Source organism: Stenella coeruleoalba, assembly GCF_951394435.1.
Source record: "Stenella coeruleoalba genome assembly, contig: scaffold_60, whole genome shotgun sequence".
In the NCBI taxonomy this organism is placed as follows: Eukaryota; Metazoa; Chordata; class Mammalia; order Artiodactyla; family Delphinidae; genus Stenella; species Stenella coeruleoalba.
Window position 1 is genome coordinate 1,396,540 of NW_027646020.1, and position 72,089 is coordinate 1,468,628.

Consider the following 72,089-nt stretch of genomic DNA (forward strand, 5'->3'; position numbering starts at 1 on the left):
AGCCCGAACCCTAACCCTAACCCTTCCCCGAAGTCTGACCCTCACCCGTCCCCTTATCCTAACCCGTACGCTAACACTAACCCGCGCCCTCACACGCACGCTCCCCCTAAAGCGTTGCCGTACCCTCACCTGGACCCTAAACCGTCCCCGTCCCCTAACCCTAACCTTAGCCCGAACCCTAACCCTAACACTTCCCCAAAGCCTGACCCTCACCCTTCCCCTAATTCTAACTCGTACGCTAACACTAACCCACGCCCTCACACGCACGCTCCCCCTAAAGCGTTGCCGTACCCTCACCTGGACCCTAAACCGTCCCCGTCCCCTAACCCTAACCCTAGCCCGAACCCTAACCCTAACACTTCCCCGAAGCCTGACCCTCACCCGTCCCATAATCCTAACCCGTACGCTAACACTAACCTGCGTCCTCACACGCACGCTCCCCCTAAAGCGTTGCCGTACCCTCACCTGGACCCTAAACCGGCCCCGTCCCCTAACCCTAACCCTAGCCCGAACCCTAACCCTAACCCTTCCCCGAAGCCTGACCCTCACCCGTCCCCTAATCCTAAGCCGTACGCTAACACTAACCCACGCCCTCACACGCACGCTCCCCCTAAAGCGTTGCCGTACCCTCACCTGGACCAGAAACCGTCCCCGTCCCATAACCCTAACCCTAGCCCGAACCCTAACCCTAACCCTTCCCCGAAGCTTGACCCTCACCCGTCCCCTAATCCTAACCCGTACGCTAACACTAACCCGCGCCCTCACACGCACGCTCCCCCTAAAGCGTTGCCGTACCCTCACCTGGACCCTAAACCGTCCCCGTCCCCTAACCCTAACCCTAGCCCGAACCCTAAGCCTAAACCTTCCCCGAAGCCTGACCCTCACCCGTCCCCTAATCCTAACCCGTACGCTAACACTAACCCGCGCCCTCACAGGCACGCTCCCCCTAAAGCGGTGCCGTACCCTCACCTGGACCCTAAACCGTCCCCGTCCCCTAACCCTAACCCTAGCCCGAACCCTAACCCAAACCCTTCCCCGAAGCCTGACCCTCACCCGTCCCCTAATCCTAACCCGTACGCTAAAATTAACCCGCGCCCTCACACGCACGCTCCCCCTAAAGCGTTGCCGTACCCTCACCTGGACCCTAAACCGTCCCCGTCCCCTAACCCTAACCCTAGCCCGAACCCTAACCCTAACCCTTCCCCGAAGCCTGACCCTCACCCGTCACCTAATCCTAACCCGTACGCTAACACTAACCTGCCCCCTCACACCCACGCTCCCTCTAAAGCGTTGCCGTACCCTCACCTGGACCCTAAACCGTCCCCGTCCCCTAACCCTAACCCTAGCCCGAACCCTAACCCTAACCCTTCCCCGAAGCCTGACCCTCACCCGTCCCCTAATCCTAACCCGTACGCTAACACTAACCCGCGCCCTCACACGCACGCTCCCCCTAAAGCGTTGCCGTTCCCTCACCTGGACCCTAAACCGTCCCCGTCCCCTAACCCTAAACCTAGCCCGAACCCTAACCCTAACCCTTCCCCGAAGCCTGACCCTCACCCGTCCCCTAATCCTAACCCGTACGCTAACACTAACCCGCGCCCTCACACCCACGCTCCCCCTAAAGCGTTGCCGTACCCTCACCTGGACCCTAAACCGTCCCCGTCCCCTAATCCTAATCCTAGCCCGAACCCTAACCCTAACCCTTCCCCGAAGCCTGACCCTCACCCGTCCCCTAAACCTAACCCGTACGCTAACACTAACCCGCGCCCTCACACGCACGCTCCCCCTAAAGCGTTGCCGTACCCTCACCTGGACCCTAAACCGTCCCCGTCCCCTAACCCTAACCCTAGCCCGAACCCTAACCCTAACCCTTCCCCGAAGCCTGACCCTCACCCGTCCCCTAATCCTAACCCGTACGCTAACACTAACCCGCGCCCTCACACGCACGCTCCCCGTAAAGCGTTGCCGTACCCTCACCTGGACCCTAAACCGTCCCCGTCCCCTAACCCTAACCCTAGCCCGAACCCTAACCCTAACCCTTCCCCGAAGCCTGACCCTCACCCGTCCCCTAATCCTAACCCGTACGCTAACACTAACCCGCGCCCTCACACCCACGCACCCCCTAAACCGTTGCCGTACCCTCACCTGGACCCTAAACCGTCCCCGTCCCCTAACCCTAACCCTAGACCGAACCCTAACCCTAACACTTCCCCGAAGCGTGACCCTCACCCGTCCCCTAATCCTACCCCGTACGCTAACACTAACCCGTGCCCTCACACGCACGCTCCCCCTAAAGCGTTGCAGTACCCTCACCTGGACCCTAAACCGTCCCCGTCCCCTAACCCTAACCCTAGCCCGAACCCTAACCCTAACCCTTCCCCGAAGCCTGACCCTCACCTGTCCCGTAATCCTAACCCGTAGGCTAACACTAACCCACGCCCTCACACGCACGCTCCCCCTAAAGCGTTGCCGTACCCTCACCTGGACCCTAAACCGTCCCCGTCCCCTAACCCTACCCTAGCCCGAACCCTAACCTTAACCCTTCCCCGAAGCCTGACCCTCACCCGTCCCCTAATCCTAACCCGTACGCTAACTCTAACCCGCGCCCTCACACGCACGCTCCCCCTAAAGCGTTGCAGTACCCTCACCTGGACCCTAAACCGTCCCCGTCCCCAACCCTAGCCCGAACCCTAACCCTAATCCTTCCCCGAAGCCTGACCCTCACCCGTCCCCTAATCCTAACCCGTACGCTAACACTAACCCGCGCCCTCACACGCACGCTCCCCCTAAAGCGTTGCCGTACCCTCACCTGGACCCTAAACCGTCCCCGTCCCCTAACCCTAACCCTAGCCCGAACCCTAACCCTAACCCTTCCTCGAAGCCTGACCCTAACCCGTCCCCTAATCCTAACCCGTACGCTAACACTAACCCGCGCCCTCACACGCACGCTCCCCCTAAAGCGGTGCCGTACCCTCACCTGGACCCTAAACCGTCCCCGTCCCCTAACCCTAACCCTAGCCCGAACCCTAACTCTAACCCTTCCCCGAAGCCTGACCCTCACCCGTCCCCTAATCCTAAACCGTACGCTAAAACTAACCCGCGCCCTCACACGCACGCTCCCCCTAAAGCGTTGCCGTACCCTCACCTGGACCCGAAACCGTCCCCGTCCCCTAACCCTAACCCTAGCCCGAACCCTAACCCTAACCCTTCCCCGAAGCTTGACACTCACCCGTCCCCTAATCCTAACCCGTACGCTAACACTAACCCGCGCCCTCACACGCACGCTCCCCCTAAAGCGTTGCCGTACCCTCACCTGGACCCTAAACCGTCCCCGTCCCCTAACCCTAACCCTAGCCCGAACCCTAAGCCGAAACCTTCCCCGAAGCCTGACCCTCACCCGTCCCCTAATCCTAACCCGTACGCTAACACTAACCCGCGCCCTCACACGCACGCTCCCCCTAAAGCGGTGCCGTACCCTCACCTGGACCCTAAACCGTCCCCGTCCCCTAACCCTAACCCTAGCCCGAACCCTAACCCTAACCCTTCCCCGAAGTCTGACCCACACCCGTACCCTAATCCTAACCCGTACGCTAAAACTAACCCGCGCCCTCACACGCACGCTCCCCCTAAAGCGTTGCCGTACCCTCACCTGGACCCTAAACCGTCCCCGTCCCCAAACCCTAACCCTAACCCGAACCCTAACCCTAACCCTTCCCCGAGGCCTGACCCTCACCCGTCCCCTAATCCTAACCCTTACGCTAACACTAACCCGCGCCCTCACACGCACGCTCCCCCTAAAGCGTTGCCGTACCCTCACCTGGACCCGAAACCGTCCCCGTCCCATAACCCTAACCTTAGCCCGAACCCTAACCCTAACCCTTCCCCGAAGCCTGACCCTCACCCGTCCCCTAATTCTAACCCGTACGCTAACACTAACCCGCGCCCTCACACGCACGCTCCCCCTAAAGCGTTGCCGTACCCTCACCTGGACCCGAAACCGTCCCCGTCCCCTAACCCTAACCCTAGCCCGAACCCTAACCCTAACCCTTCCCCGAAGCCTGACCCTCACCCGTCACCTAATCCTAACCCGTACGCTAACACTAACCCGCCCCTCACACGCACGCTCCCCCTAAAGAGTTGTCGTACGCTCACCTGGACCCTAAACCGTCCCCGTCCCCTAACCCTAACCCTAGCCCGAACCCTAACCCTAACCCTTCCCCGAAGCCTGACCCTCACCCGTCCCGTAATCCTAACCCGTACGCTAACACTAACCCACGCCCTCACACGCACGCTCCCCTTAAAGCGTTGCCGTACCCTCACCTGGACCCTAAACCGTCCCCGTCCCCAACCCTAGCCCGAACCCTAACCCTAATCCTTCCCCGAAGCCTGACCCTCACCCGTCCCCTAATCCTAACCCGTACGCTAACACTAACCCGCGCCCTCACACGCACGCTCCCCCTAAAGCGTTGCCGTACCCTCACCTGGACCCTAAACCGTCCCCGTCCCCTAACCCTAACCCTAGCCCGAACCCTAACCCTAACCCTTCCCCGAAGCCTGACCCTCACCCGTCACCTAATCCTAACCCGTACGCTAACACTAACCTGCCCCCTCACACCCACGCTCCCCCTACAGCGTTGCCGTACCCTCACCTGGACCCTAAACCGTCCCCGTCCCTTAACCCTAACCCTAGCCCGAACCCTAACCCTAACCCTTCCCCGAAGCCTGACCCTCACCCGTCCCCTAATCCTAACCCGTACGCTAACACTAACCCGCGCCCTCACACGCACGCTCCCCCTAAAGCGTTGCCGTTCCCTCACCTGGACCCTAAACCGTCCCCGTCCCCTAACCCTAACCCTAGCCCGAACACTAACCCTAACCCTTCCCCGAAGCCTGACCCTCACCCGTCCCCAATCCTAACCCGTACGCTAACACTAACCCGCGCCCTCACACCCACGCTCCCCCTAAAGCGTTGCCGTACCCTCACCTGGACCCTAAACCGTCCCCGTCCCCTAATCCTAACCCTAGCCCGAACCCTAACCCTAACCCTTCCCCGAAGCCTGACCCTCACCCGTCCCCTAATCCTAACCCGTACGCTAACACTAACCCGCGCCCTCACACGTACGCTCCCCCTAAAGCGTTGCCGTACCCTCACCTGGACCCTAAACCGTCCCCGTCCCCTAACCCTAACCCTAGCCCGAACCCTAACCCTAACCCTTCCCCGAAGCCTGACCCTCACCCGTCCCCTAATCCTAACCCGTATGCTAACACTAACCCGCGCCCTCACACGCACGCTCCCCCTAAATCGTTGCCGTATCCTCACCTGGACCCTAAACCGTCCCCGTCCCCTAACCCTAACCCTAGCCCGAACCCTAACCCTAACCCTTCCCCGAAGCCTGACCCTCACCCGTCCCCTAATCCTAACCCGTACGCTAACACTAACCCGCGCCCTCACACCCACGCACCCCCTAAACCGTTGCCGTACCCTCACCTGGACCCTAAACCGTCCCCGTCCCCTAACCCTAACCCTAGACCGAACCCTAACCCTAACACTTCCCCGAAGCCTGACCCTCACCCGTCCCCTAATCCTACCCCGTACGCTAACACTAACCCGTGCCCTCACACGCACGCTCCCCCTAAAGCGTTGCAGTACCCTCACCTGGACCCTAAACCGTCCCCGTCCCCTAACCCTAACCCTAGCCCGAACCCTAACCCTAACCCTTCCCCGAAGCCTGACCCTCACCCGTCCCCTAATCCTAACCCGTAGGCTAACACTAACCCACGCCCTCACACGCACGCTCCCCCTAAAGCGTTGCCGTACCCTCACCTGGACCCTAAACCGTCCCCGTCCCCTAACCCTACCCTAGCCCGAACCCTAACCCTAACCCTTCCCCGAAGCCTGACCCTCACCCGTCCCCTAATCCTAACCCGTACGCTAACACTAACCCGCGCCCTCACACGCACGCTCCCCCTAAAGCGTTGCCGTACCCTCTCCTGGACCCTAATCCGTCCCCGTCCCCTAACCCTAACCCTAGCCCGAACCCTAACCCTAACCCTTCCCCTAAGCCTGACCCTCACCCGTCCCCTAATCCTAACCCGTACGCTAACACTAACCCGCGCCCTCACACACACGCTCCCCCTAAAGCGTTGCCGTACCCTCACCTGGACCCTAAACCGTCCCCGTCCCCTAACCCTAACCCTAGCCCGAACCCTAACCCTAACCCTTCCCCGAAGCCTGACCCTAACCCGTCCCCTAATCCTAACCCGTACGCTAACACTAACCCGCGCCCTCACACGCACGCTCCCCCTAAAGCGTTGCTGTACCCTCACCTGGACCCTAAATCGTCCCCGTCCCCTAACCCTAACCCTAGCCCGAACCCTTACCCTAACCCTTCCCCGAAGCCTGACCCTCACCCGTCCCCTAATCCTAACCCGCACGCTAACACTAACCCGCGCCCTCACACGCACGCTCCCCCTAAAGCGTTGCCGTACCCTAACCTGGACCCGAAACCGTCCCCGTCACCTAACCCTAACCCTAGCCCGAACCCTAACCCTAACCCTTCCCCGAAGCCTGACCCTCACCCGTCCCCTAATCCTAACCCGTACGCTAACACTAAACCGCGCCCTCACACGCTCGCTCCCCCTAAAGCGTTGCCGTACCCTCACCTGGACCCTAAACCGTCCCCGTCCCCTAACCCTAACCCTAGCCCGAACCCTAACCCTAACCCTTCCCCGAAGCCTGACCCTCACCCGTCACCTAATCCTAACCCGTACGCTAACACTAACCTGCGCCCTCACACCCAGGCTCCCCCTAAAGCGTTGCCGTACCCTCACCTGGACCCTAAACCGTGCCCGTCCCATAACCCTAACCCTAGCCTGAACCCTAACCCTAACCCTTCCCCGAAGCCTGACCCTCACCCGTCCCCTAATCCTAACCCGTACGCTAACACTAACCCGCGCCCTCACACGCACGCTCCCCCTAAAGCGTTGCCGTTCCCTCACCTGGACCCTAAACCGTCCCCGCCCCCTAACCCTAACCCTAGCCCGAACCCTAACCCTAACCCTTCCCCGAAGCCTGACCCTCACCCGTCCCCTAATCCTAACCCGTACGCTAACACTAACCCGCGCCCTCACACCCACGCTCCCCCTAAAGCGTTGCCGTACCCTCACCTGGACCCTAAACCGTCCCCGTCCCCTAATCCTAACCCTAGCCCGAACCCTAACCCTAACCCTTCCCCGAAGCCTGACCCTCACCCGTCCCCTAATCCTAACCCGTACGCTAACACTAACCCGCACCCTCACACCCACGCACCCCCTAAACCGTTGCCGTACCCTCACCTGGACCCTAAACCGTCCCCGTCCCCTAACCCTAACCCTAGCCCGAACCCTAACCCTAACCCTTCCCCGAAGCCTGACCCTCACCCGTCCCCTAATCCTACCCCGTACGCTAACACTAACCCGTGCCCTCACACGCACGCTCCCCCTAAAGCGTTGCAGTACCCTCACCTGGACCCTAAACCGTCCCCGTCCCCTAACCCTAACCCTAGCCCGAACCCTAACCCTAACCCTTCCCCGAAGCCTGACCCTCACCCGTCCCCTAATCCTAACCCGTACGCTAACACTAAACCGCGCCCTCACACGCTCGCTCCCCCTAAAGCGTTGCCGTACCCTCACCTGGACCCTAAACCGTCCCCGTCCCCTAACCCTAACCCTAGCCCGAACCCTAACCCTAACCCTTCCCCGAAGCCTGACCCTCACCCGTCACCTAATCCTAACCCGTACGCTAACACTAACCTGCGCCCTCACACCCAGGCTCCCCCTAAAGCGTTGCCGTACCCTCACCTGGACCCTAAACCGTGCCCGTCCCATAACCCTAACCCTAGCCTGAACCCTAACCCTAACCCTTCCCCGAAGCCTGACCCTCACCCGTCCCCTAATCCTAACCCGTACGCTAACACTAACCCGCGCCCTCACACGCACGCTCCCCCTAAAGCGTTGCCGTTCCCTCACCTGGACCCTAAACCGTCCCCGTCCCCTAACCCTAACCCTAGCCCGAACCCTAACCCTAACCCTTCCCCGAAGCCTGACCCTCACCCGTCCCCTAATCCTAACCCGTACGCTAACACTAACCCGCGCCCTCACACCCACGCTCCCCCTAAAGCGTTGCCGTACCCTCACCTGGACCCTAAACCGTCCCCGTCCCCTAATCCTAACCCTAGCCCGAACCCTAACCCTAACCCTTCCCCGAAGCCTGACCCTCACCCGTCCCCTAATCCTAACCCGTACGCTAACACTAACCCGCGCCCTCACACGCACGCTCCCCCTAAAGCGTTGCCGTACCCTCACCTGGACCCTAAACCGTCCCCGTCCCCTTACCCTAACCCTAGCCCGAACCCTAACCCTAACCCTTCCCCGAAGCCTGACCCTCACCCGTCCCCTAATCCTAACCCGTACGCTAACACTAACCCGCACCCTCACACCCACGCACCCCCTAAACCGTTGCCGTACCCTCACCTGGACCCTAAACCGTCCCCGTCCCCTAACCCTAACCCTAGCCCGAACCCTAACCCTAACCCTTCCCCGAAGCCTGACCCTCACCCGTCCCCTAATCCTACCCCGTACGCTAACACTAACCCGTGCCCTCACACGCACGCTCCCCCTAAAGCGTTGCAGTACCCTCACCTGGACCCTAAACCGTCCCCGTCCCCTAACCCTAACCCTAGCCCGAACCCTAACCCTAACCCTTCCCCGAAGCCTGACCCTCTCCCGTCCCCTAATCCTAACCCGTAGGCTAACACTAACCCACGCCCTCACACGCACGCTCCCCCTAAAGCATTGCCGTACCCTCACCTGGACCCTAAACCGTCCCCGTCCCCTAATCCTAACCCTAGCCCGAACCCTAACCCTAACACTTCCCCGAAGCCTGACCCTCTCCCGTCCCCTAATCCTAACCCGTACGCTAACACTAACCCGCGCCCTCACACGCACGCTCCCCCTAAAGCGTTGCCGTACCCTCACCTGGACCCTAATCCATCCCCGTCCCCTAACCCTAACCCTAGCCCGAACCCTAACCCTAACCCTTCCACGAAGCCTGACCCTCACCCGTCCCCTAATCCTAACCCGTACGCTAACACTAACCCGCGCCCTCACACACACGCTCCCCCTAAAGCGTTGCCGTACCCTCACCTGGACCCTAAACCGTCCCCGTCCCCTAACCCTAACCCTAGCCCGAACCCTAACCCTAACCCTTCCCCGAAGCCTGACCCTAACCCGTCCCCTAATCCTAACCCGTATGCTAACACTAACCCGCGCCCTCACACGCACGCTCCCCCTAAAGCGTTGCTGTACCCTCACCTGGACCCTAAATCGTCCCCGTCCCCTAACACTAACCCTAGCCCGAACCCTTACCCTAAACCTTCCCCGAAGCCTGACCCTCACCCGTCCCCTAATCCTAACCCGCACGCTAACACTAACCCGCGCCCTCACACGCACGCTCCCCCTAAAGCGTTGCCGTACCCTCACCTGGACCCGAAACCGTCCCCGTCACCTAACCCTAACCCTAGCCCGAACCCTAACCATAACCCTTCCCCGAAGCCTGACCCTCACCCGTCCCCTAATCCTAACCCGTACGCTAACACTAACCCGTGCCCTCACACGCACGCTCCCCCTAAAGCGTTGCCGTACCCTCACCTGGACCCTAAACCGTCCCCGTCCCCTAACCCTAACCCTAGCCCGAACCCTAACCCTAACCCTTCCCCGAAGCCTGACCCTCACCCGTCCCCTAATCCTAACCCGTACGCTAACACTAACCCGCGCCCTCACACGCACGCTCCCCCTAAAGCGTTGCCGTACCCTCACCTGGACCCTAAACCATCCCCGTCCCCTAACCCTAACCCTAGCCCGAACCCTAACCCTAACCCTTCCCCGAAGCCTTACCCTCACCCGTCACCTAATCCTAACCCGTACGCTAACACTAACCCACGCCCTCACACGCACGCTCCCCCTAAAGCGTTGCCGTACCCTCACCTGGACCCTAAACCGTCCCCGTCCCCTAACCCTAACCCTAGCCCGAACCCTAACCCTAACCCTTCCCCGAAGCCTGACCCTCACCCGTCCCCTAATCCTAACCCGTACGCTAACACTAACCCGCGCCCTCACACGCACGCTCTCCCTAAAGCATTGCCGTACCCTCACCTGGACCCTAAACCTTCCCAGTCCCCTAACCCTAACCCTAGCCCGAACCCTAACCCTAACCCTTCCCCGAAGCCTGACCCTCACCCGTCCCCTAATCCTAACCCGTACGCTAACACTAACCCGCGCCCTCACACGCACGCTCCCCCTAAAGCGTTGCCGTACCCTCACCTTGACCCTAAACCGTCCCTGTCACCTAACCCTAACCCTACCCCAAACCCTAACCCTAACCCTTTCCCGAAGCCTGACCCTCAGCCGTCCCCTAATCCTAACCCGTACGCTAACACTAACCCGCGCCCTCACACGCATGCTCCCCCTAAAGCGTTGCCGTACTCTCACCTGGACCCTAAACCGTCCCCGTCCCCTAACCCTAACCCTAGCCCGAACCCTAACCCTAACCCTTTCCCGAAGCCTGACCCTCACCCGTCCCCTAATCCTAACCCGTACGCTAACACTAACCCGCGCCCTCACACACACGCTCCCCCTAAAGCGTTGCCGTACCCTCACCTGGACCCTAAACCGTCCCCGTCCCCTAACCCTAACCCTAGCCCGAACCCTAACCCTAACCCTTCCCCGAAGCCTGACCCTCACCCGTCCCCTAATCCTAACCCGTACGCTAACACTAACCCACGCCCTCACACGCACGCTCCCCCTAAAGTGTTGCCGTACCCTCACCTGGACCCTAAACCTTCCCCGTCCCTTAATCCTAACCCTAGCCCGAACCCTAACCCTAACCCTTCCCCGAAGCCTGACCCTCACCCGTCCCTTAATCCTAACCCGTACGCTAACACTAACCCACGCCCTCACACGCACGCTCCCCCTAAAGCGTTGCCGTACCCTCACCTGGACCCTAAACCGTCCCCATCCCCTAACCCTAACCCTAGCCCGAACCCTAACCCTAACCCTTCCCCGAAGCCTGACCCTCACCCGTCCCCTAATCCTAACCCGTACGCTAACACTAACCCGTGCCCTCACACGCACGCTCCCCCTAAAGCGTTGCCGTACCCTGACCTGGACCCTAAACCATCCCCGTCCCCTAACCCTAACCCTAGCCCGAACCCTAACCCTAACCCTTCCCCGAAGCCTGACCCTCACCCGTCCCCTAATCCTAACCCGTACGCTAACACTAACCTGCGCCCTCACACCCACGCTCCCCCTAAACCGTTGCCGTACCCTCACCTGGACCCTAAACCGTCCCCGTCCCGTAACCCTAACCCTAGCCCGAACCCTAACCCTAATCCTTCCCCGAAGCCTGACCCTCACCCGTCCCCTAATCCTAACCCATACGCTAACACTAACCCGCGCCCTCACACGCACGCTCCCCCTAAAGCGTTGCCGTACCCTCACCTGGACACTAAACCGTCCCCATCCACTAACCCTAACCCTAGCCCGAACCCTAAACCTAACCATTCCCCGAAGCCTGACCCTCACCCGTCCCCTAATCCTAACCCGTACGCTAACACTAACCCGCGCCCTCACACGCACGCTCCCCCAAAGCGTTGCCGCACCCTCACCTGGACCCTAAACCGTCCCCGTCCCCTAACCCTAACCCTAGCCCGAACCCTAACCCTAACCCTTCCCCGAAGCCTGACCCTCACCCGTCCCCTAATCCTAACCCGCACGCTAACACTAACCCGCGCCCTCACACGCACGCTCCCCCTAAAGCGTTGCCGTACCCTCACCTGGACCCTAAACCGTCCCCGTCCCCTAACCCTAACCCTAGCCCGAACCGTAACCCTAACCCTTCCCCGAAGCCTGACACTCACCCGTCCCCTAATCCTAACCCGTACGCTAACACTAACCCGCTCCCTCACACGCACGCTCCCCCTAAAGCATTGCCGTACCCTCACCTGGACCCTAAACCGTCCCCGTCCCCTAACCCTAACCCTAGCCCGAACCCTAACCCTAACCATTTCCCGAAACCTGACCCTCACCCGTCCCCTAATCCTAACCCGTACGCTAACACTAACCCACGCCCTCACACGCACGCTCCCCCTAAAGCGTTGCCGTACCCTCACCTGGACCCTAAACCGTCCCCGTCCCCTAATCCTAACCCTAGCCCGAACCCTAACCCTAACCCTTCCCCGAAGCCTGACCCTCACCCTTCCCCTAATCCTAACCCGTACGCTAACACTAACCCGCGCCCTCACACGCACGCTCCCCCTAAAGCGTTGCCGTACCCTCACCTGGACCCTAAACCGTCCCCGTCCCCTAACCCTAACCCTAGCCCGAACCCTAACCCTAACCCTTCCCCGAAGCCTGACCCTCACCCGTCCCCTAATCCTAACCCGTACGCTAACACTAACCCGCGCCCTCACACCCACGCTCCCCCTAAACCGTTGCCGTACCCTCACCTGGACCCTAAACCGTCCCCGTGCCCTAACCCTAACCCTAGCCCGAACCCTAACCCTAACCCTTCCCCGAAGCCTGACCCTCACCCGTCCCCTAATCCTAACCCGTACGCTAACACTAATCCGCGCCCTCACAGGCACGCTCCCCCTAAAGAGTTGCCGTACCCTAACCTGGACCCTAAACCGACCCCGTCCCCTAACCCTAACCGTAGCCCGAACCCTAACACTAACACTTCCCCGAAGCCTGACCCTCACCCGTCCCCTAATCCTAACCCGTACGCTAACACTAACCCGCGCCCTCACACGCACGCTCCCCCTAAAGCGTTGCCGTACCCTCACCTGGACCCTAAACCGTCCCCGTCCCCTAACCCTAACCCTAGCCCGAACCCTAACCCTAACCCTTCCCCGAAGCCTAACCCTCACCCGTCCCCTAATCCTAACCCGTACGCTAACACTAACCCGCGCCCTCACACGCACGCTCCCCCTAAAGCGTTGCCATACCCTCACCTGGACCCTAAACCGTCCCCGTCCCCTAACCCTAACCCTAGCCCGAACCCTAACCCTAACCCTTCCCCGAAGCCTGACCCTCACCCGTCCCCTAATCCTAACCCGTACGCTAACACTAACCTGCGCCCTCACACCCACGCTCCCCCTAAACCGTTGCCGTACCCTCACCTGGACCCTAAACCGTCCCCGTCCCCTAACCCTAACCCTAGCCCGAACCCTAACCCTAATCCTTCCCCGAAGCCTGACCCTCACCCTTCCCCTAATCCTAACCCGTACGCTAACACTAACCCGCGCCCTCACACGCACGCTCCCCCTAAAGCGTTGCCGTACCCTCACCTGGACACTAAACCGTCCCCATCCACTAACCCTAACCCTAGCCCGAACCCTAAACCTAACCATTCCCCGAAGCCTGACCCTCACCCGTCCCCTAATCCTAACCCGTACGCTAACACTAACCCGCGCCCTCACACGCACGCTCCCCCAAAGCGTTGCCGCACCCTCACCTGGACCCTAAACCGTCCCCGTCCCCTAACCCTAACCCTAGCCCGAACCCTAACCCTAACCCTTCCCCGAAGCCTGACCCTCACCCGTCCCCTAATCCTAACCCGCACGCTAACACTAACCCGCGCCCTCACACGCACGCTCCCCCTAAAGCGTTGCCGTACCCTCACCTGGACCCTAAACCGTCCCCGTCCCCTAACCCTAACCCTAGCCCGAACCCTAACCCTAACCCTTCCCCGAAGCCTGACACTCACCCGTCCCCTAATCCTAACCCGTACGCTAACACTAACCCGCTCCCTCACACGCACGCTCCCCCTAAAGCGTTGCCGTACCCTCACCTGGACCCTAAACCGTCCCCGTCCCCTAACCCTAACCCTAGCCCGAACCCTAACCCTAACCATTTCCCGAAACCTGACCCTCACCCGTCCCCTAATCCTAACCCGTACGCTAACACTAACCCACGCCCTCACACGCACGCTCCCCCTAAAGCGTTGCCGTACCCTCACCTGGACCTTAAACCGTCCCCGTCCCCTAATCCTAACCCTAGCCCGAACCCTAACCCTAACCCTTCCCCGAAGCCTGACCCTCACCCTTCCCCTAATCCTAACCCGTACGCTAACACTAACCCGCGCCCTCACACGCACGCTCCCCCTAAAGCGTTGCCGTACCCTCACCTGGACCCTAAACCGTCCCCGTCCCCTAACCCTAACCCTAGCCCGAACCCTAACCCTAACCCTTCCCCGAAGCCTGACCCTCACCCGTCCCCTAATCCTAACCCGTACGCTAACACTAACCCGCGCCCTCACACCCACGCTCCCCCTAAACCGTTGCCGTACCCTCACCTGGACCCTAAACCGTCCCCGTGCCCTAACCCTAACCCTAGCCCGAACCCTAACCCTAACCCTTCCCCGAAGCCTGACCCTCACCCGTCCCCTAATCCTAACCCGTACGCTAACACTAATCCGCGCCCTCACAGGCACGCTCCCCCTAAAGAGTTGCCGTACCCTAACCTGGACGCTAAACCGTCCCCGTCCCCTAACCCTAACCGTAGCCCGAACCCTAACACTAACACTTCCCCGAAGCCTGACCCTCACCCGTCCCCTAATCCTAACCCGTACGCTAACACTAACCCGCGCCCTCACACGCACGCTCCCCCTAAAGCGTTGCCGTACCCTCACCTGGACCCTAAACCGTCCCCGTCCCCTAACCCTAACCCTAGCCCGAACCCTAACCCTAACCCTTCCCCGAAGCCTAACCCTCACCCGTCCCCTAATCCTAACCCGTACGCTAACACTAACCCGCGCCCTCACACGCACGCTCCCCCTAAAGCGTTGCCATACCCTCACCTGGACCCTAAACCGTCCCCGTCCCCTAACCCTAACCCTAGCCCGAACCCTAACCCTAACCCTTCCCCGAAGCCTGACCCTCACCCGTCCCCTAATCCTAACCCGTACGCTAACACTAACCTGCGCCCTCACACCCACGCTCCCCCTAAACCGTTGCCGTACCCTCACCTGGACCCTAAACCGTCCCCGTCCCCTAACCCTAACCCTAGCCCGAACCCTAACCCTAATCCTTCCCCGAAGCCTGACCCTCACCCGTCCCCTAATCCTAACCCGTACGCTAACACTAACCCGCGCCCTCACACGCACGCTCCCCCTAAAGCGTTGCCGTACCCTCACCTGGACACTAAACCGTCCCCATCCACTAACCCTAACCCTAGCCCGAACCCTAAACCTAACCATTCCCCGAAGCCTGACCCTCACCCGTCCCCTAATCCTAACCCGTACGCTAACACTAACCCGCGCCCTCACACGCACGCTCCCCCAAAGCGTTGCCGCACCCTCACCTGGACCCTAAACCGTCCCCGTCCCCTAACCCTAACCCTAGCCCGAACCCTAACCCTAACCCTTCCCCGAAGCCTGACCCTCACCCGTCCCCTAATCCTAACCCGCACGCTAACACTAACCCGCGCCCTCACACGCACGCTCCCCCTAAAGCGTTGCCGTACCCTCACCTGGACCCTAAACCGTCCCCGTCCCCTAACCCTAACCCTAGCCCGAACCCTAACCCTAACCCTTCCCCGAAGCCTGACACTCACCCGTCCCCTAATCCTAACCCGTACGCTAACACTAACCCGCTCCCTCACACGCACACTCCCCCTAAAGCGTTGCCGTACCCTCACCTGGACCCTAAACCGTCCCCGTCCCCTAACCCTAACCCTAGCCCGAACCCTAACCCTAACCCTTCCCCGAAGCCTGACCCTCACCCTTCCCCTAATCCTAACCCGTACGCTAACACTAACCCGCGCCCTCACACCACGCTCCCCCTAAACCGTTGCCGTACCCTCACCTGGACCCTAAACCGTCCCCGTGCCCTAACCCTAACCCTAGCCCGAACCCTAACCCTAACCCTTCCCCGAAGCCTGACCCTCACCCGTCCCCTAATCCTAACCCGTACGCTAACACTAATCCGCGCCCTTACAGGCACGCTCCCCCTAAAGAGTTGCCGTACCCTAACCTGGACCCTAAACCGTCCCCGTCCCCTAACCCTAACCGTAGCCCGAACCCTAACACTAACACTTCCCCGAAGCCTGACCCTCACCCGTCCCCTAATCCTAACCCGTACGCTAACACTAACCCGCGCCCTCACACGCACGCTCCCCCTAAAGCGTTGCCGTACCCTCACCTGGACCCTAAACCGTCCCCGTCCCCTAACCCTAACCCTAGCCCGAACCCTAACCCTAACCCTTCCCCGAAGCCTGACCCTCACCCGTCCCCTAATCCTAACCCGTACGCTAACACTAACCCGCGCCCTCACACACACGCTCCCCCTAAAGCGTTGCCGTACCCTCACCTGGACCCTAAACCGTCCCCGTCCCCTAACCCTAACCCTAGCCCGAACCCTAACCCTAACCCTTCCCCGAAGCCTGACCCTCACCCGTCCCCTAATCCTAACCCGTACGCTAACACTAACCCACGCCCTCACACGCACGCTCCCCCTAAAGTGTTGCCGTACCCTCACCTGGACCCTAAACCTTCCCCGTCCCTTAATCCTAACCCTAGCCCGAACCCTAACCCTAACCCTTCCCCGAAGCCTGACCCTCACCCGTCCCTTAATCCTAACCCGTACGCTAACACTAACCCACGCCCTCACACGCACGCTCCCCCTAAAGCGTTGCCGTACCCTCACCTGGACCCTAAACCGTCCCCATCCCCTAACCCTAACCCTAGCCCGAACCCTAACCCTAACCCTTCCCCGAAGCCTGACCCTCACCCGTCCCCTAATCCTAACCCGTACGCTAACACTAACCCGTGCCCTCACACGCACGCTCCCCCTAAAGCGTTGCCGTACCCTCACCTGGACCCTAAACCATCCCCGTCCCCTAACCCTAACCCTAGCCCGAACCCTAACCCTAACCCTTCCCCGAAGCCTGACCCTCACCCGTCCCCTAATCCTAACCCGTACGCTAACACTAACCTGCGCCCTCACACCCACGCTCCCCCTAAACCGTTGCCGTACCCTCACCTGGACCCTAAACCGTCCCCGTCCCCTAACCCTAACCCTAGCCCGAACCCTAACCCTAATCCTTCCCCGAAGCCTGACCCTCACCCGTCCCCTAATCCTAACCCGTACGCTAACACTAACCCGCGCCCTCACACGCACGCTCCCCCTAAAGCGTTGCCGTACCCTCACCTGGACACTAAACCGTCCCCATCCACTAACCCTAACCCTAGCCCGAACCCTAAACCTAACCATTCCCCGAAGCCTGACCCTCACCCGTCCCCTAATCCTAACCCGTACGCTAACACTAACCCGCGCCCTCACACGCACGCTCCCCCAAAGCGTTGCCGCACCCTCACCTGGACCCTAAACCGTCCCCGTCCCCTAACCCTAACCCTAGCCCGAACCCTAACCCTAACCCTTCCCCGAAGCCTGACCCTCACCCGTCCCCTAATCCTAACCCGCACGCTAACACTAACCCGCGCCCTCACACGCACGCTCCCCCTAAAGCGTTGCCGTACCCTCACCTGGACCCTAAACCGTCCCCGTCCCCTAACCCTAACCCTAGCCCGAACCCTAACCCTAACCCTTCCCCGAAGCCTGACACTCACCCGTCCCCTAATCCTAACCCGTACGCTAACACTAACCCGCTCCCTCACACCCACGCTCCCCCTAAACCGTTGCCGTACCCTCACCTGGACCCTAAACCGTCCCCGTCCCCTAACCCTAACCCTAGCCCGAACCCTAACCCTAACCATTTCCCGAAACCTGACCCTCACCCGTCCCCTAATCCTAACCCGTACGCTAACACTAACCCACGCCCTCACACGCACGCTCCCCCTAAAGCGTTGCCGTACCCTCACCTGGACCTTAAACCATCCCCGTCCCCTAATCCTAACCCTAGCCCGAACCCTAACCCTAACCCTTCCCCGAAGCCTGACCCTCACCCTTCCCCTAATCCTAACCCGTACGCTAACACTAACCCGCGCCCTCACACGCACGCTCCCCCTAAAGCGTTGCCGTACCCTCACCTGGACCCTAAACCGTCCCCGTCCCCTAACCCTAACCCTAGCCCGAACCCTAACCCTAACCCTTCCCCGAAGCCTGACCCTCACCCGTCCCCTAATCCTAACCCGTACGCTAACACTAACCCGCGCCCTCACACCCACGCTCCCCCTAAACCGTTGCCGTACCCTCACCTGGACCCTAAACCGTCCCCGTGCCCTAACCCTAACCCTAGCCCGAACCCTAACCCTAACCCTTCCCCGAAGCCTGACCCTCACCCGTCCCCTAATCCTAACCCGTACGCTAACACTAATCCGCGCCCTCACAGGCACGCTCCCCCTAAAGAGTTGCCGTACCCTAACCTGGACCCTAAACCGTCCCCGTCCCCTAACCCTAACCGTAGCCCGAACCCTAACACTAACACTTCCCCGAAGCCTGACCCTCACCCGTCCCCTAATCCTAACCCGTACGCTAACACTAACCCGCGCCCTCACACGCACGCTCCCCCTAAAGCGTTGTCGTACCCTCACCTGGACCCTAAACCGTCCCCGTCCCCTAACCCTAACCCTAGCCCGAACCCTAACCCTAACCCTTCCCCGAAGCCTAACCCTCACCCGTCCCCTAATCCTAACCCGTACGCTAACACTAACCCGCGCCCTCACATGCACGCTCCCCCTAAAGCGTTGCCATACCCTCACCTGGACCCTAAACCATCCCCGTCCCCTAACCCTAACCCTAGCCCGAACCCTAACCCTAACCCTTCCCCGAAGCCTGACCCTCACCCGTCCCCTAATCCTAATCCGTACGCTAACACTAACCTGCGCCCTCACACCCACGCTCCCCCTAAACCGTTGCCGTACCCTCACCTGGACCCTAAACCGTCCCCGTCCCCTAACCCTAACCCTAGCCCGAACCCTAACCCTAATCCTTCCCCGAAGCCTGACCCTCACCCGTCCCCTAATCCTAACCCGTACGCTAACACTAACCCGCGCCCTCACACGCACGCTCCCCCTAAAGCGTTGCCGTACCCTCACCTGGACACTAAACCGTCCCCATCCACTAACCCTAACCCTAGCCCGAACCCTAAACCTAACCATTCCCCGAAGCCTGACCCTCACCCGTCCCCTAATCCTAACCCGTACGCTAACACTAACCCGCGCCCTCACACGCACGCTCCCCCAAAGCGTTGCCGCACCCTCACCTGGACCCTAAACCGTCCCCGTCCCCTAACCCTAACCCTAGCCCGAACCCTAACCCTAACCCTTCCCCGAAGCCTGACCCTCACCCGTCCCCTAATCCTAACCCGCACGCTAACACTAACCCGCGCCCTCACACGCACGCTCCCCCTAAAGCGTTGCCGTACCCTCACCTGGACCCTAAACCGTCCCCGTCCCCTAACCCTAACCCTAGCCCGAACCCTAACCCTAACCCTTCCCCGAAGCCTGACACTCACCCGTCCCCTAATCCTAACCCGTACGCTAACACTAACCCGCTCCCTCACACGCACGCTCCCCCTAAAGCGTTGCCGTACCCTCACCTGGACCCTAAACCGTCCCCGTCCCCTAACCCTAACCCTAGCCCGAACCCTAACCCTAACCATTTCCCGAAACCTGACCCTCACCCGTCCCCTAATCCTAACCCGTACGCTAACACTAACCCACGCCCTCACACGCACGCTCCCCCTAAAGCGTTGCCGTACCCTCACCTGGACCTTAAACCGTCCCCGTCCCCTAATCCTAACCCTAGCCCGAACCCTAACCCTAACCCTTCCCCGAAGCCTGACCCTCACCCTTCCCCTAATCCTAACCCGTACGCTAACACTAACCCGCGCCCTCACACGCACGCTCCCCCTAAAGCGTTGCCGTACCCTCACCTGGACCCTAAACCGTCCCCGTCCCCTAACCCTAACCCTAGCCCGAACCCTAACCCTAACCCTTCCCCGAAGCCTGACCCTCACCCGTCCCCTAATCCTAACCCGTACGCTAACACTAACCCGCGCCCTCACACCCACGCTCCCCCTAAACCGTTGCCGTACCCTCACCTGGACCCTAAACCGTCCCCGTGCCCTAACCCTAACCCTAGCCCGAACCCTAACCCTAACCCTTCCCCGAAGCCTGACCCTCACCCGTCCCCTAATCCTAACCCGTACGCTAACACTAATCCGCGCCCTCACAGGCACGCTCCCCCTAAAGAGTTGCCGTACCCTAACCTGGACGCTAAACCGTCCCCGTCCCCTAACCCTAACCGTAGCCCGAACCCTAACACTAACACTTCCCCGAAGCCTGACCCTCACCCGTCCCCTAATCCTAACCCGTACGCTAACACTAACCCGCGCCCTCACACGCACGCTCCCCCTAAAGCGTTGCCGTACCCTCACCTGGACCCTAAACCGTCCCCGTCCCCTAACCCTAACCCTAGCCCGAACCCTAACCCTAACCCTTCCCCGAAGCCTAACCCTCACCCGTCCCCTAATCCTAACCCGTACGCTAACACTAACCCGCGCCCTCACACGCACGCTCCCCCTAAAGCGTTGCCATACCCTCACCTGGACCCTAAACCGTCCCCGTCCCCTAACCCTAACCCTAGCCCGAACCCTAACCCTAACCCTTCCCCGAAGCCTGACCCTCACCCGTCCCCTAATCCTAACCCGTACGCTAACACTAACCTGCGCCCTCACACCCACGCTCCCCCTAAACCGTTGCCGTACCCTCACCTGGACCCTAAACCGTCCCCGTCCCCTAACCCTAACCCTAGCCCGAACCCTAACCCTAATCCTTCCCCGAAGCCTGACCCTCACCCGTCCCCTAATCCTAACCCGTACGCTAACACTAACCCGCGCCCTCACACGCACGCTCCCCCTAAAGCGTTGCCGTACCCTCACCTGGACACTAAACCGTCCCCATCCACTAACCCTAACCCTAGCCCGAACCCTAAACCTAACCATTCCCCGAAGCCTGACCCTCACCCGTCCCCTAATCCTAACCCGTACGCTAACACTAACCCGCGCCCTCACACGCACGCTCCCCCAAAGCGTTGCCGCACCCTCACCTGGACCCTAAACCGTCCCCGTCCCCTAACCCTAACCCTAGCCCGAACCCTAACCCTAACCCTTCCCCGAAGCCTGACCCTCACCCGTCCCCTAATCCTAACCCGCACGCTAACACTAACCCGCGCCCTCACACGCACGCTCCCCCTAAAGCGTTGCCGTACCCTCACCTGGACCCTAAACCGTCCCCGTCCCCGTCCCCTAACCCTAGCCCGAACCCTAACCCTAACCCTTCCCCGAAGCCTGACACTCACCCGTCCCCTAATCCTAACCCGTACGCTAACACTAACCCGCTCCCTCACACGCACGCTCCCCCTAAAGCGTTGCCGTACCCTCACCTGGACCCTAAACCGTCCCCGTCCCCTAACCCTAACCCTAGCCCGAACCCTAACCCTAACCCTTCCCCGAAGCCTGACCCTCACCCTTCCCCTAATCCTAACCCGTACGCTAACACTAACCCGCGCCCTCACACCACGCTCCCCCTAAACCGTTGCCGTACCCTCACCTGGACCCTAAACCGTCCCCGTGCCCTAACCCTAACCCTAGCCCGAACCCTAACCCTAACCCTTCCCCGAAGCCTGACCCTCACCCGTCCCCTAATCCTAACCCGTACGCTAACACTAATCCGCGCCCTCACAGGCACGCTCCCCCTAAAGAGTTGCCGTACCCTAACCTGGACCCTAAACCGTCCCCGTCCCCTAACCCTAACCGTAGCCCGAACCCTAACACTAACACTTCCCCGAAGCCTGACCCTCACCCGTCCCCTAATCCTAACCCGTACGCTAACACTAACCCGCGCCCTCACACGCACGCTCCCCCTAAAGCGTTGCCGTACCCTCACCTGGACCCTAAACCGTCCCCGTCCCCTAACCCTAACCCTAGCCCGAACCCTAACCCTAACCCTTCCCCGAAGCCTAACCCTCACCCGTCCCCTAATCCTAACCCGTACGCTAACACTAACCCACGCCCTCACATGCACGCTCCCCCTAAAGCGTTGCCATACCCTCACCTGGACCCTAAACCGTCCCCGTCCCCTAACCCTAACCCTAGCCCGAACCCTAACACTAACCCTTCCCCGAAGCCTGACCCTCACCCGTCCCCTAATCCTAACCCGTACGCTAACACTAACCCACGCCCTCACACGCACGCTCCCCCTAAAGCGTTGCCGTACCCTCACCTTGACCCTAAACCGTCCCCGTCCCCTAACCCTAACCCTAGCCCGAACCCTAACCCTAACCCTTCCCCGAAGCCTGACCCTCACCCGTCCCCTAATCCTAAACCGCACGCTAACACTAACCCACGCCCTCACACGCACGCTCCCCCTAAAGCGTTGCCATACCCTCACCTGGACCCTAAACCGTCCCCGTCCCCTAACCCTAACCCTAGCCCGAACCCTAACCCTAACCCTTCCCCGAAGCTTGACCCACACCCGTCCCCTAATCCTAACCCGTACGCTAACACTACCCCACACCCTCACATGCACGCTCCCCCTAAAGCGTTGCCGTACCCTCACCTGGACCCTAAACCGTCCCCGTCCCCTATCCCTAACCCTAGCCCGAACCCTAACCCTAACCATTCCCCGAAGCATGACCCTCACCCGTCACCTAATCCTAAGCCATACGCTAACACTAACCCGCGCCCTCACACACACGCTCCCCCTAAAGCGTTGCCGTACCCTCACCTGGACCCTAAACCTTCCCCGTCCCCTAACCCTAACCCAAGCCCGAATCCTAACCCTAACCCTTCACCGAAGCCTGACCGTCACCCGTCCCCTAATCCTAACCCGTACGCTAACACTAACCCGCCCCCTCACATGCACGCTCCCCCTAAAGCGTTGCCGTACCCTCACCTGGACCCTAAACCGTCCCCGTCCCCTAACCCTAACCCTAGCCCGAACCCTAACACTAACACTTCCCCGAAGCATGACCCTCCCCCGTCCCCTAATCCTAACCCGTAGGCTAACACTAACCCGCGCCCTCACACGCACGCTCCCCCTAAAGCGTTGCCGTACCCTCACCTGGACCCTAAACCGTCCCCGTCCCCTAACCCTAACCCTAGCCCGAACCCTAAACCTAAACCTTCCCCGAAGCCTGACCCTCACCCGTCCCCTAATCCTAACCCGTACGCTAACACTAACCCGCGCCCTCACACGCACGCTCCCCCTAAAGCGTTGCCGTACCCTCACCTGGACCCTAAACCGTCCCCTAACCCTAACCCTAACCGTAGCACGAACCCTAACCCTAACCCTTCCCCGAAGCCTGACCCTCACCCGTCCCCTACTCCTAACCCGTACGCTAACACTAACCCGCGACCTCACACGCACGCTCCCCCTAAAGCGCTGCCGTACCCTCACCTGGACCCTAAACCGTCCCCGTCCCCTAACCCTAACCCTAGCCCGAACCCTAACCCTAACCGTTCCCCGAAGCCTGACCCTCACCCGTCCCCTAATCCTAACCCGTACGCTAACACTAACCCGCGCCCTCACATGCACGCTCCCCCTAAAGCGTTGCCGTAACCTCACCTGGACCCTAAATCGTCCCCGTCCCCTAACCCTAACCCTAGCCCGAACCCTAACCCTAACCGTTCCCCGAAGCCTGACCCTCACATGTCCCCTAATCCTAACCCGTACGCTAACACTAACCCGCGCCCTCACACGCACGCTCCCCCCAAAGCGTTGCCGTACCCTCACCTGGACCCTAAACCGTCCCCGTCCCCTAACCCTAACCCTAGCCCGAACCCTAACCCTAACCCTTCCCCGAAGCCTGACCCTCACCCGTCCCCTAATCCTAACCCGTACGCTAACACTAACCCGCGCCCTCACACGCACGCTCCCCCTAAAGCGTTGCCGTACCCTCACCTGGACCCTAAACCGTCCCCGTCCCCTAACCCTAGCCCGAATCCTAACCCTAATCCTTCCCCGAACCCTGACCCTCACCCGTCCCCTAATCCTAACCCGTACGCTAACACTAACCCGCGCCCTCACACGCACGCTCCCCCTAAAGCGTTGCCGTACCCTCACCTGGACCCTAAACCGTCCCCGTCTCCTAACCGTAACCCTAGCCCGAACCCTAACCCTAACCCTTCCCCGAAGCCTGACCCTCACCCATCCCCTAATCCTAACCCGTACGCTAACACTAACCCGCGCCCTCACACGCACGCTCCCCCTAAAGCGTTGCCGTACCCTCACCTGGACCCTAAACCGTCCCCGTCCCCTAACCCTAACCCTAGCCCGAACCCTAACCCTAACCCTTCCCCGAAGCCTGACCCTCACCTGTCCCCTAATCCTAACCCGTACGCTAACACTAACCCGCTCCCTCACACGCATGCTCCCCCTAAAGCGTTGCCGTACCCTCACCTGGACCCTAAACCGTCCCCGGCCCCTAACCCTAACCCTAGCCCGAACCCTAACCCTAACCCTTCCCCGAAGCCTGACCCTCACCCGTCCCCTAATCCTAACCCGTACGCTAACACTAACCCGCGCCCTCACACGCACGCTCCCCCTAAAGCGTTGCCGTACCCTCACCTGGACCCTAAACCGTCCCCGTCCCCTAACCCTAGCCCGAACCCTAACCCTAACCCTTCCCCGAAGCCTGACCCTCACCCGTCCCCTAATCCTTACCCGTACGCTAACACTAAATCTTACCCTTACATGTACGCTATCCCTAAACTGTTGTCGTACCCTAACCTGTACCCTAAACCGTCCCCGTTCCCTAACTGTAACCCTAACCCGAAGCATTACCCTAACACTTACCCTAATCCTAAACGGTACACTAACACTGACCTGTACCCTAACACTTTCGCTCACCCTAAACCATTGTCGCATCCTAAACCATACCCGTTCCCTAATGCTAACCTTAACCCTACCCTAAACCCACTTATTGCACTATAGCTCAGGAAAATTAAAATAACAAGAAACAACCACCGCAAAGTTTAGGGCTGCTCTGTTTACAAGAGCCTCGACTACGGTACAAATTAAATATCCTTGAAAGAGAGAAATGGATAAAGAAGTTTTCGTACTTACGTACAATGGAATATCACTCAATAATGAAATCAATGTCGTCAGGCCCGTACAAGCATAATGAATGGATTTAGGTACGATGATTCAAAGGAAATAAGTCACACAGAAAAAGAAACTTATCATAAGATATCACTTATAGAGGGAATGTAAACTTGGCTACACATGAACTGAATTACAAAACAGAACAGAGTCTCACATTTAGAAAACAAACTTATGCTTTCTTAAGGGGAATGGTGAGTTGGGGTGCTGCGTAAAACCAGAGATTGAAATGAGCACAGATACTATTCCATAAGCCAAATATATAATAGACAAGATATACTCCTTGCTCAACGAATTAGACTCAACACCACCTATTCACCGCAGAGGAATATATCTGACAATAAGAATATTAAAACATATGTATCTATATGTCTCTGTAAGAGAATCAAGTGTGTGTAGAGCAGTATACACAGCCGTGAAAAATCAACTAAACCCCATTATTAAAATAAATTTCAAAAACAAAGACAGTGAAGGAGAGAAAGTTCTTAAATAATTCGTTCAGGGCTTGTGATGAAACTTGGATTTACCACATCTACACCCACAGCTGGGTGAGACATAAGGCAGGACATTTGGGGCTGAGAGGATTGGTGAGGTTCGCTGAGCAAATGCAGACCCTTTGAAGTAATACTGTATGCTACCCATTCCCTGGGTCCCAACTCTCCTGGTTTAAGGGATTCTTCCTACAGCTAAAACATGCATGGGAAACCCAGAGGATTGTACACCATGTGATCGGGCAACGTTTCTAAAACCCATCTCATTTTTTGTCCCCTGGTACACGGGTTCGCCATTCCAGACGCTTTACTAAACATCTCCCCACGTGGAGAGTCAGTGCCTTAAAACTCCTGTTTGGCACAGTTAGCAATTTCTGCGGAGGTTGAACGGGAATCGGGAGAACCAATGAGAGACTAGCTGTAGGTGTTTGGACGGTCACATTTCACTCTAATTTCCCACCAGGAAGAGGAATTAACAAAAGGCTCAGCGTGCCGTGATGAAACAAGATTAGGGCCTGAAGCAATCCTGCAGTTCTGCGGCCAGCGCACAAGAAAGCGAGTTGAAGAAAGGACCTCAGGGGCACTGTAATTCATAAACCTGCAGAGTTATAAATGACAGCTATCGTCCAAAAATATATTGAGGTAAGGCTGCGAAGAGGACTTGAAAGCATGGCACAATTGCAGGAAATATATTTCAGGAGGTAGATGGAAACTGCATTTAAAGCATATGAAAAGCGGCAGAACTTTGACAATGATGCACTTGGCCAAAAAGGGCGTATGCGTTTTTTTCCTGAATACATGCAGGAAAAAACGCATATGCTCTTTTTGTCCAAATAAGCAAGCCTGCAACGGAGATCTGCACTACAATGAAGTCTCACTTCCCACCGGTCAAAAGGGCCATCTGAAAAAAGTGTAAAAACCAGAAAGGCAGGACAGGCCATGGAGAACTGGGAGCCTTGTTATGCTGATGGGCGGGATGTAAATTGCCAACAGCCACTCTGGAGAAGTGTATGGTGTTTCCTGAAACCTCTAAAAAACAAAGCTACAGAGCCTAGGTTGCTTCCACTTATGGTCCTATAGCTTAGGAAAATTAAAATCAACAAGACACAGCCACCCCAAAGTTTAGGGCTGCTGTGTTTACAAGAACCTCAACTATGGTACAATTTAAATATCCCAGAAAGAGGAAAAGGGATAAAGAAGTTGTGGTACTTATGTACAATGAAATATCACTCAGCAATGAAATCAATATCATCAGGCCCGTAGGAGCATAATGAGTGAATTTAGGTACGATGATTCTAAGGAAATAAGTCACACAGATAAAGAAACTTATCATAAGATATCACTTATAGAGGGAATGTAAACTTGGCTACACATGAACTGAATTACAAAACAGAACAGAGTCTCACATTTAGAAAACAAACATGTTTGCTTAAGGGGAAAGGTGAGTTGGGGTGCTGCATAAATCCAGAGATTGAAATGAGCACAGATACCGTTCCATAAGCCAAATATGTAATAGACAAGACCTACTCCTTGCTCAGCGAAGTGGACTCAACACCCCCTATTCACCGCAGAGGAATATATCTGACTAGTAAGAATCTTAAAATCTATGTATTTATATGTCTCCGTAAGAGAATCAAGTGTGTGTACAGACGCATAAACACAGCAGTGAAAATTAGCTCAACCCCATTATAAAAATAAACTTCAAAAACAAAACAGAAAGACAGTGAAAGAGAGAGAAATTCTTAAATAACTCGTTCAGGCTTGTGATGAAACCTGGATTTACCACATCTACACCCACAGCTGGGTGAGACATAAGGCTGGACACTTGGGGCTGAGAGAATTGGTGAGATTCGGTGAGCAAATGCAGGCTCTTTGAAGTAGTACTGCGTGCTACCCATTCCATGGGTCCCAACTCTCCAGGTTTAAGGGATTCTTCCTACACCTAAAACATGCGTGGGAAACCCAGAGGATGGTCCACAGTGTGATCGGGCAAGGTTTCTAAAACGCATCTCATTATTCGTCCTCTGGTACTCGGGTTCGCCATTCCAGACGCTTTAGTAACAATCTCCCCACTTGGAGAGTCAGTGCTTGTAACCTCCTGTTTGGCACACTCTGCAATTTCTGCGGAGGATGAACGGGAATAGGGAGAACCAATGAGAGACTAGCTGTAGTTGTTTGGACGGGCACATTTCACTCTAATTTCCCACCAAGAAGAAGAATTAACCAAAGGCTCAGCGTGCCACGCTGGAACCAGATTAGGGCCTGAAGCAATCCTGCCGTTTTGCGTCCAGCTCACAAAAAAGCGAGTTGGAAAAAGGAGCTCAGGGTCACTGCAATTCACAAACTTGCAGAGTTATAAAGGACAACTATCGTCCAAAAATATATTGAGGTAAGGCTGTGAAGAGGACTTGAAAGCAAGGCACAATTGCAGGAAACAGATTTCAGGAGGTAGATTGGAATTGCATTTAAAGCATATGAAAAGCGGCAGAACTTCGACAATGATGCACTTGGCCAAAAAATGCATATGCGTTTTTTCCTGAATATATCCAGGAAAAAACGCATACGGCCATTTTTGCCAACCAAGGAAGCGTGCAATGGAAATCCGCACTACAATGAAGTCTCACTTCCCACCGGTTAAATGGACCATCTGAAAAAAGTGTAAAATCCAGAAAGGCAGGACAGGCCATGGAGAACTGGGAGCCTTGTTATGCTGATGGGCGGGATGTAAATGGCCAACAGCCACTCTGGAGAAGTGTATGGTGTTTCCTGAAACATCTAAAAAACAAAGCTACAGAGACTCGGGCACTTCCACTTATGGTCCTATAGCTTAGGGAAATTAAAATAAAAAAGACACAGCCACCCCAAAGTTTAGGGCTGCTGTGTTTACAAGAACCTCGACAACGGAACAACTTAAATATCCCAGAAAGAGAAAAATGGATAAAGAAGTTGTGGTACTTACATACAATGGAATATCACTCCGCAATGAAATCAATGTCATCAGGCCCGTAGCAGCATAATGAGTGGATTTAGGTTCGATGATTCTGAGTGAAATAAGTCACACAGAAAAAGAAACTAGTCATAAGATAACACTTATAGAGGGAATGTAAACTTGGCTACACATGAACTGAATTACAAAACAGAACAGAGTCTCACATTTAGAAAACCAACTTATGCTTGCTTAAGGGGAAAGGTGAGTTGGGGTGCTGCATAAATCCAGAGATTGAAATGAGCACAGATACCGTTCCATAAGCCAGTAATAGACAAGATATACTCCTTGTTCAACGAAGTGGACTCAACACCCCCTATTCACCGCAGAGGAATATATCTGAGTAGTAAGAATCTTAAAACCTATGTATTTATATGTCTCCGTAAGAGAATCAAGTGTGCATCGAGCGGCATAAACACAGCAGTGCAAATCAGCTAAACCCCATTATAAAAATAAATTTCAAAATCAAAACACAAAGACAGTGAAAGAGAGAGAAATTCTTAAATAACTCGTTCAGGCTTGTGATGAAACCTGGATTTACCACATCTACACCCACAGCTGAGTGAGGCATAAGGCTGGACACTTGGGGCTGTGAGGATTGGTGAGGTTCGGTGAGCAAATGCAGACCCTTTGAAGTAGTACTGCGTGCTACCCATTCCATGGGTCCCAACCCTCCAGGTTTAAGGGATTCTTCCTACAGCTAAAACATGCGTGGGAAACCCAGAGGATGGTCCACAGTGTGATCGGGCAAGGTTTCTAAAACGCATCTCATTATTCGTCCTCTGGTACTCGGGTTCGCCATTCCAGACGCTTTACTAACAATCTCCCCACTTGGAGAGTCAGTGCTTGTAACCTCCTGTTTGGCACATCGTTTGGCAGCGATGCACTTGGCCAAAAAGGGCGTATACGTTTTTTCCTGAGTATATTCAGGATAAAATGCATACACACTTTTTGGCCCACCAAGCAAGCGGGAAATTCAAATCTGCACTACAAAGAAGTCTCATCCTAACACGTACACTATCCCTATCCCGCTACCATACCCTAACCTGTACCTGAGACCGTACCCGCTCCCTAACCCTAACCCTTACCCTAAGCTGTACACGAACACTAACCCGTACGCTAACATGTACCCTAACAGTAACACATAGCCATACACTAAACTTTATCCTAACCCTACCCCGTATCCTAACCCTTTCCCTAAACCGTACCATAACCCGTATCCTAATCCTAACCCATCCCCTAACACTAACCCATAACCTAACCCGTACCCTAATCCTAACCCATACACTAACACGTACCCTAACCTTAACCCGTTGTCATACCCTAACCTGCAACCTAATCTGTACCCATTCCCTAACCCTAACCCTTACACTATCCCGTACCATAATCCTAACCTGTACACTAACACTAAACCGTACCCTAACACTTACCCTACTCCTAACCCGTGGTCATACCCTAAACTGTACCCCAAACCATACCCGTCCCCTAACCCTAACTCTAAACCTTACCCTAAACCGTACCCTAATCCTAACCCGTACACTAACACTAAACTGTACCCTAACACGTACCCTAACCCTAACCCTTTGTTGTTCCCTATCCTGTACCCTAAACTCTACCCCTTCCTTAACACTAAACCTAACCCTAACCCGTACCTAACACTAACCCATACACTAAACCTAACCATAACCCTGAACATAAACCGTACCTGAATCCTAACCCATACCCTAACACTAACCCATACCTTAACCCGTACCCTAACACTAAACCATAGCCATACCCTAAACTGTACCCTAACACTAACCCGTACCATAACCATAACCCTAAACCATACTCTAAGCCATACAATAATCCTAACCCGTACCCTAACCCTAAATCTTACCCTAAACCCTAATCCTTACCCTTAGCTTAATTTTGTTTTTTTGTATTTAAAAAAATATTTTCTTGGGTTAAAACAAACTAGCAGAACAACAAAATAGAGGGCTTCGCTGGTGGTGCGGTGGTTAGAATCTGCCTGCTAATGCAGGGGACACAGGTTCGAGCCCTGGTCTGGGAGGATCCCACATGCCATGGAGCAACTAGGCCCATAAGCCACAACCAGTGAGCCCTCGCATCTGGAGCCTGTGCTCTGCAACAAGAGAGGCCGCAATAGTGAGAGGCCTGCGCACCGAGATCAAGAGTGGCCCCCCACTTGCCACAACTAGAGAAAGCCCTCACACGGAAACTCAGACCCAACACAACAAAAATAAATAAATAAATAATAAACTCCTACCCCCCCCCAAAAAAAGAACAACAAAATAAAACAGAAAGTAACCTGAGTGTCCCTCAAAAAGCTAAGTCTGAAATAGTTGGTACTTCTGTTCTATGGAATGTTATGTAGCCTATAAAAAGTGTGAGAGCTAAATCTGTTTTTCTACAGTGAGAAGCATGATATTCCAGATGTATAGAACACCTGGATAAAATGAGAAATCTACACATTATGCTGGTCGTTTCAGTAAATGGGAAAGGATGGCAAGTGGTAAAATATTATCTTTTCCTTTAATTTTTTAAATTTCACTTGTTACAAAGAACTTCAATTATAATTGTACTTTAAAAAAGTAACAATGGAAATTTAAAAGAAAAAATATATATTGTGTGTTCAGTTACGTTTCATAGAATTATGAAATGCTCCACTCTCTGGCCATTACCTGAAAAAACAGCTTTAAAACCTATGCTAATTGTCACTTCATATGAACAAGTCCTGCAGGGCTGTAAAGGAAACCTGCCTTCATCATGTCTTGCGGGAGGTAAAGGCCAAAGTATTTCAAAATGTGGCACATATTTCAAGAAAACCATTTGAAGAACTAAGCTGTAATAACCGTTTGAAAAATAAAAGGACATGCCTGAAAGCTCAGTTTCAAAGGATTATGAGACACATGCAAATCCAACCACACAGAGGTATCAGCTCACACCATTCAGAATAACCATCAGGAAAGAAACTACAAACGATCAATGCTGAAGAGGTTGTGGAGAAATGCATACCCTTAATTTGAAGTGGGACGTAACCTGGTAAGAGTCACTAATGGGAACAGGGTGGAGGTGCCTTTAAAAGGTAAATATTGAGCTATTATATGATCCAGCAGGCCCACTCCTGGGCCTATAACATAAGAAGACAGAATTGGAAAGACACAGGCAGGCAAATCTGCACTGCAGCAGTATTACAATAGCCAAGACATGGAAGCAACCAAAAGTCCATCAACAGATGAGTGGACAAAGAGGAACTGTTACATGTAGAGATGGAATATTAGCTCGGGAAAAAAGTGAAACAATGCCATTTGCAGCACCATAGATGAGTCTAGAGGTAACCATGCAACTTGTAGTAAGTGAGAAAGCGAAAGACACCTAACGTATATCACTTATAGGTGTTACCTGAAAATTGATAACAATGAAGATATTTCCACAGAGAAAGGCAATCACAGATTCATTGAACAAACTTATGGTTCCCCAAATCGAAAGGTGTGAGGATTGGATACATTACGATATTGGGGTTAACATAGATATAGAAACACATGTGAAATATATAATCACCAAAGACCTACGGAATACCAAGAGAAGACTACTCAACATTGTGTCATAACCTACCTGGGAAAAGGTTCTGAAGAAGAATAGATATATGTATGTGTGTGAAAGAACCACATCTTGCACACCTAGAACAAAAAAAAAAAAAACATTGTAATCAAATTTGCTGCGATAAAAAATAAAAATTAAATTAAAAATATGAACAAGAAATAATGAGACATAAACTGAAAGGAATTTTTCCTGGCACATCCCATTCTAATTTTCAACCTAGAACAGGACTTCCATTAAGGCTCTGTTGCCCTGGTAACCAGATTTGGTAAAGGAGAAATGCTGCCGCCTTGTGACTGTTTCACACAACAGCAGCTTTAAACCAAGAGGTAATGGTCACTTAATATTCAAAATATGTGCAGCACTGTAAAGGACACCGGGCCTCAAAAATGTCCTGGGGTCGTAATCGACCAGAAAATTCAAAAGACGTCAACATTTCAAGAAGACAATGTCAAGAGGCATATTTTACGCACATTTTGTCTTTTTTTTTTTTCTCTTTAAAATAAAAGGGAATTGAAAAATGCGCAACATCAGCAATGAATAAAGCCATGCAAATCCAATTACAGAAATGTTCACCTCACAGCCGTCAGAATGTTCTTCAGCAAAAAGTCTACAAAAAATAAATGCTGAAGGGGTTTCAGAGAACTGTGTACCCTCCAGCTGCTGGGGGGGATGTAAACTGGTAACAGCCAGTAGTGAGAACATAATGGAGGTGCGTTTAAGGGTAAAAATTGAGCTACCATGTGATCTGGTAGGTCCTTTGATGTGCCTATCACCTGAGCAGAGCAGAATGGAAAAGACACAGACTGGCAATCCTGCACTGCAGGAATATTTAACATAGCCAAGACTTGGAAGAAACCAAAATGTCCATCAACAGAAAAATGCACAAAGAGGAAGTGGTCCATGTAAACAATGGAATATAAGCCATGGAAAACAATGAAACAGTGCCGTTTGCACCACCATATAAGGACCTAGAGATAATCACTCAAATTAAAGAAAGAAAGTGAAAGACAGATATCCTATGACATCACTTCTAGGTGTTACCTAAAAGTTGATACTCATGAACTTATTTCCAAGAGAAGGAAAAGCATGGATTAAGAAAAAAAAATTATGTTTAACCAATGGAAAAGTGTAAGGAATGTGTGAATTAGGATATGAGGGTTAACAGACATGTACTAATACATATGAAATATATAATCACAAAATACCTATGGAATACCAAGAGAGGTCTAGGCAACACTCTGTAATAACCTACATGGTAAAGAATGCAAAGATAAATGACAGATACATTGATATAATGAACGAGATTCTGTACACCTAGGAGAAACAAAATATTTTTATCAAGTTTGCTCTGATAATTAATAAAAATTAAATTTATAAAACAAACAAGAAGTAAGGAGATATAAGCTCTTGGGGATGTGCTCTGGCACATTCCACTCTAATTTGCAGCCTACTAACACGATTTCCAGGAAGGCTCTGCTGCCCAAAAACCCAGAGTTGGAAATGTAGAAATTCTGCTGCCTTGTGGCCGTTTTCCGCAAGAGCGGCGTTAAGCCCACAGCTAATGTTCTCTTAACATTCACAAGGACTCAGGGCTGCAAAGGACACCTGCCCTAAACAACTGTGCTGAGGTAGGGAATGGACAATAAAATTCAAAACTGGCAAATTTTTCAAGACGATAGTATGAAGAGGTAAGTTTGACTCACTCTCTTGTTTAAAAAAAGGAAAATGGGTGAAAGCTCAACCTCAGGAATTATTAGACTCATGCAAATCTAATGTACAAAAAGGTTTCAACTCACACCAGTCGACTGACCATCAGCAAAAGGTCTACAAACAATAAATTCTGAAGGGGTTTTAGAGAACTGTGTACCCTCTAGCTGCTGGTGAGATGTAACGTGGTAAGAGCCAATAATGAGAACAGAAAGGAGCTACGATTAAAAGTAAAAGTTGAGGTACCATTCGATGCAGCAGTCACACCACTGGGCCTCTCACCTGAGAAGACCAGAATCGAGAAGACGCGGGCTGCAAAAGCTGCACTGCAGCCTTATTCACAATAGCCAAGACAGTGAAGCCACCAAAATGTCCATCAACAGATGTATGGATGAAGAAGAAGTGGTCCACGTTCACAATAGAATATTAGCCATGGAAAACAATGAAACACTGCTATTTGAGGTGCCATAGATGAGCTTGGAGATAATCACAGAATATGAGGTAAGTCAGAAAGCAAAAGACCTATATCCTATGATATCACTTATAGGCGTTATCTAATAACTAACACAAATGAACATATTTCCACAGAGAAAGACACTCACAGACTTAGAAATTAAGTATGCTTATCTAAAAGGAAAGGTGGGCAGAATGGATAAATTAAGATTAACGTTACCATACGTATACAAATACATATAATAAACATATATCAAAAAGACGGACCATATAGCAAGGGAGGTCTATGGAACACTGTAATATTTTACATGGGAAGAGGATCTGAACATGAATAGACATATATATTGTACAAATGAACCAGATTGTGTACATCTGGACAAACAATATCTAATCATTACCCCGATTAAATAAATTTTAAAAACCAAGATGTAATGAGACATAAACTTATGGGCGTTCCTCCTGGCACATTCCATTCTAACTTAAAACCTAGGACCACGACTTCCAGAAAGGCTCTGCTGCCCTAGTACCCAGATTTGGGAAAGGACAAATGCTGCCTCCTTGTGGCCGTTTCCCACAACAGCAGCTTTAAACCCAGTGCTAATGGTCACTAAATATTCACCAAACTTGCAGTTCTGTAATGACATCTGCCCTCCAAAAAAATCCTGGGGTCGAATATCCACCAAAAATTCAAAAGAGGGCAACCTTCCAAGAAGACAGCTTCAAGAGATAGATTGTACTCACACTTGATTTTTAACAGAAAGGAAAAAGGCGTGGAAAATGATGAATTTTAGGAATTTTTAAAGTCATGCAAACCCAAATTACAAAAACCTATCAGGTCACAACAGTCAGATTGGCCATTAGCAAAAATGCTGCAAACTATAAATGCTGAAGGGATTGTGGAGAAGTTCGTACCCTCGGCTCTAAGGGAGACATGGTAAGAGCCACTAATGAAAACACAATGGAGGTGCTTTGAAAAGGTAAACATTGAGCTACTAGTCAATCAGTCATACCCACTGCTGGGACTATCACCTGAGAAAATGAGAATCAAAAAGTCACAAGCTGGCAATCTTGCACTCCAGCAATATTTAATATAGCCAACACTTGGAAGCAACGAAAATGTCCCTCAACAGAGCAATGCACCAAGAAGTGGTCCATATACAAAATGGAATATTATTCCGATAAAAATATAAATTAAATTAAAAAAACAAACAAAAGTAAGGAGACATCAGCCTTTGGGGGTTTATCTGGGCACATTCCACTCTAATTTATAACCGAGGAAGACCACCGGCCGGAAGCTCTGTTTCCCTAGTACCAGCATGGGGAACAAAGAAAGGCTGCCGCAATCTGGCCGTTACCTGCAAAAGCAGCTTTAAAGCCTGTGCTAATGGTCACTTCATGTGAACAAGTACTGCAGGGCTGTAAATGAAACCTGCCCTCAAAATGTTTTGAGGGAGGTAATGGCCAATAAATTTCAAAATGTAACACATACTTTAGAAAACACTTTGAAGAGCTAAGCTGTAATCACAGTTTGAAAAATAAAAAGGACATGACTTAAAGCTCAATTTCAAAGGATTATGAGTCATATGCAAATTCAACCACAAAGAGGTATCAGCTCACACCAGTCAGAATATCCATCAGCAAGAAAACTACAAACAATAAATGCTGAAGCCATAAAAAGAAACGAAATTGAGCTATTTGTAATGAGGTGGATAGACCTAGAGTCTGTCATACACAGTGAAGTAAGTCAGAAAGAGAGAGACAAATACCGTATGCTAACACATATACCTGGAATTTAAGGGAAAAAAATGTCATGAAGAACCTAGGGGTAAAACAGGAATAAAGACAGAGATCTACTAGAGAATGGACTTGAGGATATGGGGAGGGGGAAGGGTAAGCTGTGACAAAGGGAGAGAGAGGCATGGACATATATACACTACCAAACGTAAGGTAGATAGCTAGTGGGAAGCAGCAGCATGGCACAGGGAGATCAGCTCGGTGCTTTGTGACCGCCTGGAGGGGAGGGAGGGTGGGAGGGAGGGAGACGCAAGAGGGAAGTGATATGGGAACATATGTATATGTATAACTGATTCATTTTGTTGTAAAGCACAAGCTAGCACACCATTGTAAAGCAATTATACTTCAATAAAGATATTAAAAATAAATAAATAAATAAATGCTGAAGGTGTTGTGGAGAAATGCATACCCTCAACTTTAAGTGGGATGTAACCTGGAAAGAGCCAATAATGAGCACAGAATCGTGGTGCATTTAAACGGTAAACCCCGAGATACCATATGATACAGGATGCCCACTCCTGGGCCTATAACATAAGAAGACAGAATTGTAAAGACACAGGCAGGCAAATGTGCAGTGCAGCAGTATTACAATAGCCAAGACATGGAGGCAACCAAAAAGTCCATCAACAGGTGAGTGGACAAAGAAGAACTGGTACATGTACAGATGGAATATTATCTAGGGAAAAAAATGAAACAATGCCATTTGCAGCACCGTAGATGATTCTAGAGGTAATCAGGCAAATTGTACTAAGTCAGACAGCAAAAGACACATATCCTATAATATCACTTATAGGTGTTAGCTAAAAATTGATACCAATGAAGATATTTCCACAGAGAAAGGCAATCACAGATTCATTAAACAAAGTTATGGTTCACCAAATGGAAAGGTGTGAGGACTGGATACATTAGGATATTGGGGTTAACATAGATATAGAAACACATGTGAAATATATAATCACCAAAGACCTATGGAATACCAAGAGAAGACTACTCAACATTGTGTCACAAGCTACATGAGAAAACGATCTGAAGAAGTATAGATACATGTATATGTGTAAAAGAACAACATCTTACACACCTAGAACAAACAAAACATTTTAATCAAATTTGCTCTGATAAAAAATAAACATTAAAAAAAGAACAAGAAAAAAAAGAGAGAAAAAAAGGGGAAAAAAAGAACGAGAAGTAATGAGACATACACTTAAGGGGCTTTTTGCTGGCACATTGCATTCTAATTTACAACCAGAACACGACTTCCATTAAAGCTCTGTCATCACTAATAAAGCAGCTTTATAAGCAATGTTGAAGGTAGCTTAAAAGAATTCTCACTAATTATTGACAGTAACAAGAAAACAAACAAAAGTAAAAATCTCACGGCAAAAAGTATACATAGAGTAAGGGTAGTAGATCAAACGCTTATTAAACTTCTGTAAAGAATAAAAGACAACAGTAGTATTTTTTTTAAAGAGAGGGGCCAAATAAATCAGAACTGAAAGAGATGATGTTACAAGAGCCACCACAGAAATACAAAGTATCCTAAGATACACACAGGGTAACTCAGGGCTCAGACTGGACAGAGCCCACTCTCCATTCCCCTGTACATGACTTACAGGAGCCTCAGGAACTGAGGAGGGGGTCCTTGAGGAGAGGCACAAGATAGAAGATGTTAGGCATTAACATGACTGCATTCATTTTAAACGTGCCTGAACTACATTCACATGAGATGATTTTGTCCTGTTTGTACATCAGCACCTCTAGTCGGAACTGCAGATCTTTGGTTTCACCACCTCTATGACAGCATTAGCTTCACCTGCTGTGGACTGTCTCCTATAGGATTTCTAGAACCACAAAACATCGAAGCTTCACAGGACCCAGAGTCTGTGCGACTCCACTCAGAGTCTCAACTGCATTCAGAGACTCAGAGTCTCAACAGAGACTCCACTCTTGGAGGACACACACAAAGTAGTGTGCACATCAGGACCCAAGGGAAGGAGCAGTCACCCCGTAGGTGAATGATCATACCTAGCTGCTAGTTTTAGAGGGTCTCCTGCAGAGGTGGGGTGTGGCTGCAGCTCACCATGGGGACAACGACACTGACAGCAGAAGTTCTGGGAAATACTCCTTGGCGTGAACTCTCCCAGAGTCCACCATTAGCCCCACCAAGAGCAAGGTAGGCTCCAGTGCTGGGTCGCCTCAGTCCAAACAACCAACAGGGAGGGAACCCAGCCCCATGCATTAGCAGACAAGTGGATTAAACTTTTTATTAAACTTTTATTTAATCCACAGACAAGCAGATTAAAGCTCTGCCCACCAGAACAACACCCAGCTCTACCCACCACCAGTCCCTCGCATAAGGAAGCTTGCACAAGCCTCTCAGATAGACTCAATCACTGGAGAGCAGACAGCAGAAGCAAGAAGAACTACAATTCTGCAGCCTGTGGAAGGAAAACCACATTCACAGAAAGATAGAGAAAATGAAAAGGCAGAGGACTTTATACCAGATCAAGGAACAAGATAAATCCTCAGAAAAACAACGAAATGAAGTGGGGATAGGTAACCTTCCAGTAAAAGAATTCAGAATAATGATAGTGAAGATGATCCAAAACCTTAGAAAAATAATGGAGGCAAAGATCGAGAAGATGCAAGAAATGCTTAACAAAGACCTAGAAGAATTAAGGAACAAACACCTAGAAGAATTAAAGAACAAACAAACAGAGATGAACAATACAATAACTGAAATGAAAAATACACTAGAAGGAATCAGTAGCAGAATAACTGTGACAGAAGAACGGATAAGTGACCTGGAAGACAGAAAGGTGGAAATCACTGCCATGGAACAAAATAAAGAAAAAGAATGAAAATAAATGAAGACAACCTAAGAGACTTCTGGGACAACATTAAATGCAACAACATTCGCATTATAGGGGTCCCAGATGGAGAACAGAGAGAGAAAGGACTCGAGAAAATATCTGAAGAGATTATAGTTGAAAACTTCCCTAGCATGGGAAAAGAAATAGCCACCGAAGTCCACGAAGCGCAGAGAGTCCCAGGCAGGATAAACCAAAGGAGAAAAATGCCGAGACACACAGTAATCAAATTGAAAAAATTAAAGACAAAGAAAAATTATTGAAAGCAACAAGGGAAAAATGACAACATACAACGGAATTCCCATAAGGTTAACAGCTGATTTCTCAGCAGAAAATCTACAAGCCAGAAGGGAGTGGCATGATAAATTTAACGTGATGAAAGGGAAGAACCTACCACCAAGAGTACTCCACCCAGCAAGTATCTCATTCAGATTTGATGGAGAAATCAAAAGCTTTACAGACAAGCAAAAGCTAAGAGAATTCAGCACCACGAAACCAGCTCTACAACAAATGCTAAAGGAACTTCTCTAAGTGGGAAACACAAGAGAAGAAAAGGACCCACTAAGACAAACCCATAACAATTAAGAAAATAATAATAGGAACATACATATTGATAATTACCTTAAACGTGAATGGATTAAATGCTCCAACCAAATGACACAGGCTCACTGAATGGATACAAAAACAAGATCCATATATATGCTGTCTACAAGAGACCCATTTCAGACCTAGGGACACATACAGACTGAAAGTGAGAGGATGGAAAAATATATTCCATGCAAATGAAAATCAAAAGAAAGCTGGAGTAGCAATACTCATATCAGATAAAATAGATTTTAAAATAAAGAATGTTACAAGAGACAAGGAAGGACACTACATAATGATCAAGGGATCAATCCAAGATATAACAATTATAAATATATATGTACCCAACACAGGAACACCTCAATACATAAGGCAACTGCTAACAGCTATAAAAGAGGAAATCAACAGTAACACAATAATAGCAAGGGACTTTAACACCTCACTTACACCAATGGAGATCATCCAGACAGAAAATTAATAAGGAAACACAAGCTTTAAATGACACAATAGACCAGATAGATTTAGTGGATATTTATAGGACATTCCATCCAAAAACAGCAGACTACAAGTTCTTCTCAATGGCACACGGAACATTCTCCGGGATAGATCACATCTTGGGTCACAAATAAAGCCTCAGTAAATTTAAGAAAACTGAAATCATATCAAGCAGCTGTTCCGACCACAATGCTATGAGATTAGAAATCAATTACAGGGAAAGTAACGTAAAAAACAAACACATGGAGGCTAAACAATACATTTCTAAATAACCAAGAGATCACTGAGGAAATCAAAGAGGAAATCAAAAAATACCTAGAGACAAATGACAACAAAAACACGATGATCCAAAACCTATGGGATGCAGCAAAAACAGTTCTAAGAGGGAAGTTTATAGCAATAAAAGCCTACCTCAAGAAACCAGAAAAATCTCAAATAAACAATCTAACCCTACACCTAAAGGAACTAGAGAATGAAGAACAAAACCCAAAGTTAATAGAAGGAAAGAAATCATAAAGATCAGAGCAGAAATAAATGAAATAAAAACAATAGCAAAGATCAATAAAACTAAAAGCTGGTTCTTTGAGAAGATAAACAAAAATGATAAACCTTTAGCCAGACTCAAGTAAAAGAGGGAGAGGACTCAAATCAATAAAATTAGAAATGAAACAGGAGAAGTTGTAACAGACACCACAGAAATACAAAGCATCCTAAGAGACCTCTACAAGCAACTCTATGCCAATAAAATGGACAACCTGGAAGAAATGGACAAATTCTTAGAAAGGTATAACCTTCCAAGACTGAACCGGGAAGAAATAGAACATATGAACAGACCAATCACAAGTAATGAAATTGAAAGTGTGATTAAAAATCTTCCAACAAACAAAAGTCCAGAACGAGATGGCATCAGAAGTGAATTCTATCAAACATTTAGACAAGAGCTAACACCCAATCTTCTCAAACTCTTCAGAACTTTTCAGGGGAAGGAACACTCCCAAACTCATTATATGAGGCCACAATCACCCTGATACCAAAACCAGACAAAGATACTACAGAAAAAGAAAATTAAAGACCAATATCACTGATTAATATAGATGTAAAAATCCTCAACAAAATACTAGGAAACAGAATTAAACAACACATTAAAAGGATCATGCACCATGATCAGGTGGGGTTTATCCCAGGGATGCAAGAATTCTTCAATATACACAAATCAATCAATGTGATACACCATATTAACAAATTGTAGAATAAAAATATGATCATCCCAATAGATGCAGGAAAAGCTTTTGACAAAATTCAACACCAATTTATGATTAAAAGTCTCCAAAAAGTGGGCATAGAGGGAATCTACCTCAACATAATAAAGGCAGTATATGACAAACCCACAGCAAACATCATTCTCAATAGTGAAAAACTAAAAGCATTTCCTCTAAGATCAGGAACAAGACAAGGATGTCCACTCTCACCACTATTACTCAACATAGTTTTTGGAAGTCCTAGACACAGTAATCAGAGAAGAAAAAGAAATAAAAGGAATACAAATTGGAAAAGAAGAAGTAAAATTGTCACTGTTTGCAAATGACACGATACTACACATAGTGAATCCTAAAGATGCCACCAGAAAACTACCAGAGCTAATCAATGAATTTGGTAAAGTTGCAGGATACAAAATTAATGCACAGAAATCTCTTGCATTCCTATACACTAACAATGAAAGATCAGAAAGAGAAATTAAGGAAACAATCTCATTCACCATTGCAACAAAAAGAATAAAATACGGAGGAATGACCCTACATAAGGAGGTAAAAGACCTGTACTCAGAAAACTATAAGACACTGCTGAAAGAAATCAAAGATGATATAAACATATGGAGGTATAAACCATGTTCTTGGATTAGAAGAATCAATATTGTGAAAATGACTATAGTACCCAAAGCAAGCTACAGATTCAATGCAATCCCTATCAAATACCACTGGCATTTTCTACAGAACTAGAACAAAAAAATCTTAAAATTTGTATGGAGACAAAAGAGACCCCGAATAGCCAAAGCAGTCTTGAGGGAAATTAAAAGAGCTGGAGGAATCAGACTTCCTAACTTCAGACTATACTACAAAGCTACATTAATCAAGACTATATGGTACTGGCACAAAAACAGAAATATAGATCAATTGAACAAGATAGAAAGCCCAGAGATAAACCTACGTACCTATGGCTAACTCATCTATGACAAAGGAGGCAAAGATATACAATGAAGAAAAGACAGTCTCTTCAGTAAGTGGTGCTGGGAAAACTGGACAACTACACGTGAAAGAATGAAATTAGAACACTCCATAACACCATACACAAAAATAAACTCAAAATGAATTAGAGATCTAAATGTTAGACCAGACACTATAAAATTATTAGAGGAAAACATAGGCAGAACACTCTATGACATAAATCACAGCAAGATCCTTTTTGACCCACCTCCTAGAGAAGTGGAAATAAAAACAAAAATAAACAAATGGGACCTAATGAAACTTCAAAGCTTTTGCACAGCAAAGGAAAACATAAACAAGACGAAAATACAACCCTCAGAATGGGAGAAAATGTTTTCAAATGAAGCAAATGACAAAAGATTAATCTCCAAAATTTACAAGCAGCTCGTGTAGCTCAATATCACAAAAACAAACAACACAATCCAAAAATGGGCAGAAGACCTAAATAGACATTTCTCCAAAGGAGATATACAGATTGCCAATAAACACGTGAAAGGATGCTGAACATCACTAATCATTAGAGAAATGCAAATCAAAACTACAGTGAGGTATCAACTCCCAGCAGTCAGAATGGCAATCATCAAAAAATCTACAAACAATAAATGCTGGAGAGGCATTTACTGGAGAAAAGGGAACGTTCTTGCACTGTTGCTGGGAATGTAAATTGCTATACCCACTAGGGATAACAGTATAGAGGTTCCTGAAAAAACTAAAAATAGAAGTACCATACGACCCAGCAATCCAACTACTGGGCATTTGCCCTGAGAAAACCATAATTCAAAAAGAGTTATATACAACAATGTTCATTGCAGTTCTACTTACAATAGCCAGGACATGGAAGCAACCTAAGTGTCCATCGACAGATAAATGGATAAAGAATATCTGGCACATATATAAATGGAATATTACTCAGCCATAAAAAGAAACAAAACTGAGTTATTTGTAGTGAGGGGGATGGACTTAGAGTCTGTCCTACACAGTGAAGTAAGTCAGAAAGAGAAAAATAAATACCGTGTACTAACAGAGATATATGGAATCTAAAGAAAAAAGTTTATGAAGAACCTAGGGGCAGGACAGGATTAAGGACACAGACATAGAGAAAGGACTTGAGGACACGGGGAGGGGGAAGGGTAAGCTGGGACGAAGTGAGAGAGTGCCATGGACATATATACATTACCAAATGTAACATCGATAGCTACTGGGAAGCAGCCACATAGCACAGGGAGATCAGCTCGGTGCTTTGCGACCACCTAAAGGGGTGGGATGTGGAGGGTGGGAGGGAGATGTAAGAGGGAGGGGATATGGTGATATATGTATATGTATAATTGACTCACTTTGTTATACAGCAGAAACTAACACTCCATTGTAAAGCAATTATACTCCAATAAAGGTGTAAAAGGAAAATAAAAAAGAAAGAAGCCCAGAGATAAACCTACACACCTATGGTCAACTAATCTATGACAAAGTAGGCAAGACTATACAATGGAGAAAAGACAGTGTCTTCAATCAGTGGTGCTGGGAAAAATGGACAGCTACATGTAAAAGAATGAAATTAGAACACCCCCTAACACCATACACAAAAATAAATTCAAAATGGATTAGAGACCTTAATGTAAGACCGGACAGTATAAAACTCTTAGAGGAAAACATAGGAAGAATACTCTAACATAAATCACAGCAAGATCTTTTTTGATCCACCTCCTAGAGTAATGACATAAAAAAGAAAACTAAACAAATGGGACCTAATGAAACGTAAAAGCTTTTGCAAAGCAATGGAAACTACAAACACAAAAAGACAACCCTCAGAATGGGAGAATATATTTGCAACTGAATCAATGGACAAAGGATTAATCTCCAATATATATAAACAGCTGATGCAGCTCAATATTAAAAAAACAAACAACCCAATACAAAAATGGGCAGAAGATCTAAATAGACATTTCTTCCAAAAAGATGTAGAGATGGCCAAGGAGCACATGAAAAGCTGCTCTACATCACTAATTATTAGAGAAATGCAAATCAAAACTACAATGAGGTATCACCTCACACCTGTTAGAATGGGCATCATCAGAAAATCTACAAACAACAAATGCTGGAGAGGGTGTGGAGAAAAGGAACCCTCTTCCACGATTGGTGGGAATGTAAATTGATAGTCACTATGGAGAACAGTATGGAGGTTCCTTAAAAAACTAAAAATAGAATTACCATATGATCCAGCAACCCACTACTGGGCATATACCCAGAGAAAACCATAAATCAAAAAGACACATTCACCACAATGTTCATTGCAGCACTATTTACAATAGCCAGGTAATGGAAGCAACCTAAATGCCCACAGACAGACGAATGGATAAAGATGTGGTACATATATAAAATGGACTATTAGCCATAAAAAGGAATGAAATTGTGTCATTTGTAGAGACGTCGATGGATCTAGAGACTGTCATACAGAGTGGAGTAAGTCAGAGAGAGAAAAACAAATATTGTATATTAACGCATATATGTGGAACCTAGAAAAATGGTACAGATGAACCAGTTTGAAGGGCAGAAATAGAGACACAGATGTAGAGAACAAATGTATGGACACAAAGAGGGGAAAACCATGGGGGGGGTGGCGGTGGGAGGAGTTGGGAGATTGGGATTGACATGTATACATTTATATGTATAAAATAGATAACCAATAAGAACCTGCTGTATAAAAATAAATAAAATAAAATGAAAAATAAAATTTTTTAAAAAACGGAAAAAAGTTATTCCCTTCACATACATGTATTTATATGAATGAATTATTTCCATGCTTACATCCATAAGTACAAAAAAGAGGAATAAAACCTACCTTGAAACAAAAAAGAAAAAACAAAACAGAACCCACCAGTTATACAGATGAAAACCCTATCAGGGCACTTGCTTCAGTGGTAGACAATTCTGAAGTTGGTCAGAGGTGGGGAATCATCTCGCATGCAGCCAGCAGCCCCCCCGCAAGGAGTGTCCTCATTACAAGCCTGGGGGACTGTGCCGAGGCATCTGTGAGTAAACGTGAGATGAGCCCCAGGCCAGCTGCTGCTGAACTGTTCCCAACCTTCCCAGGTAAAACACCTGAATATGTACAAGGACTTGAAAGCCTAGAGGAAGGGCCATGGAGCCACACGAGTGACAGCATGCCAGCCGACTTGGTGCCTGCAGGCCAGCCAGGATGGTACTGGCCCTGGGTGCTCTTCTGGAAGATTTCCATTTCCCTGCCTGAGATACCCGTCCTGTCCCTGCCCCCACTGCTTTTTTCCTTCCTCACCTCTGCCCAGGGAGAAATTCCAGCAGCAGGTATGGGTGACACATCCTCTTCCTTAGCAGGTGGCAGCCTGGCAACTGCTGCAGAAAGTCCAACAGAGCCCCACTCACACTGGGCCACCCACAAAGCTGTGGCCTCTCACTCCCTCCCACCAGCCCAGCCCCGAGACTGCTGACAGGGCAGAGAAAATGGCGTCAGGCACGGCTGCAGGGGCTCTTGCTGCCTGGAGTGGTATTTATATTGATCTCAACCCAGGCACACCTGGGGAGGGCTGGCCGGCACGGTAAGGCTGCCCAGGTCAGCCAATCATCACCCCTCAGGGGCTCACAGTTGCAGAAAATGGAACTTGCTGAACCGGCCAGGTCCAAGGAACAGGTGTGGGCTCCTGAGAGTCAAGATAGACAAGGGGCTGCAGCTTTGGCTTGTTTTCTAATCATTTTATCTGGCCCATGAGTGGGAGACAACTTCAAGAAAACACTCTCCTAATGAGAGGAACCCAGGAGTCAGGGAGAGGAGGGGTGGGTGGTGGTTGGAGACAGAGGCCTGGTGCCCCGGGTGCAGTGGAAGTCTCTGGAAGACCAGGTGGAGGGAGGCCGTACAGAGTGATGACCAGGGTCACAGACCTGTCGCAGCTGCTGTTTGTTAGTTCAAGTCCTGCTCTGAGGTGCTCTGTGTCAGCTCTGAGTGACAGGTGAGCTGGGGGTGCTCTGCAATGAGGGCTATGTGCATGGTTCCTGTGTGCCCAGCCCTGCCACGGTACCTGCAAGGGTAGCTCTGTATCCGGGGATTGGTCTGACCACGAGAGCCCCATGGGCTGCTGGGGACCTGGTAAAGAATGTCAGGACAGTCAGTGAAGCCACCGAGGATATACCTCCAGCTGCTCCTAATTCCTACACCCTGCTGGTCATTCTACCAACCACCAGGACATGGTATTCTGTATTAGTCTTCAATGATGCCTTCTTTTGTATTCCATTAGTCCCAGAGTCACAAGAAATTTTGGCTTGTGAGTGGCAGGACTCAACATACAACTAAAACAATACTTCCGGGCCGTCTGGCCCCAAGGGTGCAAAAATTCCCACACCGTCTTTGGGGAAAGCTTAGGTAAAGACCTAAAAGTTCTACCTCTGGAAAAGGAAACCCTCCTTCAATACGCAGATGACATTCTGATCGCCAGCCCTACTAAGGAGGCCTCTGAACTACCAAGCCAATAAAGGATAGAAGTCGTCCAAAAAGAAGCTCAAATATCACAGACTGCGGTGACCTGCCAGGGCTTCATGCTCACAGAAGGTCAGAGAAGCCCATCCCAGGAAAGGGAAGAAACCATTTTCAGCCTTACCCCTTTCTAAAACTAGAAGACAGCTTAGGGGTTCCTGGGGAGGCCAGGGTTTGCTGCTTCTGGATCCCTAACTACAGTCTACTAGCTGGGCCTCTATATGAAACACTGAAAGGAAAAGATGATGATCCTTTTGAATAGAATCCAGAAGTGGCCTTTCAAGAATGGAAAGAGCAGTCAATTCAGACCCTTGCCCTGGAACTCCCTAATTTAGCTAAACCCTTTGACCTTTACATTCCCGGTGAAAGGTGAATCGCCATTGGAGAATTAGTGCAAAAACTGGGACCACTTGAAATGGAACAATGCAAGAATGCCATCCAGGTAGGATAAACTATGGTCACCAAGGGGCTTGACCCACTGCCACATCTGGCCAAGATACTGGCGGTATCTAAAAACCTGGAAATCAGCAGCCCAAAAGGCCACCTCCCTCCTAAGGGAAAAGGACCCCACGTGGTGATCCTAACCACCAACCATGCCCTGAAGTTGCAGGGTTCGTTCCGTTGGCACACCGACCTCGAGTGAGGAGGCCTTCCAACTCCAACATCCAGAGAGATAACCGGGGGCAACAGGGCACCATGACGACTCGTGTGAACATCACTTGACCTGGAGTTTTTCTCATAAAACAACAAGAGTGTGTCCCAAAACAGTAGACTACTGCTTGCAGGACTTACTGCACCCAGAGGGGAGCTAATAATCTTGGCGGGGGAACCGTATATCACACTGTCACTATAGAAAAGCCTACAGACACCGTGATGATGGTGGCCAATAAGACCGGCTGGACTCCTGTTTACTTCAAAAGGCTGTTGACTCAGTGGCCATCATGGTCCTTGATCACCACTGACCCTGGACTGTCTGGGAGTTGAGTGGGCAGGGCTCTGACACCTGGTGCTGTTTGTACGTTAATTCAGGGGCCTAACTGAAGAAAGCACAGACTACTGGTCAGAGCATCTAGGCTGGCAGAAACGGTCAGCCTAAGGTGGCCGAACAAATGTGGGGCGGGGTGAAACCGGCCCCCACAACGTCTCTGCACATCTCTTTCCTGGACCCTTAAAGGTCATTAGAATCTATAACACTTCCAATGCTGGTGTTCAGGTGGACGAGCAAGGAGGCAGGGGGCCTGGGGAAAATCAACGCCACCTGGAGGCTGCTGGTGAGAAGTTCTGACCCTCGCCCCTGGGTATGAGGGCTCCCAACTCAGCACTCAGCAGTTACAGAAGAAGGGTCTGCACCCTCAGAACTCCAAGAATGAGCAACGGGACAAAAGGCAGAGGAGGGGTTTGTCCCCAGCAAAGCCCATTAAAAATCCCTGGGAGATAAAAATAGAATCTGTGCAATAAAGTCAAGTCTAACTTTTTTATCCTTTGTGCTTTGTCTAATTTCACGTACTCCTAGGGTCTCGCATGCAGAGGCTCCACACCCGCCACTTCAGACCAGATTTCCTAGTGCAGAATGGCTGGGTCGACACCTCAGCTCCTGGGGCCCAGTGCAGACTCCACGATATAGAGCCTGAGCTGCAGCCAACCCAGCCCTTGAAAGCTCTGTCCCCTCCCTCCCAATGACTCTGACAGGATCTCTACACAGCAGCCCAGCCCACAGCCCACGGGGTAGTGCATGCTCTCACCTCTCCATTCTCTGATCAAAATATAAAGTTTCCTTTGCTTGTGAACAAAACTCAGTCTCGATCTGTTGGCCCCAATGACACTGGGCAGGGGAACACTTGTTGGGGTCCACTCTGGAGGATCAGTAACAGAAATTGAGACTATTGTAACCTCAATGAACAGATGTGTGAGCCAAACTGTAGTTAACATAGAACAGTGTATAAGGCTCGGGTAAAATAAGATGTTTCTAACACTTCCATTTGATATTTCCATCACTTTATTATAAGCAAGTTCAGTGAAAGGGTTTGTCTTATTTGTCAGGTCAATATTAGAGAAACGAAGTGATTTCTTTCCAAGGATGTACATCTAATAATCTTGGTTAAACCTTCAATCTTGTTTTAAATGCTTTTCCATTGAAAATGATACCTCTCTTTCAGCTCCCCCATTTCTGAGAAGTATAAAATCTTATAATTTATTATTACCAAAGGGGAAAGGTGGGAGGAGGGATAAATTAACAGTTTGGGATTAACACATACACACTGCTATGTATAAAATAGATCATCAACAAGGAACTACTGTATAGCACAGGGAACTACACTCAACATTTTGCAATAACCTATAAGGGGAAATAATCTGAAAAAGAATAGATATTTTTATTGACATCATCTATCAATGACAGTTAAAGTGTAGCCTAAGGGAAGCTGGTGGTGAGTGCTTCTGACCCTGAAGACTTCAATCATCTAAAGTTTGGACTCTGCCTACTTCCCAAGGCCCTTAATGAACATATGTGTAGCCGTAGCTTAAAAACTTCCCCAGTTTGGGTTTCGGGGAGACACTGATTTTGAAAAAGCCCTGGTGTTCTCCTTACATGAATGGGACTCTTCCTACTGCTAAAACATGTCTGTCACACCCAGAGGATAGTATACCGTCTGATCGGGAAGAGTTTGGAAAAGGCATCTCATCTCCTCATCTCCTGGTGCTCGGGTTCACCCCTCCAGCGTCTTTACTAACAGTCTCCCCACTTGGAGATGTCAGCACTGTCAACATCCTGTTGCGTACAGTTTGGAATTTGTCCAGAGGATGAAGCGGAAGGATGAGGAACAATGAGAGACAAGTCCTAGGTGTTCAGACAGGCACATGTCACTCTAATTTCCAATCAGGAAGACGAATTGACCAAAGGCTAGGGTTGCCCATGGAAACAGTATAGGGCTTGAGGAAATCCTGCTGCTTTGTGGCCAGTTCCCATAAACACAAGTTGAACAATGGAACTCAGGGGCAGTAAAATTCACGAAACTGCAGAGTTGAAAATATCCATCACTGAAAAATGTCTTGAGGAAAGTCAGAGAAAAGGACTTGTAAGCAAGGGAGAATGGCAGGAAAGGGATTTGAGGAGGTAGAAAGGACTCGCCATTAAGCACAAGAAAAGGAGCTGAACATTGCCAACATTGCAGTTGGCCAAAAAGGGTGTATGCGTTTTTTTCTGTATATATTCAAGAAAAGGGCATACACTTTTTTAGCCAACCAAACAGGTGGGCACTGGAAATCAATACTACAAAAGATATCACTTCGCATCAGTCACAAGAGCCATCCTCATAAAGCGTAAACAACAGAAATGCAGGACAGGGCAATGAGAAGAGGGAGCCCTGTGAGACTTATAGTGGAAATGTATATTGCCAACGGCCATTCTGGAGAAGTGTATTGTGTTTACTAAAGCATCTAAAAAATGAGCTACAGAGCATAGGGCACTTGCACTCATGGGCGTATATCTTGGGAAAAACAAAAATCGAGAGGACACAGGCACCCCAATGTTTACCCCCTCTCTGTTTAAAAGATCCTCGACTAGGATATAACTTAAATGTCTCTGGAGGGAAAAAATGGATAGAGATGAGGTACTTATGTAGAGTGGAATATTACTCAGCCTGGAAATCAATGAAATATGGCCAGTTGTAACAACTCTGGAGGAGTTACGTATGATCATTCTAAGTGACAGAATTCAAAAAGAAAAAGACACATATCATAAGATATCACTTAAAGGTGGAATCCAAAATAGCTACACATGAAATAAATTACAAAACAAAAACATAGTCAAATATGTAGAAAACACGCATAAGGCTGCTAAACGGGAAAGGTGGGGAGGGGTGAGGCATCATCCAGGAGGTTGAAATTAGCAAAGATACCATTCCAAATACCAAACTGATAATCAACAAGGCCTACACGGTAGCTAAAAGAACTACACTCAGCACACTCAAGTCACCGGAAAAGAATATATACGACTGGTAAGAATCTGAAAAAGAATTTACTGATGTCTCTCTGTACGTGAATCAAGTGGATGTACAGCAGCAAGAAACAGAGCTTTGAAAATCAGCTGTAACCAATATAGTAATAAATTGAAAAAAATAAACGACAGAGAGACAGAGAAAACCTCTTACAACTTTTCCTCAGGGACGGTGATGCAACATGGATTGAACACATCTAGACCCACAGCAGGATGAGACATAAGGCTGGAAACTGTTTGCGCTAAGAGAAATGTGAGGTTGGGTGAGGAAATGCACACCCTTTAAAGTAATACTACCTGGTACCCATTCAATGGGTCCCAAATCTGCAGGTTCAAGGGATCTTCCTACAGCTAAAACATGCATGGAAAACCCAGAGGACTGTACACCATGTGATCGGGAGATGTGTCTAAAATGCACCTCATTTATCCTCTCCTGGTGCTCCTGTTCACCATTCCAGCCACGTTACTTAGAATCTCCCCACTTGGAGAATCAGCACATTTCAACTTCTGTTTCACACATTTTGCAAATTGTGAGGAGGATGAACGGGAAGAGGGGGAACCAATGAGAGAATAGTTGTAGGGGTTTGGACGGGCACATATCACTCTAATTTCCCATTAAGAATAAGAATTAAAAAAAGGCTCAGCCCACCTCGCTGGAGCCAAAATAGGGCCTGAAGCAATCCTGCGGGTTTGAGGCCAGCTCACAAAAGAGCAACTTAAAAAATGGAGCTCAGGGTCACTGCAATTCACAAACCTACAGAGTTATAAATGAAAACTAACGTCCAAAATTATGTTGAGGTAAGGCAAAGAAGAGGATCTGAATGCAAGACAGAATTGCAAGAAACAGATTTCAAGAGATAGATTGGACTCGTCTTTAAAGCACATGAAAAGCGGCAGAATTTCGACAATGATGCAGTTGGCCCAAAAGGGCGTATGCGTTTTTTCCTGATTATATCCAGGAAAAAACGCATATGCACCTTATGGGCAAGGAACCAAGCAAGCAATGCAAATGTGCACAACAAAGAAGTCTCACTTCCCACTGGTCAAAAGGGCCATCCTAAAAAATTGTAAAAACCAGAAATGCAGGACAGGCCATGGAGAACAGGGAGCCTTTATACGCTGATGGGCAGTGTGTGAACTGCCGAGAGCCACTCTGGAGGAGTGTATGGTGGTTCCTAAATCATCTAAAAAACAGAGCTACAGAGCATAGGACACTTCCAATCATGGGAGTATATCTAGGGAAGTCTAAAAATCAACAAGACACAAGCACACCACAGTTTAGGGCTACTCTGTTTACAAGAACCTCAACTTCAGTACACCTTAAATATCCCAGGAAAGAGAACAATGGATAAAGAAGATGTGGTACTTATGTACAATGGAATATCTCTTCACCATGAAATCAATGTAATAAGGCTAGTAGAAGGATAAAGAGTGGATTTAGGTCCGATAATACTACTTGAAATAAGTCAAACAGAAAAAGAAACATATCATAAGATATCACTTATAGAGGGAGGGTAAATATGGCTGCACAAGAAATGAATTACAGAACAGAACAGTGTCTCACATTTAGAAAACACACTTATGTCAGCTTAAGGGGAAAGGAGAGGTGGGGTGATGCATAAAACCAGAGTTTGAAATTAGCACAGATACCGTTCAATAAACCAAATAGGTATTAGACAAGATCTACACCTTGCTCAATGAACTGGCCTCAACACACCCTATACACCGCAGAGAAATATATCTGAGTAATAAGAATCTTAAAACCCATGTATTGATATATCTCCATAAGGGAATCAAGTGTGTGCAGAGCGGCACAAACACAGCAGTGAAGATGAGCTAAACCCCATTATAGAAATAAATTTTAAAAACAAAACGCAGAAACAATGAAAGAGAGAAAAATTCTTACAAAATTCGCTCAGGGGCTGTGATGCAACCTGGATTGACCACATATAAACCCACAGCTGGATAAGACATAAGGCTGGACACTTGGGGCTGAGAGGATTGGTGAGCTTTGGTGAGCAACTGCCAAAAGTTTAATGCAATACTTCATGCTACTCATTGCAAGGGTCCCAACACTCCAGGTTGAAGGGAATCTTCCTACAGCTAAACCATGCTTGGGAAACCCAGCGACTGGTATACCATATGATCAGGAAAGGTTTCTAAAACACACCTCATTGTTCCTCTCCTGGGGCTCCGGATCGACATTCCAGCCGCTTTACTAACAACAACCTCACATGGAGAGTCAATGCCTTTAAGTCCCAGTATCGCACAGTCTGCAGATAGTGCGGAGGATGAATGGGTTAGGGGGAACCAGTGAGAAACTAATGTAGTGGTTTCAATGGGCACATGTCACTCTAATTTCACATCAGTAAGAAGAATTAACCAAAGGCACAGCAAGGTGTCCCACAAGAACAATAGGGCCTGAAGGAATCCTGCGGTTATGAGGCAAGATCACAAAAATAAGAGCTGAAAAATGGAGCTCAGGGCCACTGCAATTCAAAAACGTGCAGAGTTATAAAGGCCAACAATTTTCAAAAAGGATATTGAGGAAAGGCTATGAAGAGGCATTGAAAGAAAGGCAGAATTGCAGGAAACCGATTTCAGGAGGTAGACTGGAATTGCATTTAAAGCATAGGAAATGAGGCAGAACGTCGACAATGATGCACTTGGCCAAAAAGGGCGTATGTGTTTTTTCCTGAATATATTCAGGAAAAAACGCATATGCACTTTTTGTACAACCAAGCAAGCTTGCAAAGGAAATCTGCACTACAATGAAGTCTCACTTCCCACTGGTTAAAAGGGCCATCTGAGAAAAGTGTAAAATCCAGAAAGGCAGGACAGGCCATGGAGAACTGGGAGCCTTGTTATGCTGATGGGTGGGATGTAAATTGCCAACAGCCACTCGGGGAGAACTGTATGGTGTTTCCTGAAACATCTAAAAAACAAAGCAACAGAGCCTAGGGCACTTCCACTTATGGTCCTATAGCTTAGGGAAATTAAAATCAAAAAGACACAGCCACCCCAAAGTTTGGGACAGCTCTGTTTACAAGAACCTCATTTACGGTAAAAGTTCAATATCGCAGAAAGTGAAAAATGGATAAAGAAGTTGTGGTACTTACGTAGAATGCAATATCACTCAACAATGAAATCTATGTCATCAGGCCCGTAGCAGCATAATGAGTGGATTCAGGTATGATAATTCTAACTGAAATAAGTCACACAGAAAAAGAAACATCATAAGATATCACTAATACACGGAATGGAAACTTGGCTACACAGGAACTGGATTGCAAAACAGAACAGGGTCTCAAATTTAGAAAACCAACTTATGCTTGCTTAAGAGGAAAGGTGAGTTGGGGTGCTGCATAAAACCAGGGATTGAAATGAGCACAGATAAATTTCCTTAAGCCAAATATGGAATGGACAAGAGCTACTCCTTGCTCAACGAAATAGACTCAACACCCCATATTAAACGCCTAAGAATGTACCTGACTAGTAAGTATCTGAAAACCTATGGATTGCTATGTCTCCGAAAGAGAATCAAGCGTGTGTACAGGGGCATAAACGCAGCAGTGATAGGATTGGAGAGGTTCGGTGAGCAAATGAAGACCCTTTGAAGTCATATTGCATGGTACCCATTCCACGGGTCTCAACTCTCCAGGTTTAAGGGATTCTTCCTTCAGCAAAAACATGCATGTGGAACCCAGAGTATCATCAACCGTGTGATCGGGAGACGTGTTCAAATATGTCTCAGTTTTCGTACCCTGGTAATCGGGTGCAACATTCCAGGCGCTTTACTAACACTCTCCCATCTTGGAGAGTCAGTGCCTTTAACCTCCTGTTTGGCCCAGTTTGCAATTTCTGCGGAAGATGAACAGGAATAGGGAGACCCAATGAGAGACTAGCTGGAGGTGTCTGGACGGGCAAATTTAACTCTCATTTCCCACCAGGAAGAGGAAATAAACAAAGGCTCAGTGTGCCGTGCCGGAACCAGATTAGGGCCTGAAGCCATCCTGCACTGTTGCGGCCAGCTCAAAAGAAAGCGAGTTGAAGAAAGGAGCTCAGGGGCACTGTAATTCACAAACCTTCAGAGTTATAAATGACAGCTATCGTCCAAAAATATACTGAAGTAAGGCTGCCAAGAGGACTTGAAAGCGGGGCAGAATTGCAGGAAACCGATTTCAGGAGGTAGACTGGAATTGCATTGAAAGCATAGGAAAAGAGGCAGAACGTCCACAATGATGCACTTGGCCAAAAAGGGCGTATGCGTTTTTTCCTGAATATATTCAGGAAAAAACGCATACGCCCTTTTTGGCCAACCAAGCAAGCTTGCAAAGGAAATCTGCACTACAAGGAAGTCTCACTTCGCCCCAGTCAAAAGGGCCATCTGAAAAAAGTGTAAAATCCAGAAAGGCAGGACAGGCCATGGAGAACTGGGAGCCTTGTTGTGCTGATGGGCGGGATGTAAATTGCCAACAGACACTCGGGAGAAGTGTATGGTGTTTCCTGAAACATCTAAAAAACAAAGCAACAGACCCTAGAGCACTTCCACTTATGGTCCTATAGCTTAGGGAAATTAAAATCAAAAAGACACATCCACCCCAAAGTTTGGGACGCCTCTGTTTACAAGAACCTCATTTACAGTACAAGTTCAACATCGCAGAAAGTGAAAAATGGATAAAGAAGTTGTGGTATTTACTTACAAAGCAATATCACGCAGCAATGAAATCTATGTCATCAGGCCCTTAGGAGCACAATGAGTGGATTCAGGTATCATGATTCTAACTGAAATAAATCACACAGAAAAAGAAACATCATAAGATATCAGTAATACAAGGAATGTAAACTTGGCTACACAGGAACTGAATTACAGAACAGAACAGGGTCTCAAATTTAGAAAACCAACTTATGCTTGCTTAAGGGGAAAGGTGAGTTGGGGTGCTGCATAAAACCAGAGATTGAAATGAGCACAGATAAAGTTCCTTAAGCCAAATATGGAATAGACAAGAGCTACTCCTTGCTCAACGAAATGGACTCAACACCGCATATTAAACGCCTAAGAATGTACCTGACTAGTAAGTATCTTAAAACCTATGGATTGCTATGTCTCTGAAAGAGAATCAAGCATGTGTACAGGGGCATAAACGCAGCAGTGATAGGATTGGAGAGGTTTGGTGAGCAAATGAAGACCCTTTGAAGTCATATTGCATGGTACCCATTCCATGGGTTTCAACTACCCAGGTTTAAGGTATTCTTCCTTCAGCTAAAACATGCATGTGGAACCTAGAGTATGATCAACCATGTGATCGGGAGACGTGTTCAAATATGTCTCAGTTTTCGTACCCTGGTACTCGGGTGCAACATTCCAGACGCTTTACTAACACTCTCCCCACTTGGAGAGTCAGTCCCTTTAACCTCCTGTTTGGCCCAGTTTGCAATTTCTGCGGAAGATGAACAGGAATAGGGAGAACCAATGAGAGACTAGCTGGAGGTGTCTGGACGGGCAAATTTAACTCTCATTTCCCACCAGGAAGAGGAATTAACCAAAGGCTCAGCGTGCTGTGCCGGAACCAGATTAGGGCCTGAAGCCATCCTGCGGTGTTGCGGCCAGGTCACAAGAAAGCGAGTTGAAGAAAGGAGCTCAGGGGCACTGTAATGCACAAACCTGCAGAGTTATAAATGACAGCTATCGTCCAAAAATATACTGAAGTAAGGTTGCCAAGAGGACTTGAAAGCGGGGCAGAATTGCAGGAAACCGATTTCAGGAGGTAGACTGGAATTGCATTGAAAGCATAGGAAAAGAGGCAGAACGTCCACAATGATGCACTTGGCCAAAAAGGGCGTATGCGTTTTTTTCTGAATATATTCAGGAAAAAACGCATACGCACTTTTTGGCCAACAAAGCAAGCTTGCAAAGGAAATCTGCACTACAATGAAGTCTCACTTCCCCCTGGTCAAAAGGGCCATCTGAAAAAAGTGTAAAATCCAGAAAGGCAGGACAGGCCATGGAGAACTGGGAGCCTTGTTATGCTGATGGGCGGGATGTAAATTGCCAACAGACACTCAGGAGAAGTGTATGGTGTTTCCTGAAACATCTAAAAAACAAAGCAACAGAGCCTAGGGCACTTCCACTTATGGTCCTATAGCTTAGGGAAATTAAAATGAAAAAGACACAGCCACCCCAAAGTTTGGGACGCCTCTGTTTACAAGAACCTCATTTACAGTACAAGTTCAACATCGCAGAAAGTGAAAAATGGATAAAGAACTTGTGGTATTTACTTACAAAGCAATATCAATCAGCAATGAAATCTATGTCATCAGGTCCTTAGCAGCACAATGAGTGGATTCAGGTATGATGATGCTAACTGAAATAAGTCACACAGAAAAAGAAACATCATAAGATATCAGTAATACACGGAATGTAAACTTGGCTACACAGATACTGAATTACAGAACAGAACAGGGTCTTAAATTTAGAAAACCAACTTATGCTTGCTTAAGGGGAAAGGTGAGTTGGGGTGCTGCATAAAACCAGAGATTGAAATGAGCACAGATAAAGTTCCTTAAGCCAAATATAGAATAGACAAGAGCTACTCCTTGCTCAATGAAATGGACTCAACACCGCATATTAAACACCAAAATATGTACCTGACTAGTAAGTATCTTAAAACCTATGGATTGCTATGTCTCAGAAAGAGAATCAAGCATGTGTACAGGGGCATAAACTCAGCAGTGATAGGATTGGAGAGGTTCGGTGAGCAAATGAAGACCCTTTGAAGTCATATTGCATGGTACCCATTCCACGGGTTTCAACTACCCAGGTTTAAGGTATTCTTCCTTCAGCTAAAACATGCATGTGGAACCTAGAGTATGATCAACCATGTGATCGGGAGATGTGTTCAAATATGTCTCAGCTTTCGTACCCTGGTCCTTGGGTGCAACATTCCAGACGCTTTACTAACACTCTCCCGACTTGGAGAGTCAGTCCCTTTAACCTCCTGTTTGGCCCAGTTTGCAATTTCTGCGGAAGATGAACAGGAATAGCGAAAACCAATGAGAGACTAGCTGGCGGTGTCTGGACGGGCAAATTTAACTCTCATTTCCCACCAGGAAGAGGAAATAACCAAAGGCTCAGCGTGCCATGCCGGAACCAGATTAGGGCCTGAAGCCATCCTGCGGTGTTTTGTCCAGCTCACAAGAAAGCAAGTTGAAGAAAGGAGCTCTGGGGCACTGTAATGCACAAACCTGTAGAGTTATAAATGACAGCTATCGTCCAAAAATAGACTGAAGTAAGGCTGCCAAGAGGACTTGAAAGCGGGGCAGAATTGCAGGAAACCGATTTCAGGAGGTAGACTGGAATTGCATTGAAAGCATAGGAAAAGAGGCAGAACGTCCACAATGATGCACTTGGCTAAAAAGGGCGTATGCGTTTTTTCCTGAATATATTCAGGAAAAAACGCATACGCCCTTTTTGGCCAACCAAGCAAACTTGCAAAGGAAATCTGCACTACAATGAAGTCTCACTTCCCCCCGGTCAAAAGGGCCATCTGAAAAAAGTGTAAAATCCAGAAAGGCAGGACAGGCCATGGAGAACTGGGAGCCTTGTTATGCTGATGGGCGGGATGTAAATTGCCAACAGACACTCGGGAGAAGTGTATGGTGTTTCCTGAAACATCTAAAAAACAAAGCAACAGAGCCTAGGGCATTTCCACATATGGTCCTATAGCTTAGGGAAATTAAAATCAAAAAGACACAGCCACCCCAAAGTTTGGGACACCTCTGTTTACAAGAACCTCGTTTACCGTACAAGTTCAATATCACAGAAAGTGAAAAATGGATAAAGAACTTGTGGTACTTACGTACAATGCAGTATCACTCAGCAATGAAATCTATGTCATCAGGCCCAAAGCAGCACAATGAGTGGATTCAGGTACGATGATTCTAACTGAAATAAGTCACACAGAAAAAGAAACATCATAAGATATCACTAATACACGGAATGTAAACTTGCCTACACAGGAACTGAATTCCAAAACAGAACAGGGTGTCAAATTTAGAAAACCAACTTATGCTTGCTTAAGGGGAAAGGTGAGTTGGGGTGCTGCATAAAACCAGAGATTGAAATGAGCACAGATAAAGTTCCTTAAGCCAAATATGGAATAGACAAGAGCTACTCCTTGCTCAACGAAATGGACTCAACACCCCATATTAAACGCCTAAGAATGTACCTGACTAGTAAGTATCTTAAAACCTATGGATTGCTATGTCTCCAAAAGAGAATCAAGCGTGTGTACAGGGGAATAAACGCAGCAGTGATAGGATTGGAGAGGTTCGGTGAGCAAATGAAGACCCTTTGAAGTCATATTGCATGGTACCCATTCCACGGGTTTCAACTACCCAGGTTTAAGGTATTCTTCCTTCAGCTAAAACATGCATGTGGAACCTAGAGTATGATCAACCATGTGATCGGGAGATGTGTTCAAATATGTCTCACTTTTCGTACCCTGGTACTCGGGTGCAACATTCCAGACGCTTTACTAACACTCTCCCGACTTGGAAAGTAAGTCCCTTTAACCTCCTGTTTGGCCCAGTTTGCAATTTCTGCGGAAGATGAACAGGAATAGCGAGAACCAATGAGAGACTAGCTGGAGGTTTCTGGACGGGCAAATTTAACTCTCATTTCCCACCAGGAAGAGGAATTAACCAAAGAATCAGCGTTCTGTGCCGGGACCAGATTAGGGCCTGAAACCATCCTGCGGTGTTGCGGTCAGCTCAAAAGAAATCGAGTTGAAGAAAGGAGCTCAGGGGCACTGTAATGCACAAACCTGCAGAGTTATAAATGACAGCTATCGTCCAAAAATATACTGAAGTAAGGCTGCCAAGAGGACTTGAAAGCGGGGCAGAATTGCAGGAAACCGATTTCAGGAGGTAGACTGGAATTGCATTGAAAGCATAGGAAAAGAGGCAGAACGTCCACAATGATGCACTTGGCCAAAAAGGGCGTATGCGTTTTTTCCTGAATATATTCAGGAAAAAACGCATACGCCCTTTTTGGCCAACCAAGCAAGCTTGCAAAGGAAATCTGCACTACAGTGAAGTCTCACTTCCCCCTGGTCAAAAGGGCCATCTGAAAAAAGTGTAAAATCCAGAAAGGCAGGACAGGCCATGGAGAACTGGGAGCCTTGTTATGCTGATGGGCGGGATGTAAATTGCCAACAGACACTCGGGAGAAGTGTATGGTGTTTCCTGAAACATCTAAAAAACAAAGCAACAGAGCCTAGGGCACTTCCACTTATGGTCCTATAGCTTAGGGAAATTAAAATCAAAAAGACAAAGCCACCCCAAATTTGGGACGCCTCTGTTTACAAGAACCTCGTTTACCGTACAAGTTCAATATCACAGAAAGTGAAAAATGGATAAAGAACTTCTGGTACTTACGTACAATGCAGTATCACTCAGCAATGAAATCTATGTCATCAGGCCCGTAGCAGCACAATGAGTGGATTCAGGTACGATGATTCTAACTGAAATAAGTCACACAGAAAAAGAAACATCATAAGATATCAGTAATACACGGAATGTAAACTTGGCTACACAGGAACTGAATTACAGAATAGAACAGGGTCTCAAATTTAGAAAACCAACTTATGCTTGCTTAAGGGGAAAGGTGAGTTGGGGTGCTGCATAAAACCAGAGATTGAAATGAGCACAGATAAAGTTCCTTAAGCCAAATATGGGATAGACAAGAGCTACTCCTTGCTCAACGAAATGGACTCAACACCCCATATTAAACGCCTAACAATGTACCTGACTAGTAAGTATCTTAAAACCTATGGATTGCTATGTCTCCGAAAGAGAATCAAGCATGTGTGAAGGGGCATAAACGCAGCAGTGATAGGATTGGAGAGGTTCGGTGAGCAAATGAAGACCCTTTGAAGTCATATTGCATGGTACCCATTCCACGGGTCTCAACTCTCCAGGTTTAAGGTATTCTTCCTTCAGCTAAAACATGCATGTGGAACCTAGAGTATGATCAACCATGTGATCGGGAGACGTGTTCAAATATGTCTCAGTTTTCGTACCCTGGTACTCACGTGCAACATTCCAGGCGATTTACTAACACTCTCCCGACTTGGAGAGTCAGTCCCTTTAACCTCCTTTTTGGCCCAGTTTGCAATTTCTGTGGAAGATAAACAGGAATAGCGAGAACCAATTAGAGACTAGCTGGAGGTATCTGGACGGGCAAATTTAACTCTCATTTCCCACCAGGAAGAGGAATTAACCAAAGGCTCAGCGTGCCGTGCCGGAACCAGATTAGGGCCTGAAGCCATCCTGCGGTGTTGCGGCCAGGTCACAAGAAAGCGAGTTGAAGAAAGGAGCTCAGGGGCACTGTAATGCACAAACCTGCAGAGTTATAAATGACAGCTATCATCCAAAAATATACTGAAGTAAGGCTGCCAAGAGGACTTGAAAGCAGGGAAGAATTGCAGGAAACCGATTTCAGGAGGTAGACTGGAATTGCATTGAAAGCATAGGAAAAGAGGCAGAACGTCCACAATGATGCACTTGGCCAAAAAGTGCATATGCGTTTTTTCCTGAATATATTCAGGAAAAAACTCATACGCCCTTTTTGGCCAACCAAGCAAGCTTGCAAAGGAAATCTGCACTACAATGAAGTCTCACTTCCCCCCGGTCAAAAGGGCCATCTGAAAAAAGTGTAAAATCCAGAAAGGGAGGACAGGCCATGGAGAACGGGGAGCCTTGTTATGCTGATGGGCGGGATGTAAATTGCCAACAGACACTCGGGAGAAGTGTATGGTGTTTCCTGAAACATCTAAAAAACAAAGCAACAGAACCTAGGGCACTTCCACTTATGGTCCTATAGCTTAGGGAAATTAAAATCAAAAAGACACAGCCACCTCAAAGTTTGGGACGCCTCTGTTTACAAGAACCTCGTTTACCGTACAAGTTCAATATCACAGAAAGTGAAAAATGGATAAAGATCTTCTGGTACTTACGTACAATGCAGTATCACTCAGCAATGAAATCTATGTCATCAGGCCCGTAGCCGCACAATGAGTGGATTCAGGTACGATGATTCTAACTGAAATAAGTCACACAGAAAAAGAAACATCATAAGATATCAGTAATACACGGAATGTAAACTTGGCTACACAGGAACTGAATTACAGAACAGAACAGGGTCTCAAATTTAGAAAACCAACTTATGCTTGCTTAAGGGGAAAGGTGAGATGGGGTGCTGCATAAAACCAGAGATTGAAATGAGCACAGATAAAGTTCCTTAAGCCAAATATGGGATAGACAAGAGCTACTCCTTGCTCAATGAAATGGACTCAACACCCCATATTAAACGCCTAACAATGTACCTGACTAGTAAGTATCTTAAAACCTATGGATTGCTATGTCTCCGAAAGAGAATCAAGCATGTGTGAAGGGGCATAAACGCAGCAGTGATAGGATTGGAGAGGTTCGGTGAGCAAATGAAGACCCTTTGAAGTCATATTGCATGGTACCCATTCCACGGGTCTCAACTCTCCAGGTTTAAGGTATTCTTCCTTCAGCTAAAACATGCATGTGGAACCCAGAGTATGATCAACCGTGTGAACGGGAGATGTGTTCAAATATGTCTCAGTTTTCCTCCCCTGGTACTCGGGTGCAACATTCCAGACGCTTTACTAACACTCTCCCCACTTGGAGAGTCAGCGCCTTTAACCTCCTGTTTGGCCCAGTTTGCAATTTCTGCGGAAGATGAACAGGAATAGGGAGACCCAATGAGAGACTAGCTGGAGGTGTCTGGACGGGCAAATTTAACTCTCATTTCCCACCAGGAAGAGGAAATAACCAAAGGCTCAGCGTGCCGTGCCGGAACCAGATTAGGGCCTGAAGCCATCCTGCGGTGTTGTGGCCAGCTCAAAAGAAAGCAAGTTGAAGAAAGGAGCTCAGGGGCACTGTAATTCACAAACCTGCAGAGTTATAAATGACAGCTATCATCCAAAAATATACTGAAGTAAGGCTGCCAAGAGGACTTGAAAGTGGGGCAGAATTGCAGGAAACCGATTTCAGGAGGTAGACTGGAATTGCATTGAAAGCATAGGAAAAGAGGCAGAACGTCCACAATGATGCACTTGGCCAAAAAGGGCGTATGCGTTTTTTCCTGAATATATTCAGGAAAAAACGCATACGCCCTTTTTGGCCAACCAAGCAAGCTTGCAAAGGAAATCTGCACTACAATGAAGTCTCACTTCCCCCTGGTCAAAAGGGTCATCTGAAAAAAGTGTAAAATCCAGAAAGACAGGACAGGCCATGGAGAACTGGGAACCTTGTCATGCTGATGGGCGGGATGTAAATTGCCAACAACCACTTGGGAGAAGTGTATGGTGTTTCCTGAAACATCTAAAAAACAAAGCAACAGAGCCTAGGGCACTTCCACTTATGGTCCTATAGCTTAGGGAAATTAAAATCAAAAAGACACAGCCACCCCAAAATTTGGGACGCCTCTGTTTACAAGAACCTCGTTTACAGTACAAGTTCAACATCGCAGAAAGTGAAAAATGGATAAAGAAGTTGTGGTATTTACTTACAAAGCAATATCACTCAGCAATGAAATCTATGTCTTCAGGCCCTTAGCAGCACAATGAGTGGATTCAGGTATGATGATTCTAACTGAAATAAGTCACACAGAATAAGAAACATCATGAGATATCACTAATACACGGAATGTAAACTTGGCTACACAGGAACTGAATTCCAAAACAGAACAGGGTCTCAAATTTAGAAAACCAACTTATGCTTGCTTAAGGGGAAAGGTGAGTTGGGGTGCTGCATAAAACCAGAGATTGAAATGAACACAGATAAATTTCCTTACGCCAAATATGGAATAGACAAGAGCTACTCCTTGCTCAACGAAATGGACTCAACACCGCATATTAAACGCCTAAGAATGTACCTGACTTGTAAGTATCTTAAAACCTATGGATTGCTATGTCTCCGAAAGAGAATCAAGCATGTGTACAGGGGCATAAATGCAGCAGTGATAGGACTCGAGAGGTTCGGTGAGCAAATGAAGACCCTTTGAAGTCATATTGCATGGTACCCATTCCACGGGTCTCAACTCTCCAGGTTTAAGGTATTCTTCCTTCAGCTAAAACATGCATGTGGAACCTAGAGCATGATCAACCATGTGATCGGGAGACGTGTTCAAATATGTCTCAGTTTTCGTACCCTGGTACTCGGGTGCAACATTCCAAACGCTTTACTAACACTCTCCCGACTTGGAGAGTCAGTCCCTTTAACCTCCTGTTTGGCCCAGTTTGCAATTTCTGCGGAAGATGAACAGGAATAGCGAGAACCAATGAGAGACTAGCTGGAGGTGTCTGGACGGGCAAATTTAACTCTCATTTCCCACCAGGAAGAGGAAACCACCAAAGGCTCAGCGTGCCGTGCCGGAACCAGATTAGGGCCTGAAGCCATCCTGCGGTGTTGCGGCCAGCTCACAAGAAAGCGAGTTGAAGAAAGGAGCTCAGGGGCACCGTAATTCACAAACATGCAGAGTTATAAATGACAGCTATCGTCCAAAAATATACTGAAGTAAGGCTGCCAAGAGGACTTGAAAGCGGGGCAGAATTGCAGGAAACCGATTTCAGGAGGTAGACTGGAATTGCATTGAAAGCATAGGAAAAGAGGCAGAACGTCCACAATGATGCACTTGGCCAAAAAGGGCGTATGCGTTTTTTCCTGAATATATTCAGGAAAAAATACATACGCCCTTTTTGGCCAACCAAGCAAGCTTGCAAAGGAAATCTGCACTACAATGAAGTCTCACTTCCCCCCTGTCAAAAGGGCCATCTGAAAAAAGTGTAAAATCCAGAAAGGCAGGACAGGCCATGGAGAACTGGGAGCCTTGTTGTGCTGATGGGCGGGATGTTAATTGCCAACAGACACTCGGGAGAAGTGTATGGTGTTTCCTGAAACATCTAAAAAACAAAGCAACAGAGCCTAGGGCACTTCCACTTATGGTCTTATAGCTTAGGGAAATTAAAATCAAAAAGACACAGCCACCCCAAAGTTTGGGACGCCTCTGTTTACAAGAACCTCGTTTACAGTACAAGTTCAACATCGCAGAAAGTGAAAAATGGATAAAGAAGTTGTGGTATTTACTTACAAAGCAATATCACTCAGCAATGAAATCTATGTCATCAGGCCCTTAGCAGCACAATGAGTGGATTCAGGTATGATGATTCTAACTGAAATAAGTCACACAGAAAAAGAAACATCATAAGATATCACTAATACACGGAATGTAAACTTGGTTACACAGGAACTGAATTCCAAAACAGAACAGGGTCTCAAATTTAGAAAACCAACTTATGCTTGCTTAAGGGGAAAGGTGAGTTGGGGTGCTGCATAAAACCAGAGATTGAAATGAGCACAGATAAAGTTCCTTAAGCCAAATATGGAATAGACAAGAGCTACTCCTTGCTCAACGAAATGGACTCAACACCCCATATTAAACGCCTAAGAATGTACCTGACTAGTAAGTATCTTAAAACCTATGGATTGCTATGTCTCCAAAAGAGAATCAAGCGTGTGTGCAGGGGCATAAACGCAGCAGTGATAGGATTGGAGAGGTTCGGTGAGCAAATGAAGACCCTTTGAAGTCATATTGCATGGTACCCATTCCACGGGTCTCAACTCTCCAGGTTTAAGGTATTCTTCCTTCAGCTAAAACATGCATGTGGAACCCAGAGTATGATCAACCATGTGAACAGGAGATGTGTTCAAATATGTCTCAGTTTTCCTCCCCTGGCACTCGGGTGCAACATTCCTCACGCTTTACTAACACTCTCCCCACTTGGAGAGTCAGCGCCTTTAACCTCCTGTTTGGCCCAGTTTGCAATTTCTGCGGAAGATGAACAGGAATAGGGAGAACCAATGAGAGACTAGCTGGAGGTGTCTGGACGGGCAAATATAACTCTCATTTCCCACCAGGAAGAGGAAATAACCAAAGGCTCAGCGTGCTGTGCCAGAACCAGAATAGGGCCTGAAGCCATCCTGCGGTGTTGTGGCCAGCTCAAAAGAAAGCGAGTTGAAGAAAGGAGCTCAGGGGCACTGTAATTCACAAACCTGCAGAGTTATAAAAGACAGCTATCGTCCAAAAATATACTGAAGTAAGGCTGCCAAGAGGACTTGAAAACGGGGCAGAATTGCAGGAAACCGATTTCAGGAGGTAGACTGGAATTGCATTGAAAGCATAGGAAAAGAGGCAGAACGTCCACAATGATGCACTTGGCCAAAAAGGGCGTATGCGTTTTTTCCTGAATATATTCAGGAAAAAATACATACGCCCTTTTTGGCCAACCAAGCAAGCTTGCAAAGGAAATCTGCACTACAATGAAGTCTCACTTCCCCCCGGTCAAAAGGGCCATCTGAAAAAAGTGTAAAATCCAGAAAGGCAGGACAGGCCATGGAGAACTGGGAGCCTTGTTATGCTGATGGGTGGGATGTCAATTGCCAACAGACACTCCGGAGAAGTGTATGGTGTTTCCTGAAACATCTAAAAAACAAAGCAACAGAGCCTAGGGCACTTCCACTTATGGTCCTATAGCTTAGGGAAATTAAAATAAAAAAGACACAGCCACCCCAAAGTTTGGGACGCCTCTGTTTACAAGAACCTCGTTTACAGTACATGTTCAATATCACAGAAATTGAAAAATGGATAAAGAACTTGTGGTACTTACGTACAATGCAGTATCACTCAACAATGAAATCTATGTCATCAGGCCCGTAGCAGCATAATGAGTGTATTCAGGTACGATGATTCTAACTGAAATAATTCACACAGAAAAAGAAACATCATAAGATATCACTAATACACGGAATGTAAACTTGGCTACACAGGAACTGAATTCCAAAACAGAACAGGGTCTCAAATTTAGAAAACCAACTTATGCTTGCTTAAGGGGAAAGGTGAGTTGGGGTGCTGCATAAAACCAGAGATTGAAATGAGCACAGATAAAGTTCCTTAAGCCAAATATGGAATAGACAAGAGCTACTCCTTGCTCAACGAAATGGACTCAACACCCCATATTAAACGCCTAAGAATGTACCTGACTAGTAAGTATCTGAAAACCTATGGATTGCTATGTCTCCAAAAGAGAATCAAGTGTGTGTACAGGGGCATAAACGCAGCAGTGATAGGATTGGAGAGGTTCGGTGAGCAAATGAAGACCCTTTGAATTCATATTGCATGGTACCCATTCCACGGGTCTCAACTCTCCAGGTTTAAGGTATTCTTCCTTCAGCTAAAACATGCATGTGGAACCCAGAGTATGATCAACCGTGTGAACGGGAGACGTGTTCAAATGTGTCTCAGTTTTCCTCCCCTGGTACTCGGGTGCAACATTCCAGACGCTTAACTAACACTCTCCCCACTTGGAGAGTCAGTCCCTTTAACCTCTTGTTTGGCCCAGTTTGCAATTTCTGCGGAAGATGAACAGGAATAGCGAGAAACAATGAGAGACTAGCTGGAGGTGTCTGGACGGGCAAATTTAACTCTCATTTCCCACCAGGAAGAGGAATTAACCAAAGGCTCAGTGTGCCGTGCCGGAACCAGATTAGGGCCTGAAGCCATCCTGCGGTGTTGCGGCCAGGTCACAAGAAAGCGAGTTAAAGAAAGGAGCTCAGGGGCACTGTAATTCACAAACTTGCAGAGTTATAAATGACAGCTATCGTCCAAAAATACACTGAAGTAAGGCTGCCAAGAGGACTTGAAAGCGGGGCAGAATTGCAGGAAACCGATTTCAGGAGGTAGACTGGAATTGCATTGAAAGCATAGGAAAAGAGGCAGAACGTCCACAATGATGCACTTGGCCAAAAAGGGCGTATGCGTTTTTTCCTGAATATATTCAGGAAAAAATACATACGCCCTTTTTGGCCAACCAAGCAAGCTTGCAAAGGAAATCTGCACTACAATGAAGTCTCACTTCCCCCCGGTCAAAAGGGCCATCTGAAAAAAGTGTAAAATCCAGAAAGTCAGGACAGGCCATGGAGAACTGGGAGTCTTGTTATGCTGATGGGCGGGATGTAAATTGCCAACAGCCACTCGGGAGAAGTGTATGGTGTTTCCTGAAACATCTAAAAAACAAAGCAACAGAGCCTAGGGCACTTCCACTTATGGTCCTATAGCTTAGGGAAATTAAAATCAAAAAGACACAGCCACCCCAAAGTTTGGGACGCCTCTGTTTACAAGAACCTCGTTTACAGTACAAGTTCAACATCGCAGAAAGTGAAAAATGGATAAAGAAGTTGTGGTATTTACTTACAAAGCAATATCACTCAGCAATGAAATCTATGTCATCAGGCCCTTAGCAGCACAATGAGTGGATTCAGGTATGATGATTCTAACTGAAATAAGTCACACAGAAAAAGAAACATCATAAGATATCAGTAATACACGGAATGTAAACTTGGCTACACAGGAACTGAATTACAGAACAGAACAGGGTCTCAAATTTAGAAAACCAACTTATGCTTGCTTAAGGGGAAAGGTGAGTTGGGGTGCTGCATAAAACCAGAGATTGAAATGAGCACAGATAAAGTTCCTTAAGCCAAATATGGAATAGACAAGAGCTACTCCTTGCTCAACGAAATGGACTCAACACCCCATATTAAACGCCTAAGAATGTACCTGACTAGTAAGTATCTTAAAATCTATGAATTGCTATGTCTCCAAAAGAGAATCAAGCGTGTGTACAGGGGCATAAACGCAGCAGTGATAGGATTGGAGAGGTTCGGTGAGCAAATGAAGACCCTTTGAAGTCATATTGCATGGTACCCATTCAACGGGTATCAACTCTCCAGGTTTAAGGTATTCTTCCTTCAGCTAAAACATGCATGTGGAACCTAGAGTATGATCAACCATGTGATCGGGAGACGTGTTCAAATATGTCTCAGTTTTCGTACCCTGGTACTCGGGTGCAACATTCCAGACGCTTTACTAACACTCTCCCGACTTGGAGAGTCAGTCCCTTTAACCTCCTGTTTGGCCCAGTTTGCAATTTCTGCGGAAGATGAACAGGAATAGCGAGAACCAATGAGAGACTAGCTGGAGGTGTCTGGACGGGCAAATTTAACTCTCATTTCCCACCAGGAAGAGGAATTAACCAAAGGCTCAGCGTGCCGTGCCGGAATGAGATTAGGGCCTGAAGCCATCTTGCGGTGTTGCGGCCAGGTCACAAGAAAGCAAGTTGAAGAAAGGAGCTCAGGGGCACTGTAATTCACAAACCTGCAGAGTTATAAATGACAGCTATCGTCCGAAAATATACTGAAGTAAGGCTGCCAAGAGGACTTGAAAGCAGGGCAGAATTGCAGGAAACCGATTTCAGGAGGTAGACTGGAATTGCATTGAAAGGATAGGAAAAGAGGCAGAACGTCCACAATGATGCACTTGGCCAAAAAGGGCGTATGCGTTTTTTCCTGAATATATTCAGGAAAAAACGCATACGCCCTTTTTGGCCAACCAAGCAAACTTGCAAAGGAAATCTGCACTACAATGAAGTCTCACTTCCCCCCGGTCAAAAGGGCCATCTGAGAAAAGTGTAAAATCCAGAAAGGCAGGACAGGCCATGGAGAACTGGGAGCCTTGTTATGCTGATGGGTGGGATGTCAATTGCAAACAGACACTCTGGAGAAGTGTATGGTGTTTCCTGAAACATCTAAAAAACAAAGCAACAGAGCCTAGGGCACTTCCACTTATGGTCCTATAGCTTAGGGAAATTAAAATAAAAAAGACACAGCCACCCCAAAGTTTGGGACGCCTCTGTTTACAAGAACCTCGTTTACAGTACATGTTCAATATCACAGAAATTGAAAAATGGATAAAGAACTTGTGGTACTTACGTACAATGCAGTATCACTCAGCAATGAAATCTATGTCATCAGGCCCGTAGCAGCATAATGAGTGTATTCAGGTACGATGATTCTAACTGAAATAATTCACACAGAAAAAGAAACATCATAAGATATCAGTAATACACGGAATGTAAACTTGGCTACACAGGAACTGAATTCCAAAACAGAACAGGGTCTCAAATTTAGAAAACCAACTTATGCTTCCTTAAGGGGAAAGGTGAGTTGGGGTGCTGCATAAAACCAGAGATTGAAATGAGCACAGATAAAGTTCCTTAAGCCAAATATGGAATAGACAAGAGCTACTCCTTGCTCAACGAAATGGACTCAACACCCCATATTAAACGCCTAAGAATGTACCTGACTAGTAAGAATCTGAAAACCTATGGATTGCTATGTCTCCAAAAGAGAATCAAGCGTGTGTACAGGGGCATAAACGCAGCAGTGATAGGATTGGAGAGGTTCGGTGAGCAAATGAAGACCCTTTGAAGTCATATTGCATGGTACCCATTCCACGGGTCTCAACTCTCCAGGTTTAAGGTATTCTTCCTTCAGCTAAAACATGCATGTGGAACCCAGAGTATGGCCAACCGTGTGAACGGGAGACGTTTTCAAATATGTCTCAGTTTTCCTCCCCTGGTACTCGGGTGCAACATTCCAGACACTTTACTAACACTCTCCCCACTTGGAGAGTCAGCGCCTTTAACCTCCTCTTTGGCCCAGTTTGCAATTGCTGCGGAAGATGAACAGGAATAGTGAGAACCAATGAGGGACTAGCTGGAGGTATCTGGACGGGCAAATTTAACTCTCATTTCCCACCAGGAAGAGGAATTAACCAAAGGCTCAGCGTGCCGTGCCGGAACCAGATTAGGGCCTGAAGCCATCCTGCGGTGTTGCGGCCAGGTCACAAGAAAGCGAGTTGAAGAAAGGAGCTCAGGGGCACTGTAATTCACAAACCTGCAGAGTTATAAATGACAGCTATCATCCAAAATATACTGAAGTAAGGCTGCCAAGAGGACTTGAAAGCGGGGCAGAATTGCAGGAAACCGATTTCAGGAGGTAGACTGGAACTGCATTGAAAGCATAGGAAAAGAGGCAGAACGTCCACAATGATGCACTTGGCCAAAAAGGGCGTATGCGTTTTTTCCTGAATATATTCAGGAAAAAACGCATACGCCCTTTTTGGCCAACCAAGCAAGCTTGCAAAGGAAATCTGCACTACAATGAAGTCTCACTTCCCCCCGGTCAAAAGGGCCATCTGAAAAAGTGTAAAATCCAGAAAGGCAGGACAGGCCATGGAGAACTGGGAGCCTTGTTATGCTGATGGGCGGGATGTCAATTGCCAACAGACACTCTGGAGAAGTGTATGGTGTTTCCTGAAACATCTAAAAAACAAAGCAACAGAGCCTAGGGCACTGCCACTTATGGTCCTATAGCTTAGGGAAATTAAAATCAAAAAGACACAGCCACCCCAAAGTTTGGGACGCCTCTGTTTACAAGAACCTCGTTTACATTACAAGTTCAACATCGCAGAAAGTGAAAAATGGATAAAGAAGTTGTGGTATTTACTTACAAAGCAATATCACTCAGCAATGAAATCTATGTCATCAGGCCCTTAGCAGCACAATGAGTGGATTCAGGTATGATGATTCTAACTGAAATAAGTCACACAGAAAAAGAAACATCATAAGATATCAGTAATACACGGAATGTAAACTTGGCTACACAGGAACTGAATTACAGAACAGAACAGGGTCTCAAATTTAGAAAACCAACTTATGCTTGCTTAAGGGGAAAGGTGAGTTGGGGTGCTGCATAAAACCAGAGATTGAAATGAGCACAGATAAAGTTCCTTAAGCCAAATATGGAATAGACAAGAGCTACTCCTTGCTCAACGAAATGGACTCAACACCGCATATTAAACGCCTAAGAATGTACCTGACTAGTAATTATCTTAAAACCTATGGATTGCTATGTCTCCGAAACAGAATCAAGCATGTGTACAGGGGCATAAACGCAGCAGTGATAGGATTGGAGATGTTCGGTGAGCAAATGATGACCCTTTGAAGTCATATTGCATGGTACCCATTCCACGGGTCTCAACTCTCCAGGTTTAAGGTATTCTTCCTTCAGCTAAAACATGCATGTGGAACCCAGAGTATGATCAACCATGTGATCGGGAGACGTGTTCAAATATGTCTCAGTTTTCGTACCCTGGTACTCGGGTGCAACATTCCAGATGCTTTACTAACACTCTCCCGACTTG

General features: G+C 48.5%; 1 long non-coding RNA gene across 1 annotated transcript; it reads right to left on the bottom strand.

Annotated features, from left to right (window-relative positions):
• Positions 1-28,341: 28,341 nt before the first annotated feature.
• Positions 28,342-54,101, bottom strand: LOC307181387. The gene is made up of 3 exons (XR_013826638.1): positions 54,016-54,101; positions 32,255-32,319; positions 28,342-28,691 (listed from the first exon to the last, which is right to left on the bottom strand). It is a non-coding gene; the product is annotated as an uncharacterized lncRNA (long non-coding RNA).
• Between the last annotated feature and the right edge of the window lie 17,988 nt (positions 54,102-72,089).